Below are 60,948 nucleotides of genomic sequence, written 5' to 3'. Positions count from 1 at the left end.
TCGTATCAGTATTACTACACTACTGGAGACCTAGCAAAAATAATACCTGCACCTCAGATGCATACTGTATATTGTTTGTTGGTGATGAAGTGTATGCATGAAACTTTAAAAATATAAAAAAATACCATAAATACTTGGTCACTACTTAGCGCATTTCGTCTATTGCTGGGGAGGTCTGGAAATTTAACCCCCGCGTTAAACAAGGAATTATTGTAACGTCTAACACTCAAAATGTTGACCTCCCAAGGCCTCCCATGTTTGCTAATTTTTCCTCTGTGCATTTTATGTGCTATAAACATTGTTAGATACACTCAAACATGCTGAAAACTGACTTTGACACTAATAATTGACGTAAATATTTCATCCGCCGCTGGCTGTTTTGAGTTCCACACACAGAGTCCTTCTTTTCAAGTTGACACTGCTGTAGTTGATCCATTCTGTCGTCGCAACGGCCGGCGGAAACATCAAAACTAAAACTTGCACCCTGTGTGTGTGCGTAGGTGAAATGCTTTCTTGGTGTCTTTCGGCTCTTGAGAAACATTCTGCCTCTCATAAAAACACAATTCTGTACAACAACAAAAAGCACACACGATGGGGGAGGCCAATGAGGAGGCCAGGTTTCAGTCTTGGGCCACCCTGTAGTTGCGTCCCTGTCTGCCGGCTATGGTGAACAACTAGAATTTGGGAAGGAAAAAGACAGATGAGACATTGACCAGACATACAGGTATGTACTCCCATGACATTCTAGAACAGGTGTTTAGAGCAGGAACTTTGTTTGTACAGTTGTTTGTTGTGTGACTTTTCGTTATGAATAGTTAAGAATAGTGTGTTTTATTACCAGTATTCATTTGTAAACTAAAGGCTGAAAGTCGGTCGGAAAGCTTCTGCAGAGATGAGAGCTGACGTCTTGCAGTGAGCATTGTCAATAAAATGCCAGCAGGTTGAACATTTCTTTATTTTTCTCAGACAGTGAGAATTTATGCGTATCCTTAAAAGGAGATTAAACCACAATGAGCAGACCACAAAGTAAAACACACTCGTTTTGACCAAAGCATAGTGTCCCACTCTCCTCAGACTGTTTTCACGTGTCCATACCAACAAAACCTGCTTGAGTCACTGTCTTTTCCACTTTGTCTGCTGAATTCCGAAATCATTTTTCACACCTCTTTTCAAAATTCTACATCTGCGTTTGTCACACACAGTGACATGGTAACTGAACACTGAAAGAAGAATACAGCAGCATTCTTTTCTCCCATTGTTCCATCACTAATTATGCAACTTATATGCAGCATCCTCACTATGATGTAATGTAGTTCGAGACCACCGCAGACACAATACAGTAATGAACATATTTTCAAATTATTACTTGTAAAAGCAGAATGTGTGATGCAGCTGTTTTACCAAATCACATTAAACTTTGCAGGTGAACCTATTTAATGTCTCTAGCAATTTATGCAATCTTTTTTTTTTTTTAACAAACCTAAGATACAGTGGGGGAAATAATGATTTGATCCCCTGCTGAATTGGTAACTTTGCTCACTTTATGTCAGAATAATGAGCTCTCAAAAGATATTAGGGACAACATTGTAGTCCTGCACAAGGCTGGAATGGGTTATAAAACCATTAGCAAAATATTGGCGCCATTTTTGGAAAGTAGAGGACATGAATTGCCTTCAGTCTAGAGCTCCCTGCAAGATCTGGCCTTGTGGAGTGAGGATGGGCATGAGAAAGGGAAGGAAGCAGCCTCAAAGTAGACTGCAGGAACTTCTTAATAATATCAAGACATTTGGCAGAGCACTGTGGTCAGATGAAACCAAAGTTGAGCTATTTTCCATCAACTCGACCTGCCGTGTTTGCAGGATGAAAGAAATATTTGTACGGCCCAAAGAACACAATACCAACAGTAAGCATAAAGTGGAGACATTATGTTTTGGGGCTGTTTTTCTGAATAGTGTACAAGATGCATTGAAGGGCCGACAAAACGGAGCAATGTAGTGTAAGATTTCCACCAAATATGAACTATAAAATGTTTTGCTTGCGGCTCAAATACTTACTTCACTCAATAAAATGGACAACATTGTATAACTTTTATATTGTGTTATGAATTGCTGACGAATTGTCTGTTGCCATAATCAATGAACAATCATAAAACTCCAAGACTATTTATTTGTACTTTTTTTAGCTGAGCAAACTTAGAAATTCAGCAGTGGATCAAATGATTATTCCCTCTTTGCCTGGTAGCGAAAACAGCAACCACCCGATTTGACTATTATTGTCTAGCATGGGAATTTTCTAAGCTTTTACAGATTTTGAGTCATAACAGCGACACAAAGTAATCACTGGTGGTGGTTCTTTTGACTGCGTTCTAGTGATTAACTGCAACAGCAGGAATTCAATTCAATTTTTCAATCAAGAAACACTTGTTGCGTTGCGTCTCTCCATGAAGTCAAAAGAGACCTATGAGATCATCAGGAAAGAAGTCAATATTTAAATGAAAGCCACAGCTGACATTCAGAAGTCGTGAGATGCTTGAACACCAATGTGTTACATAAGATCGCTAATCCTTCTTGCATGATGTGTATCAGAGGTTGGGAAGTGTTTGCCTTCCACTGGGTATTACAATGTGAAACGGGCGATTCTAGGAACAGAGGTTTAGGGGGTGCTGACCTTCCAAGCCAGGCAAGATAAATTTCACTGTTTGGTACATTTTTATGCAATTTCATTCCCACATTTATGAAAGTGAAGCAGTGGTGGCTGGTCAATAAAGGGTGCGAGGGCATCGCCCTACCATGCATGGTTGTCACCATATTATTTCCCTGAAGACAAAAGAATTAATGAAAACAATAAGTAAATTTAACATATTTTTAAATATATGTACAGTATATCTATTTTTAGATGAGAAGAATTAATAGTCTCTTGGTAATGATGACTAAAGTTGTTTCATTCATTTCTGTTGTCTGTTTTAGTGACATAACATCCACTCTGGAGTGCAAATATATTTACCCATTGACTCTTGTTAAAAGTTCGACATGGGCAGTAGCTCCTCTTGAGTACAACAGATAGGGCCACGGTGGAACAAAAAAATTCCAGCGCCCAAACCCCTTGACGGCACTTCTGACTTCTCAACTCAGTCTCTATAGATGGCAAAGCATAGACCTGAACTTGGATGTCCAGATATGCCTATGCTGTTGCTATGCACACGGCACTTGCCAGTTCTGTGTCAGGATAACATCATCAGGATAAAGCACGGCAAGGTTCATTCGCTGTCTGCCTGAATTGCTGTCCACAGCATTTATTATTATTTCCATCCATCCATTTTCTGAGCCGCTTATCCTCACTAGGGTCGCGGGCGTGCTGGAGCCTATCCCAGCTGTCATCGGGCAGGAGGCGGGGTACACCCTGAACTGGTTGCCAGCCAATCGCAGAGCACATACAAACAGACAACCATTCGCACTCACATGCACACCTACGGGCAATTTAGAGTCTCCAATTTATGCATGTTTTTTGGGATGTGGGAGGAAACCGGAGTGCCCGGAGAAAACCCACGCAGGCACGGGGAGAACATGCAAACGCCACACAGTCGGGGCCGGGGATTGAACCCGGGTCCTCAGAACTGTGAGGCTGACGCTCTAACCAGTCGGCCACCGTGCCGCCTTATTATTATTTATTAATTATTATTAAGTTTTACTTCTGCAATATTGAATGCAAGTTCTGTAATTGACCATTTCAGGGTGTACCATGCCTCTCGCCCAGAGTCAGCCGGGATAGGCTCCAGCACGCGGTACGGTGAGGATAAGCGGTATGGAAAATGAATTAATGAATGCAAGTTTGGTAACATTGGCTGCTTGCTTACTCTCGTTACTTGGTGTGTTCAATAATAGGCTACGGAAAGAGTGAAGACTCAGTCGTCGACCGTAGTTGGTTTGCTTATTTGAAACATTGAAATAGCCTCAGCATTTGTTGCTCCAATACTGATTTATAATATTGCAATATGTAATATATATTACATACCACCCCACACACACATTTGGTATCATGCTTTTTACTCTCAATTGCCTGTTATTATTATTTTATTATAATAATCATAATAATTTCATTACCTCTGAGAAATTTTCACAAAATGTATTCTACACAACAACAAAAAGATAATATCAATCTAAACCATTAAATGTTTACATGTAGAAAAAGTTAAGATCTGGATTTCTTCAGGATATATGATACAATAAAACAAAACATGACCAGAGCATCCAATGCTTCACAGCAAAGAGGTGTAGTGTGCATGGCGGCAGTAAAAATATGTATTAGTGGAGTTAAATAAATTGAGAAAAAGCAAGATTCTGCTATTTTAAATTTTCACATTACAGCAAGTAAACAAATGGAACTGGAGGAAGTGTCTGAATTGAAGTGTATGTGTGCTACAAGATCTTGTTGGTCATCAGCAGTTAGAAGCATGGAGGCGAGCAGTTTCTGAATGTTTAACATGAACTTTTCCACTGTTTGCTCTTATCGCGTAAAGATCCACTTCATGTGAAGTCCTTGGACACCGCCTCAATGAAATTGGGAGCTGACATTAGGATGGTGAAGGTGCAGATGATGGAGAACAGCGAGAAGGCCACCAGGCATAAGCGATCCACCACCGCCGCTGCAAACTTCCACTCGCTACAGATGGCCTCATCCTCATCCTGCTCTCGGAAGCGCCTGGCGATGTATTGGACTTCCTCCAGGATTCGAGACATTTCTGGGAGCTGCTCCAGCAGGAAAGTCTGTGTTTGCTCTGAGTGGATGTCACCCGGGCATGAACCAGTGGGGTTTCTGTCGCTGTCTCCACTGCCGCTACCGCACATCAGCGCACTCGGATCAGTGCTGATTGGGAAAGAAGGGTTGTCTGTTCCCATGGAATGATATCCCAGGTACAGGTTACTGTTTCCATTAGTGTTAGTTGACTGGGTGGAGGCCTGGCCTGGTATGGTGCTCATCTGAATGCTGTTGGTGCTGGTGTGGTGGGGAGGGGCATGGCGATACTTGTAGGATACGCAAACGCCAGACTGACTGCTTGGTTTTCTTTCCTCTCCAGGCTTCTTCATGCGCAGGAACCAAGCGCACCAGTTGAGAAGGATCACTCGAACCTGGATGTGGAGACAAGGAAAGACGTGGATCATAGTCAGTAAAAGTCCGATTATAAGACGTCTCTAAATATCTATTTTGATTATCCTGTGGTGTTGGGTGTGGTAAGAGCGATTCTTTTTTCCCCCCCTTCCTGATCTGTTCGGAAATCCATCAGGGCCAACAATCCTTAATGTTAAACCTGTTCAATGTTTTCCGATCGCAAATTCTTCCATGTGTGGTCACCCCAAAGTTTAGCCCGGTCATGGACGATAGCCAATTAGGAACCGATCTGAAGCTCGCACTGCTGCCGGACACAATAGAGGAGAAACTAGTTATGTTGAGTGTTTGTGTAACATTTCTCCCAAGTTATTTACCACAGAAAATTGACAAGAGAACGAGTCCAACCCCAATGTAGGTACCAGATAGAGTGGGCTAAAACAGTTGGCCTAACTTCTTCCATTTCATCTTTTACTTCTTCTCTTTCTTCGCCTTTGTATTTTCTGTCAGATTGGATGCCCTGTCAGTCTTCTGACTATTGTCAGCGTCACAATCGGCATTGCCTATATCTTTCCATGCGGGTTGATCACACAATTTATGAGCCAACACACAATCTTCACCTACCCATTTGGGCATCTTCCCTCCTTGGGGGTCGTGGTGGTGGAACTGGAGAACCAGAACTGTCACCACGACAGATAAGCCCACTATCATCATTGTGCTGGCAAAGTACTGAGCTGAAAAAGATAAAACAGAACAAAAACATAACTGCAAATATAAAGATGATATTAAAAGCCTCTAGATCTACATCTTACTAACATGCAGAAAGGCAGTCGATCAGAAATATGAAACGACTTGAAATGGACTACACCATTCACACACTAAGTTAAACAAATTAAATTTACCTGTATACATTTTCCATTGTCATCAGGTCACTTAGTGTCATTTTCATGTCAAAATAAAATTGCAGTTTTCTAAAAGTTCGTCAGAGTGAAGGTTGTGGTGCATTTTTTTTGTTTCAAAACTATTGATTCAGGTGTACGTGCAATGGGAAAACAAATGATCGTCTGTACACATACATTTACAGACTAGACATTATCAAAAGCCAAAACATTTCTAAGTACGAGCCAAAGAACATCCTCTCCACAGTCAAGCATGGATGTGGTTTTGCGCACAGGGTCACTTCACTGCATTAAGGGGCCAATGAACGGAACCATGTGCTGTAAAACCACCTTTCTTTAGCAAAGACACTGGAGAGAGGTCGTGGGTGGTTCTTCCAGCATGCCACTGACTCAAAATATATTGCCTCTGCAACAAACGATTGGCTCAAGAAGAGCGCAAACTTATGACCAGCAAATCTGATGACCAACTACAGTAAACTTCTAATTGTTGTGTTTGTAACAAGGGTTTCTCCAAGTACAAATCTATGTTTTGCCTGGGGATCAAATACTTACTTCATTCAATAAAATTCACATTTTCATCTTCTTTTTTTTTTTAAACATATTTTTATTGATATTATGTCTACTACCATGATAATTGGACAACCATCAAAATGATGGTTGTCCAATTTTTCTTTTTCTTTTTCTTTTCTTTTGCAAAGTTGTAAATAAGAATAAGTGAGCAAACTTAAAATATCAGCAGGGCATCGAATAATGCTTTCCTCCAGTATAGATTGTAATGTAAATGTGATTTAGGCCTTTTGCTTACATTGGCACAAATGTCATTACTAGTTTGCCATTGGGATGGTTGCATTTGCAAAAACATTGTCGTAATAGCTAATTTGCTTGACATCTTTCCTCTTGTGGATTTGTTGTGGCTTCATAAACAATTGATATCACCACAGATGTTAGTTTCAGTTGTCATAAATGATTCCACAGTAACGTCCCTACAGCAAATGTTCTAGGAACATTTTAGCAGCAACGAGGAACCGTCGTTGTTAGTATGACAGGACACACACTCTCTCGAGGGGAAATTAAACTTGTAGCTTCTATTTCATATTGTTGAAACAGATACAAAAGAAACAAGTGTTTCCTAGACAGAAAATCTCATTTTATAATATTGTGGACATTGGAAATTGGAGAGGATACATTTGGTTAAAATGATTTGACGTACACTGCTGAAAGATGTTGTATGCATGACTGTTCAACAAAGTAAAATGAAATGGGAACACCCGCTGTGCGTATGGAGTGGGTTCTTCAAATCTTTTAACTACACCCTGAATAAGTTCTGAATGTTTTTTTAGTACAGCATATTGTCTGGATAAAGAGAATAACGCAGGAAGTCCTCAAATTACGACGCACTCGACCTACGACGCCCGTGCCTCGTCCGCCATTTTGTCCCAGCAGCATAGTGTTTCTGCTTAGCTAGTGCATTGTGCTTGTCTGTGTTTGTGCGGCGGGAGTATCTTTGCCTTTTTCGGCCCTCCTTTTTTTACACTCTCAGCAGTAATGGTAAGTACAGCATCTTATTGTTTTTTTTATTTTAATGTATTTTAGTCTCTTTATACGAAGTGTCAACCCGTCGACGGGTCCTCCGCTAATCGCTCCTCTTCCCCGGTCGCCGTCACTACACTTGCTACTGTACACACACGCGCCAGCACGCACTCCTTCCTCCTTCACAGTCCCGCCGGACGACGCCTGCGCAATCCCGTCTCACTCACACATCGACGCACACGCTCACACACACTGAGCTTGCTGTCACAATCACGTGGGACAATGCCCGTAACAGAAGTATTTCGCCGTAAATTTCGACTTTAACGGTGAAATCCGACTTACGCGGAAATTCGTGTTACGTCGCCAGCGTAGGAACGGAACTCGTTCGTAAATCGAGGACTTCCTGTAGTCTTGCAGAAATCCGTCTTACCAATCAGAGGAACAGAGTCTGATGTAGCAGGCATTATCTCTGCCACCAGCAACATGAACACAGTTAGAGACAGCAGCACAGTGATGCCTGGAAAAGAGGAGATGATCTATATCTGTCATTGTGATCCTAAAGGTTGAGAGTTTTCAAAATGAGTGACCAAAATTGCAGATTTATTTTGGAATAGTTACTCACAAGGGAATTCTCCCTGAGACCATTATGTGTTTCACATAGAGTGATGACATTTGTTTAAAAAAAAAAAATCTGTATTTTCATGTGTTTTTTTCTTCTTGAGCTTTGATTAAATTGTTGATTAATATAATTAAGCAGAAATGCAAATACATTGCCATGCTGTCACTGTCAAAAAACACCAGTAGTGAGAAATCAGGGCCAGCAAGACCTTCTCTGCTGGCCTACACACTCAACATTAATCGGGAGCACTGACCTACATTTACAACCCAGATTCTAATATTTGTTCCATGAAATGTGATTAATTTATTTCCCAATCATCTATTTTCTTCATTTTATTGCGTTTCTCTTGGCTACACTGTTTCCAGTATTGTACTTGTTTTTGTCCAATCAGATTTCAGCGTCAATGCGCTCAGCCCACGTTGTGCTCCCGTGTCTGACACTGGCCCCCATTGACGTTGCCATTTTACTGTCCTTCATTGATTGGTTACAGCAAAATTAGTTACAGCCAATTTTTAATTGCAATAAACGGCTGTAGTTGCCTGCACATATTAAGTGCAATACATACACTAATTAGCATCTCTGATGAGTATGATGTATTCTATTGAAATGTTTTGTCATGTTATTAGATGAGTATTGATTCTGAATTGCTCCAGATGTACATTGCAACGTGAAAGTGTTGGTATTAAGAGGTGGATTAAGGCCCAGGTACCAAAAGTTAGCAACAGGACCATGACATGATGGGCTAAGAGTACAATGAAGCGCGGTGTTCTACTGTATACTTCAGTCAGGTCTTGTGTTTCCTGCTGGATTTAAGCATTATCGCTCTTTGTGAGTGAATGTGGTCGTGTGTGTATTTTGGGTCGCACCCAGTGAGATCTTCTCCCCGGAGTCTGCAGGGAGCAGGAAGACCAGCAGGGCCAAACCAGAGATGAGCACACAGGGGATAAGCAGGTTGAGGCCGTAGTAAAGTGTCCTACGGCGCATGGTGACAGTGAATGTCACATCAGGATATGGCTCTTTGCAACAGTCGTAGTAGAGCTCATTCCGCTTAGCTGGCACACCTGCAAGTTAATGACAAGCAAAGAGGTACACAGGGTCTGGGTCACTTACAGGTTTTTAGAACTTTCCGTGATTCCATGATGATGATTTGTTCGTTGTACGAGACATCGTTCTTGCTATGATTGATTTAAATAATAATGCCTTTTTATGTCGCCAAGTGCATGCATGCATTTTGTCAATCATCAATAACCAACCAGCCTTAAAATGATTTCGATGGTACACTGGATCATTCATTTAGTCATCTATGATAAAAGGACCAGTCTTGATCTCTTCTAGCACCCACATTCATTAACTTGGACACTTTAAGTCACAAAGCACGTCGTTGTACAGCCAGTGCAGGTCAAATATACATTGTCGAACCTCACCTTGGTCAGTGTGTCACAAAATGCACATACAGTATTCAGACGCTAGCCTAATTATAAACATTTGGACATACGTGCAGACTCCAGTCTTAGCTACATATTCTATAAGTCCTACTCTGCCAAATCTATGCGACGACCAGACGTCTGGAATGTAACTTGTTCATAGGTAGTGTAGCTTCTCTACTGCAGATTTGTATTTATTACATTGACTTTAAAGTAGTGCCCTGCGATTAGCTGGCAACCAGTTCAGGGTGTAACCTGCCTCCTGCCCGAAGATAGCTGGGATAGGCTCCAGCACGCCCGTGACCCTAGTGACGAGAAGCGGCTCAAAAAATGGATGGATGGTAAACATTCAGTAAGCAGGTTATTGTTGAAAGCACAATGCACTCTCTTACCTAAACTGGGCCAGAATACGATGATACTGTATAAGAAGTACGTAATATCTGAAATTTTCAGTATAACACTTATCTACTTGACCCATTTCACTTTGTAAATATGTAAACATTTTGCACTAATCAAAAAAACATTTATTTATTGGTCACATTAGAGAACAATGGACCACAGCTGATGTATTTGTAGCTCACTACACAGCCATACTACATATGTCACTGTAACAAAGAATGCAACAGTCCTCAAGATTGGGAAGCGGGTTCATGAATATTTATTCTGTAGTCTGAAATCTGGTACAACTGCCTGAACAGCTCCTGTGGCAGGCTGTGCTTTCTTTGCACCTGAACTTCACCACCTTCACATTATACAGTATGCCTTCTGCAATCTATTCTTCTTCTATTCCTTTGGGCTTGTCCCGTTAGGGGTCACCACAGCGTGTCATCCTTTTCCAGGTCTTTCTCTTGCTCTCTTGCCTGGCAGCTCATCCAATATACTCACTATTTCTCCTCTGGATGTGTCCAAACCATCAAAGTCTGCTCACTCTAACTTTGTCTCCAAAACATCTAACCTTGGCTGTCCCTCTGATGAGCTCATTTCTAATTTTATCCAACATGCTCACTCCTGGCGGCACGGTGGACGACTGGTTAGAGCGTCAGCCTCACAGTTCTGAGGACCCGGGTTCAATCCCCGGCCCCGCCTGTGTGGAGTTTGCATGTTCTCCCCGTGCCTGCGTGGGTTTTCTCCGGGCACTCCGGTTTCCTCCCACATCCCAAAAACATGCATTAATTGGAGACTCTAAATTGCCTGTAGGCATGACTGTGAGTGCGAATGGTTGTTTGTTTGTATGTGCCCAGCGATTGGCTGGCAACCAGTTCAGGGTGTACCCCGCCTCCTGCCCGATGACAGCTGGGATAGGCTCCAGCACGCCCGCGACCCTAGTGAGGAGAAGCGGCTCATAAAATGGATGGATGGATGGATGCTCACTCCTAGAGTGAATCTCAACGTCTTCATTTCCACCACCTCCAGCTCTGCTTAATAATAGTAGCCTTGTTCTCAGCATAATCATTTTTGCCCCACTAATTTGCTCCAAAACAGAAATCAATATCACCTTCATGTGGTGAAAGGCGTGTGTGTGTGTGTGCATGCTCAACCTCTAATCTCAGAAATGCATTGTGTAACAGTGATTGCAATGTCTGATATATTTCCCATGCAAAATAATGTGAGTATCTATGTATGTGTAAAATTCTTGTTATTATTTAGATCGGCATCATGGGGAACTTAATACATGATTTTATTAAAATTGCACGTTTAAAAAAATATCAAATCATCCGTACACCATGTACTGTTCAATTCAGTATGCTTTGAATCTGAGCTCAACATTGCGCTTTACTGGCAAAAAAGAAAAGAAAAATATGTACAGAACAGGATCATTACAGCCATTAATATAGTAATAGGTAATGTTTACATCTTCTTTTTTGTTAAATGCATTTTTTTTAAATTATTATTTTGGGCAGCCAATGTGAACTACAATTTTGTCTTTTCTTTATTTTCACATCTTGATTATTTGATGCAAAAAGTACAAGCAAATATTTTTTGTTACCAAACCCTTTTAAAATGAGATTTTACAATACAGTACTATAAAAACAGATTTAAAAAATGTTTCATAGTGGGGAAGCACTGTAATTGTCTACTTAAATATCTGCTTGCAACTTTGCATTGACTTCATTTCAAAAGCTAGATCACCAGTTTTATTTAAATATATATATATATGTGTGTGTGTGTGTGTGTGTGTGTGTGTGTAGAGAGAGAGAGAGAGAGAGAGAGAGAGAGAGAGAGAGAGAGAGTGTAATCAAATGCAGCAAAAATTGTGTCATAATATGATGCGGATATTATACAGTACTTATTCATATGGTGTGTGTGTGTGTGTGTGTGTGTGTGTGTGTGTGTGTGTGCACGTGTCTGTGTGCTGTGATGGCATTGCTGTGTTCAGCGGGACCAAGGCAGTGTGTGCGGTTGGCAAGCTTGATGCCTGACTATGCCTGAATTAATTGTAGCTTTTGTGTACCAGCTGTCACCACACACATCCATGGCCGCCCATTCATTTCTAGTTGCACAACCAGCTGGGTACACTTGATGTGTATACAACGAGTAGAAGAAATGTTGCTTTGTTTATAATTAATATTATACTCAGTATAATCCCAATTGCCAATTGAGGCATGGTGTTGCCATGACAACATTAAAAAATAAATGAATGGAGGACTATACTGGTTAAACTGGTTAAATACATCATGCCTAGAACATACGGAATGATTATTTTACTAACTACAAATGCTTGGTATAGCCTACTCTTGGCCAGTGTTTTGCAACCTTTGTTGAGCCTAGGCACATATTTTACATTAGATAAATGTGGCACACCACAAAAGAAAAATATCACAAAAAATATCTCGAGCATAGGGGAATAATCATGGTTTCTTCTCAATTTACTCCCAAATTTACTTTCAAATCTGGGCCTCTAGTAGTTCAACACAAAGCTATGGTTCTGCGTTATGAATGGCAACCGGTTCATTGTACATTCCGCCATCTAGTGGAAGAGCATTTCATTGTTCTGCCTGTCACTTTACATTGCTCGCATTGATAGAACAACACAGCTATTTTATTGGAGTAAATATATATATATACAATTTTGCGACCAATTTTGAGAAATTGAATAGTTCCCCATGGTACACAATTGTCTGTGATACTGCATGTACAATATACTATATGTACTGTACCATGAGATTCTTCAATAAACTAATTTAAATGGATCAGTGGTGCTTATTGATGTGACTGCTAAATCTCAAGTAACAAGATTAATTGTAAGGTGTATAGGAATATAGTCACTGATCACCGTAGTAGGTGAGAAGGAGCAACTGAAGTTGGCTGCGGTGAAGGCCCAAAATGTTTTGGGCTCCATATTTGTCTTTGTTTGTTCGTCTGTTTGCAGGCCTTAGCAGGCTACATTAGAATGTAATGGCTCATTTAAGAACCGCAAAGGAGTCTGTTCTTACCGACGAGATCCCACTCGCCATTAGGTATGTAGCTGGAGATGTCCACGTCCATCATCTGGAGGTCCAGCAGCCAGCCGTTGTGCGTCCAGGAGCCAAATTTTAGGTCACACTTCTGGACGTCAAATGGGAACCAGCGCACATCGATGTAGCAGGTACTCTTTAAGATGCCTGGATAGACGTTTGTTTTTTCATTATCTTAACCATAAAATGTCTTTGATTATCAGTCAGAGCAGAAAAACTGAGGTGATTAAATTCTTTAAAGTGTGTGTATGTTCCTATATAACAAGAACAAGAAAACATGATCTCATGCAAGTTTTCACACAAGTTGTGTACTGTATAAAACTATACTGATGCATTTGCATGATTAGGTCATCAATTGAGTGAGTGTCACTTCAGTGTGTCACCTGGTGGGATATACTGGCAGGAACCTGTAGCATTGACCAGTACATTTGTATGGAAAGTTGCATCAAACCTCTCATCAGCACTGCAAAGGAGTTAGATGGAATATAAAACCAGCAAGTGAACAATTAACATTTATGCACAGATAATCAGGTTAGAAAGAAACTGAAAGTGAGATCGCAATTGAAGGGATTTGTGTAGTTCTACACAGACATACAGTATAATATAGTGTGTGGGTTTAATTTTATAGGTGAACCCAAGTAATCATTGACATTGTTGGTTGTTTGCCATCGAGCTGTCCTTCACTTTGGCTGAGATTGCATTCAGAGATCAAAGTGTATCGTTTGGGGGGAAAAATGTTACTCCTAGGCACTGGCATTTATACGTAATTTTTAATTATCCACCTCAGAAATTTCATAATTATGGTCGAAACATTTAGAAATGTGGAATATTTGGGCCACATTATTATAAACATACAACACTGATGTGAGACTACTACTGTTTCAAATGTACTATCACTTAACACAAATGCACAGGGACATTGCTGAAGGTCACACTGATTTTTAATCAACTTCTCAAATTCTTTTTAACAAGTTACCTTTTTTTATCAACATATCTATTAACAAAACTATTACTTCTGTAGTTAAGTTGGAGCAACCTATCTTGAAAATAAACCTTCTTGTTTGCTCTCTTGAATGCAACTATAGCTTGTTTAATGATCAGAATCAGAATCAGAATCATCATTATTTGCCAAGTATGTCCAAAAAAAATAGACAAGGAATTTGTCTCCGGTAGTTGGAGCTGCTCTAGTATGACAACAGACAGTCAATTGACAGAGCACGCTTTTGAGACATAAAGACATTGAGAAAAACAGTCACTGAGCAACAAAGGGTTGTTTGTTATCTGGTAATGCCGGTACAATTGTTTAATTTTTTTATTTAATTAAAAATTTTTTGACGACTGTGCAAAAAGATGATTGTTATCACCCCTTTTAGAAAGCTAAATGATGTACTTTATCTTTGTATCACACATAGACACATCAAGGGGATTGTGTAAAAGTTAAGATTCTCATCAATCTGCATCCTTCTTTCCATCTACCATGTTGTCCACATTATCTTTTACTTATCATAAAGTCATACAGTTGAGCAGTAGAGATGAAACAGCATGACAATTTCGTGATCGAAATTATTATGGTCATCAGTATGATCACGCTATCAGCAACAGATATTTACACAAAAGGTGTGTCGTGTCTTGAGTGTAGCTGTTTAAAATTCCAACCTGTTGTAGAGGAGAATATCTGGCACCCATATCAAATTGGAAGGGAATCGCAGGTTTTGAACACCAGGGTAACTCTCTGCATTCCATGTAAGGTACACATCTGTCCACTGCTGGAAGAAACACACAAACAGAATGGTAAGATTAGTGAATTTCCAAGTAAGAGGTGTGTAATCAGGAAGAGATGAGGATTTATTAGAGACTATGTCATGGCAATACTACAATATTTTGTATCCTTTGTGGAATATGTCTCTTCAAATGCCAGATTAGAACAATTAGGTCACAAAGCATCTTTTTCATTGCCAAAGCATGTCCAATATTATACTAAATATCAGTCAGCGTGTCAACAAATGCATGTTTGTCTCATCAGTTTTGTTAGTCCAATTTAAAGTCATGCCACTGGGATGTGGGTTTTTCATTTTTTTATTATTATTTTTATTTTTTTGCACAGGTTGTAAAACACCATTTATTGCTTCCACCTAAAAAAGAATGAATAGTTTCAAATAGCTCCTATTCGGAGCTATTTGAAACCATAGATACAGTATACACATTCATGAAAAAATATCAAACTAATACATCTTACAAACTGTCATGTTCTAAAATATACACTTATTATTTAGTGTCTTCAACCAAAAACCAGATGATGATCTGATGTGATCTGCTTACAAGTGTAAGCTTGGTTTACAAATTTAGTCCGTTTTGTGACTCCGTACGTGAACCAAAACGATCCCACACCGTGGTGATGTTTTCCATTGGAATGAATGGAAATACAATTAATCTGTTCGGTCACAAATTTCCAAATGATTTACAGGACATTGATTTCTGGGCAAGAAAATTTGGGCCAATTTGCGACAAAAAGAGTGGCATAAAATCTTTCATCCTTATCCATTACTACCATGACCCATTACTACTATGCTACAAACTATGCCCAGAATTTAAAAAAAAAACAAAAAAAACACATCTTTCCTGAAGTGTAATTTTTTATGATGCAGCAGTGATGATCATAATGGTGGCTTGCTTTCTACATGACATGTGCTTCGGTGCTTCAGAGATCTGTCAGGAAGACACAAATTGATGCCCAAGACAGGCAAATGAAAATCAGCAGAGGACACACTGCAAATGTCATGAGGCCATATTATGAAATGATCCTGCTCTTTCTGAAAATGTCCATACTGTAAATCGGTAGCAATAATGCACTTTTGTCATTACGTTTTTCCTGCCGATAAAAAAGTGTTTTACTCAGTTGTTTATTTTTTTATGATTATTTACCGCAACGACCCCAAGTAGAAATATTATAGTTTAATAAAATATTTGTAAAACACAACAAAGATGCAAATTGGGCACACATAAAAATAAAAGTTGCTCCCGGTAGTAAGGTAGTGAATATTGTACAAAAGTGTAAACATAAAATGTAAACTCGAAGAAAGGTGTCATTTAGAGTTGATCTATCAGTTGACCGACCCATCACGGCCTCAAACCCTTTCAGTTGAGCCAGCAACGCCTCAGACTGGCCTCCTCGGACTCAGGGAAGAATTGGAGGGCGTCATCTTGTTCCTGCTGACGCTTTTGAGGCCGCGTTTGTGCTGCTGCTGTGTGGGTGCTGGAATTCAGGCGACACCTGAAGGAGCAAACTTCTCTGGTCTGGTCTCTGCTCTTACTTCCACCCTCGCTGACGTGCCAACCACGGGAAAGACAACATCATGATGCCCTCAAGTCAATAAGGAACAGCGTCTAGTTCCGATTAACGCCTTCATTTGCAGCCATGGCAGGAGATGGTGAAGGGCTGAAGGTGCAGGCAGCATTCTCCTCCAAGCTCTCGACAAAATAATTGGCTGTCAAACATTTTATTATAGACATGACTTTTGTTGCTTTTGTTTTTCTCTAACCTCTTGTGATGTGACTGTCCTCAGCCATAACCAGTCAATTGCACTGATGTGGTTCGCCGCTGCATCGTGTGCTCTCTGGAACAGCGGAGGCAGGAAAAGGTGTCCACCTGTGTGGATCCAAATACAGGCCAGCGCTGTTGTCCAGATAAACTGGAGGGGGAAAACATTTCCATGACAGCTATTTCCCTCAGTAATTTCTTTGCATCACAAATATTTGGGAATAAAAAAAAATCTCTTATTTCCAGATTACTAGATTACTTTGCACTCCAGGAATAATACCATATTATTACCATAATACGTTGAACAATACTATGCCGATTTAGTGTGACAAAAACTATTCAGAAGTGATAACTTACTTTTTACACTTGGGGCAGTCATCTTTGAAAGGCAACTCGAGGGTAGTGAGAAAGCTCTGACTTTCCGAGTGGGAAATCCAACTTCAGAGGGCCTTCCAAGCGAAACTTCCGACTAGGAACTCGGAAGTTCCAACTTCCGAGTTCAAATGGAACGCACTTTGCGCTCAGAGCCCAGTTGGGGAAAGGTGGCAGGTATTGGGTGGAACAAACCATTTCTGAGGCAAATGGGGGGGGGGGGCTGTATTTTTGTTGTTTAAATATTACATTACAACCAAGTACTGTATGGTTTTACACTTTTTTAGGTTGTTTAAAAAGGATGTACCATGAAAGGAACATTTGTTTTGATCCCTCAAATTATAGGGGTGGTGGGTTTAATTTTAGGGGTGCTTCAGCATCCTCTCAATGGAGCTAGAAATGCCCATGCTTCCCAATAGAGGTTATTCTCATGTTCAGCAACAGTATTATTTCTTTCTTTTTTGCAACAGTAATACGTTTAGGCGTCTTAATAACACAGCTAGCTGTTTTCACTTTTTGCAGCCATACTGAGAGGTAATTCAGATTCAAAAGAAAAACCTGCAATGTGTGACGCACAGAGCCAATGAAATTATGTTCATCAGACAAATTGTTGATGAAGCTGGTTGTTCATAAACCAAGGTTTCACTGTCTGGGTTTGGGGCACAGCAAAATCTTTTCCATTCTCCTTTCTGGACATATGGGAGATTATTGGAGGACCTTAAACAGGACAGTTGAAAGATAATAACACTTCTTCTGTTACAATCCATGTTAAATCCCATTCACATGTGGGATATTCATTGCCTGACGAACGCTGTAATCCTAAAATCCTCTATGGTGCAGATGACGTGTGTCTGCCATAGTGCTCAGGTCTCCTGGAGATCTGCTGCATATGCAAAGCCCCTTCTTAGCATTCCTGCTTTGTGGATTCCATGTTAGGGAGGTGGCTTCCTAAATAACTGAATCATTCATAACGTGCGAGCTGGTCAGCAGCTGACTCATACAAACTGGATGTAGACTGTGACATCCTTAATGTGCTAGTCTAACGGAGGGGGGATAATAAGCATGTTGTTCCTACCTGAATAGACTGATGTCACAGTTAACACGCTACTAAGACAAAATAGGCTTTTATTGAATATGTGCATCTAATGAAATTAGAAAGTGCAGCACATTTTAACACTCGCTATATATAGTATGTATAATATAATAGGACAAATAAATGTTACTTTCAGAAATGACAATCATTTGAACTTAATTTACCATGTGAAAATACAGGAGTAGGAAAATGGCGCTGACCCGTCCCTCTCAAGCTGAAAAAGTGCAGGTGCAAAGGTGGAGTTTAATTCATTACATCTCTGAAGAGTTAATCTAACACCATGTGATCAACTCTGTGAAATAACCCCTACTCTGGACACCAGTTAAATCTGAAAAATTGTTAAATGTTAAAATGACACTTTGGGGGTTGAAATCATCTCCCAAAAATGTAACCCTGAAATTTAAACACTCCAAGTTTTGCTATGCACTGTGAATGCTATAATAAAACATATATATTTCCAAACAGGGATATATATTATAATGCTTAACATGTGCAATTTTGAATTTACATAACCTCCATTATATATATTCTTCTGCTTGTGTGCCTACATTCTTCTTCTCTTAAGGCTGTTTTTGATGCTGGTGCTTCTTCACAAATAGGTGCCACAAAAAGCACAAGAAAGAAAAAACACACTAGAGTTAATCCTTTGCTGCTTATTGAATGCTGGTCCATCATGACTCTCATAGTAAAATGAGAGAAAAAACTTCCCTCACAAAAATGTAAAACAAAATCTTCAATAACCGCATTTGTTTCACAATTCCAATCCTACAATTTAATGGGTTCTGCCTTGGCACATGTGTTCAACATAAATTAGGCAATACGTATTTGAAAACAGGGTTTGGAATTCAACTACATCCTCTTCCAATCAAATGCTGGCAATATATTGTTCCCTCGTCAAATATTCTAGGAGACATTAGACTAGACCAGAGAACTTATTTGTAACACATCCATGGGTGCAAACGTGGTTTGAATTTGTCACTTTGTCACATGAGACCCTTATGAGTGATTGAAATCTGTTTATATTATATTATATATGGCTGACAGGCACTGCTTTAAATCAGATCTGGGTCTTTATCTTGTCTGACATGAATGGCTTAACCCGCACCTTCCCAAAATATAATGAATGACAGTTAATGTGCAGTGATAGCACAAAAGTACTCAAAGAAGAGACATACCAGCTGCAGCCAAGCATTAGTGATCAGAACTTGGTTCTTCTCATCCTGGGAGAGAGAGAAAGAGAGTTGTGTCAACTTTAGGTAGATGTTTGACACAGATAAAGAAAAAATGCTCTGCCCAGTAAAAGAATTAAAAGAAACATTGTTTCATATCTGACGAGGAGGAGGTGAGATTAAGCCAGGCAACCTGCAGGTCTGCTGTGCTCACTTAATGACATTAATGGCTTTTTTTGGGGGGCTTCATGATTTAAATACAACCTGTTTTGAATAGTTTTTAAAAAATAATATGATTCTCCCATCATTCAATTTGAAATTAGGCACTAATTGAAAAGGAGTGAGTTTTACAAATTAGCATACAGGCTATGGGAAACTGAGATTAGCACAACATTATATTTGCATTACTTCAATTGTGCTTACATTTGCACTGTAAAAGACAATCCTGAGTGTTAATTTTCACATTCCCTCCAGAATATTGTATTATCCATTACTCTAAGAACACTGAACAAAATTAATATCTCACATTCACTCAAAAAGTCTGTCCAAACTCCCTTTTATAAATTTGCAATCAAAAAAGAGGACCAATGATAAAAAGAAAATAAATAACAAGAATAAATGAATCAACCTCAAGAAAAATGTGCAGTGTTCAATGTAATTTTCTTTGACAAAATTATGGCATTTCTCATTAAACAATATTTTTGCAAATTAATGATAACACTTGGTTTTAAAAAAATGGGGGGGTGGGGGGGGTAGGTTGTCAGTGGGTGGCACGGTAGTTGACTGGTTAGCACATCTGCCTCACAGTTCTGGGGTCAGGGGTTCAATTCCTGGCCCCGCCTGTGTGGTGATTGCATGTTCTCCCCGTGCCTGGGTGGGTTTTCTCCGGGCACTCCGGTTTCCTCCCACATCCCAAAAACATGCAGGGTAGGTTGATTGAAGACTCTAAATTGCCCGTAGGTGTGAATGTGAGTGCGAATGGTTGTTTGTTTCTATGTGCCCTGCGGTTGGCTGGCGACCGGTTCAGGGTGTGCCCCGCCTCCCGCCCGAGGATAGCGACGATAGGCTTCAGCGGCCCGCAACCCTAGTGAAGATAAGCGGTGAAGAAAATGGATGGATGGATGGAAGTTGCCTGTGTTTTTTCAACTGATTTAAGACAATTTTGCATCGCTGAATCCAAAATGACATCCGTTTCCAGGGATCTCGTTTGATGTGCACTAAGATGCGTGTCTTGATGTGTCTAAGATGCACAAAAATGAGCAGGGACACATAAAGCAAGATCAATCTGCGTCTGAGGGCGCACTATTATGAATTAGTAGTCCGACGTGGTGCTGGAAATCCGGCGTATTAATTCAAGAGCGCGGACTCGAGAGCGCGGCTAAAAACAAAGAGAGAGTGTGTCCACCTGCAAGGCCAGCCATTTCAGGAAGGAAAAAAAATATTTTGCGACGTGAAAGGAGACACATGAAACCATCGTGGTCTCTAAACCAATCAGAACCCTCCCGTTCCCACCCTCCCTCTGATTGGTCGTGTGCGTGCCTGTGTGTGCACGCGTGCATGCTCTTCAATGCGGGCACTAGCGTACTCAAAGCTAAGTTTTCTGACGGCGAGTTGATACTTGTACAATTACAGAAAATTGAGCTGCATAAATGGAATTAGTTCCCAAGCCTAACGCCACCGCGACAATGTGGGAACATTTTGGATTCAAGCCAGATGAACACGGCCCTCCCACTAACACAAAGGAGCTGGTATGTCGAATTTGTATGAAGTCGCAACAAAGACAACACAAAAAACAACATTTTAAACACAACCATCCCACCCAATTCCTTCAGCTGGGAACAAAAAACACGGTGGGACATTTCCCAGCAGCTTGCAATTATGGAACTCTTTGTCCAATAATGCCAACAAAAACATGACAGCGTACATCGTGCACGTATGCACAAACACTGTGTATTTTAAGAGATGTAGCCATTGAACATGCTGCTGACTTTTGAATAGTAGTACAAATCTTGAATCAAAAAAAGGTTGCTTTGATCTACATGTTGTGCTGTTATTAATGTTGCTATATTTTGTATTTTTTCTTAACCAGCTGGAAACTTGATTGACAATAAATTGCCTGCTAAGGCATTAATGTGTGTAATCTGTTAATCTGTGCCAAATGTTTGTTTGTTCAAGTGCAATTTTTGTGACGAGAGCCTGAGTGTTTAAATGTATCTAAGATAAATTGTAATAAATAATTGGTCACTACTTCACAGGTTTCATTTACTGCAGGGGTTTTCTGGAACGTAACCCCCGTGATAAACGAGGGTTTACGTGTCGTCAAAATTGTCCTCCGTAGAATTCAAGGACCATACTCGATCAAACTTTATTAATACTGCATTACAGAACCCAGATTTCATTGTGAGCTCCGTGAGGCACACGGTGACCGCTTATGATCATCCTGCCAAGTAACTGGTGATGAAATCAGTGGCTGGCATCAAGCCACCCCGTTCCCTTGATAGAGTTACCCAGAACCAGATGGAAGAATCAGAGGCCATGTTGAACACACGCATGCATGCACGCACATAAATGGACCAAAGGCACACACGCACATGCACACATAATTTATTATTTACAACATTCCAGAAAGCATTAACATATACTGAAAAAGTCAATTATCACGTTGACTCTCTCTTGCTCAGTAATGCAAAACAGGCAAAAACTTGTTTGCTTACGCAAACAGATGTGGAAGCTGCTCTATTCACACCCGGGATTTGTCTGCCAAACCGGCAAAAGTGCTGCACAGTTCGTTCTGTGCATTCTGGGTGGAGCATATGCAAATACACCAATTTAGCACACGCAATGTGATTCATCAAATGTGAGACAAATTAACACTTTGAGTTCCATCACTTCAAATTTGAGTTTGCACTTGCGGTACTCTCACAAATGTTCCTTGGTGGAAACCATCAGAGGTACCAAGAGCGCAAAACCCTCTTTTGAATATGTCAATCTGTCGGGCCCTATATCTATCCGTCTGTTAAAACTATTGTTGTTGAAAATATACGTTTCGTACCTTGCATCCATCCATCCATTTTCTGGGCCGCTTCTCCTCACTAGGGTCGCGGGCCTGCTGGAGCCTATCCCAGCTATCATCGGGCAGGAGTCGTCAATTACTCCCTTAGCGTCCATATGAATAATGGACTAGGAATCATGTATTACACCCTATAGCACTTTTCTTAACAACATAAAGTTACCAGAGAGAGACATACACATGTAGTGACAGGACTGGCTTACAGATTTGGCTGTCACCCTGGACTGTTTTAGATGAGTCGTTCATCTAGATCAGTGATTCTGAAAGTGTGATATGAGTACCACTAGTTGTACACGAGCTCTCTCTAGTGGTAAGTAAAAGAATCACTGCCTCGGTACAGTACAGTTGTATTTAATTTTAAGTTCAACACATTTTCATTTCATCTTTAAGAACTGTTTGTTTTTAAACATTTATTTAGGTACAAATTTTATTTAACTTTTATGTGCAATACATTTTACTTGTATCATTATTCAAGTACAGTTTTTCACTTTTCTATATTTAAGCGTATTGTTAATGTTCAAACTGAATCATATACAATGGCTTCTTAGAATACTTTTTAGGAATAAACCCTCTGTCTTGTTTTGATGAACACTTAGGCCTACTACGCTACTCTATTTTAATGTCAATCATTATGGTGGTGCTTGGAGTTTTTTCGGTGGAACTTAAAAACTAAAACTTTGAAAACCACTGATCAAAAGTACCGGTAAGTAATCACTCGTACTCGCATAACAATATGATGGTCTAGGTTTCCCCTTCAAGTAAGCAATGTAGCAAGAACGTCCATATAAAGGAGGGAATTGGGTCACACAAAGAATGCTCCAACAAGGCACCCACTTTTAACAGTAAGTCAAAATGTTTTTGTTTTTTTTGAATAACAAAACATTGCAACTGAGGCTTGAGGGGAACCATAAGCCAGGCATTCATATTTGACAAGTTTAGAACGATATCAGGTATGGAGAGTGTAAGGGACAAGAAGAGCCATAACACAAAATGATATGTGACAGAAAAGCTTCCTAAAGTGCATACATGTCAAAAGCAGAACACAGCTTTGATGTGAAGGTGTGAGCCCCGGATGGTCGTATTTGGTGATTCTGGGTGTTTGAATATGTTTTTGTGGGAGAAAAAAATGAAGGAACAGGAAAAGTAGTGAATGAAGAAACATTTTATCGTGTTTGACTTTTTCTTAGGACCTGATTCTCACTCACCCCACCGTTCTCCTTCTGTGTCAGCCAATCAGTTTCATAGTGCACCATGGGGAAAACGGCCAAAATTCTAAGGCTCACTACGTTTCGTGTCAGACCGTAGTTGACTGCAATGCACTGTATCACGTCGGGCCCATTTATACCATCACCCACTGGGACATGCCATAATTGAATTTGACAAAATGGCTTGCATATTCCCTAGCTTGCCATGAGAACTGACAAAAACACCAAAAACACAAAACTTGAAAGGACTGTGCGACGCCGAGGAATACATTTGTTGCCCGTCCGCGGAGCGACTGCCTCCAGGTTTTGTTGCGGGCCATTATTTACTGTCGTGTTTTGTTGCATTCACCCCATTTTGCTACAGCTGACAAGGTTTCCTCATTCGCACCGTGACTGCCGTGACAAATGTTTTGACTGTTTAAAAATCTGACAACACGACAGGCCAACGACAATCACGGCCTGTCTGTCACATTTGCCCATCCTGTCCGTCTTCAGGTGTTGTCTCACATTTTGTCCACAGTGTCCTGTAACGTGATTGCTGTGGCTGCTTGTAACATAATGTAAATACAGTTTTTAAGCATTCTTGTCAGTGTTCTGTGTGGCGAGTTCAATTTCAAGTAAAATACAGTATTGATTAATTAAAGGTTGTTCACCAAACATGACACAGTGGAACCAGTGGAAGTGGAATACTCATCAAGCTGTACAGTATGAGCTTCAACTAAGATTTTCCAGGAAAATACACTTAAAGACGCTCAAAGAATTAACGTTTGAACCATGATGATGTCATTCTTGACCTTTGCTTGACCTCTGCTTGTGACCATTTTCGTCATGCATCATCAAATATAAAATTTAGTCAATCATAAATGTGACAGTTTGACCATAGAAAAGATGTTTTTTCATCTCCATTCATACCATGGGATTGTTTGTCCTCAAAATCCATAATATATACATAAATAGGTTGACTTCAGAGGTTCAACTGTACATCTTTTAAGTGTTTAAAACAAACAAAACCTATTTTCCCCTCCTGCTATCGCTCAGCACAGTTAAAAACACACTCACCACATCGATGATCTGCAGCAAAGTGAGACCCAGTTCCACCAGGATGGGTGCAGAGTCGTTTTGGACAGGTCGTTCCAGCCGATTATAATTTACCATCAAGTCCCGGTACAACTTCCTCTGATACACTCCACCATGGCAGCCTACAACAGCAGAGGGCATGAATAATATAATGGTATTTGAAACATTACTGATGGGAAGTTAACAATTCCCCAAAATTTTGTTTCATCCATCCATTTTCTATGCTATATCTTGTTCAGGGTTACGGGGAGCTGGAGACTATCCCAAATGACCAAAACCAAAAACCAGACTACATTCTGGAGTAGTTGCCAGTGAATCACAGGGTTGAAATGTCCTGGGACTAAGATTACATTCAATAATTTTTTTTATTACTTCTCAAATCAGACTTATTCAGGTTATGGAAATTACAAAACACTGTTTACATGACATTATTATTCCTGATAGTGCCATAATCATGATAATAATAGATAAATCCATTTCCATGTAAATGTGTGCTGGATGGTCAACAGCAAAGAAGAATTCACATCTCTTTTCTTTTTACCCGAGGAACACGGGAACAGTAAAAAATGTCCTTGGGTACCCTCAACCACAAACAGATGGCCTGCAGGTGATTCATAAATACTTTTGTTGGTGAGTTGGGATGTGTGCTGCATCCCCAGGCAGCATGTCTCAGTTATTAAAGGGGACTTTAATTACATAAAAGTAACTCCTGCAAGCTACTTTGGGCATTAAAGTAGAATATATTACACTGTGTATGTGGTTGTGATCATCTTCCTTAGTCTGATAACTACCACTTCTATTTAGTTTGGTTTTAAACATTTCATTTTTATGTTAATTCCAAACCCACCCCAGAAGGGGCATGCACCAGGTCTCATAAAATGTTCATTGGAACTAAAAATTCCTTCTGCGGCTTTATAGATATGTGAAGCACAAGACGAGGAAAAAATTATGAATATGAATATAAATAACATCACATCAGAAAACAAAAAATACAGCTTGAACCCAAAGCCATGTCCCCTCTGTTATTGATCATTTAAAGGAAACAAATTATGTTCGTTTTTTTTCTTTCAAAATTTAAAATCATTCCCAGGTGTCTAAGTAACATATCAGTGACATTATTTTGTCAAAATACTCCAAGCATCAATAATTACATTATACTATACACTGCCAAAACTTACTATTTTGAGGGAGGGGTGCTGTCTCATAATAATGAGCGTCTGCTCAAGCCACCCGCTCTACTGTGGAACCAATAGAGTACAGCTTTCGTTTCCATGACAACCAGGGTTGACGAAAAAAAATTCCACTTATCAGAACCAGTCCCCAAAGTCGTAATGGGCAGCTTTACATTGTAAATCGATTTGTCTCGGGGGGTGGAGGGTGCAGCCTGCACGTGTCGCCCATATAAAAAAAAAAAACACCCCTGCTAACAGACTGCACCAGGTAGCACTAATGGGTTTCACATTGGAACATTTGGGAGCGCACCGAAAGCGCAAAATGAAGTTTGATGTGTTGGAATTGGAAGTAGTGTTGAAGTGGAGGAGGTAAACAAACATGTTTCTGAGTGACAGAAAATAAATCTATGGCATTGATCATTTTGTTCATTCATCAGTTGATCTTTCAGCTAGCAATTGCATAAAAGCCATGTTTTATTTGATTTAACTCCTTTCGAGTGTGGCAACTGAATCCTGAAAAACATTGCATTTAAAACGTGAGACAGCACACCCTAAAAAACCGCTCTGGGAGAGACTAGCACCAATTGCCACGGTGAGCTGCAACGAACCATGCAGACGCAAGAAAATGTAGAGTTGAAAGCAGTTTTTGTTTTGTTTTGTTTGGTAATTCACATTGCCCATGCTAAATTAAGAACGCACAAAATGTTTTGCCAGTTGGGCAGACACAATCTTGGGTGTGCCCGGTCAGTAAATGAGTTTCCGCATCTGTTGGCAAGAACAATCAAGTCTGCGCAGGATTTTGCACGCACAAACCTTTAGTAAGTCATCCCAATGTTTCAGACTGTAGTCCCACTGTTGATGGAAACGCCCCTCCTAGTTGCTGAGTCATGGCTGGAGAAATTTGGTGCGGGTGGTTATAGTGTAGATTAACCCCACTGTGATCTCACAGTGGGGCAAAATTCAGAACGGCTGGCTCACAGACACATTTTCAGAAATGATGGGTGGCAGGTACTCCAGAGACCCAACTACAGGTATATGTAGCAATTAAAAAGTCAATTTTGCTAGGTATTTCCCCTTATGTCTCACAAGTATAACAGAAATCGTACTACAGCGCCGTTTGGTGGAGACAGTGTCAAATGTAGAGGCAGAGGAGGGTAGGAACATGCTACATTTTTTTCCATTACATTTATTCAAGTTGCATTCTGGATAAATTGTACTTGTCGGAGTAGTTTTTCTGCAGCATACTTTTTATTTTTACTAGAAGACATGGTACTTTTGCTCCGTTACAATGATCTAGATGCCGCTTAATACTTTTATCAATTATTGCTTATTTATCACTTCCGCATTGAGCGCTGTTTGCGCTGTTCTGCTAACGCAGGGTTGTCAAGCTCATTTTTGTCATGGGCCACATCGCAGTTATGGTTCCACTCGGAGTCCCGTTATGGCTGAAAACCCATATGAATGTATGATTGCCTCATATTATTACTCATACACAAATTAATGGATAATTACTTTTGAAATCAAAAGCCAGTAAAACTGTTCAAAGACAGTATGAATCAATTTTATTTTAAAAGTGGGGTTGATAACAAAAAATGCTTGCAACATCTCTATATTGTTAAAAGTGGAGACAATTTGGAATTTGGTATTTTAGCAAGAAACACAAAGTTGATGCACACTCTCGCGGGCCACATAAAATGACGTGGTGGGCCGGATCTGGCCCCCGGGCCACCAGGTTGACACCTGTGTGCTAACATAACCGCTAGTGATGTTTAACTCTAGTACACCAATCAAAGGACACAATTCAGTCACAGGACCACACACAACAGCTTCTATTGGGCTTCCCGGGCATAGGTATAAAGACTTGATAAGCCAGCCCGGCTCATCGACGTGCTTACGTGGCGGCCATGTTGGGAAGGTTGTCGTTCCCATAGAAGGCAATGGCGCGCAACTGTCTTTGCATTTCAGACACACACAAAACAACAGCTTCCATGCATTGTATTATTTGGATGGCACTTTCTGCCCACAAGTGGATATTCCAGCCCACTTTTAAATTGAGAAAACAACTTGCGGTAAGTTTGTTGTTGTTTTGGCTGTGCATATTAGGCCACATTAGCCCTATTTTATGGTCATAAGCAATGTTTTACTTATTAATAAGTAAGTCTTTGAGTCACTGATGGTGTAGTGGTACACTCGCCTGACTTTGGTGCGGGCAGCGTGGGTTCAGTTCCCATTCAGTGACGGTGCGAATGGTTGTTCATGTCTATATGTGCCCTGCGACTGACTGGCAACCAGTTCAGGGTGTAGTCCACCTTTCGCCCGAAGTCAGCTGAGATAGGCTCCAGCGCCCCGTGACCCTAACCAGGATAAGCGGTGTTGAGAACGGATGGATGGATGGGTAACTAAGTCTTTACTTAGTAATAAGTAAAACATGCATCTTTTGGGGTATGTGCTAATCTCGCTCACATACACACACACGCACACAAACACACACAGTGCACATTCACATTTTATTTAGTTATTGTTTAGTTTTACTTGAGTAGTTTTTTCACTGAGTACTTTCTTACTCTTAAGTAATTTTTTTGGAGGCCTACTTTTGAATTTTACTTGTGTCGTATTCCTTTCAAGTAACAGTACTCTTACTTGGGTACAATATTTGACTACTCTGACCCACCTCTGTGTAAAGGAAACATTTTGTTGCATCTGAGCCAAAGGATAAATTATGATAAATGATTGAATAAAATGGTAGGTGAATTGACAACTCTAAATTGCCCGTAGGTGTGAATGTGAGTGCGAATGGTTGTTTGTTTGTATGTGCCCTGCGATTGACTGGCAACCAGTTCAGGGTGTACCCCGCCTCCTGCCCGATGATAGCTGGGATAGGCTCCAGCACGCCCGCGACCCTACTGAGGAGAAGCGGCTCAGAAATTGGATGGATGGATGGATGGCTTGAATAAAAGCAAAAAAAAGATAAGAAAAATAAAAAATAATAATAAGAACAGGTTCTCACACAGCAGCTAATTTCTTGTTCACGTACTGTATAACGTACATTCTCCCATCTTTCAAGATTTCAGGATGTCTTGTGAGACTTCAACTCTATGAGCCTTTAGCAGATTTTTCTTTCCGTGGGCTTTTTTCTAATAAACTCAAGGGCACCCGTTCTGGTAAAGAAGAAAAGGGCGATGATGACCAAAGAACCAAAACAGAATCTGTTTTGACTTGAGAAAAAAAGATGTGTGTGCATGTCACAATGGGGTCATATGTCAGTAGTTGAACCATAGAACCAGTAAATGTTGAAAAAACTGACATCCAAAATTGAAATAGACTACATATAGATTTGCTTCGCAGAACATTTGATGCAATGACAAAGACCTAAATTGGGTTTCCTCTGTCTACACCATATTGTGGCTTTATAGTGCCAGACTAAGGCAGACCCCTGACAGCTTGTTCCTTGCAGCAACACTGACATCCCACTAAGAGGGACCTCCAAGGAAAAAACCCGTAAGAAGCAGTTTAAGTTACTGAAAAATGAAAAACTGAAAAAAAAATCGAGGACAATAAAAGCAAAATATATTACTAACCTTGGCAAACACAAAGCACCAATTGCATTGCAACATATATATATATATATATATATATATATATAGGTGTGAATGTGAGTGTGAATGTATTTTTCACAGTGCAAAGGTGGCCCAGCAAGTCGGCATACTTTCTTCCTGAAACAACATCTTTTAACCTTCCCAAGTGCATCAATATCAGGCGTCAAATCCTGAGTAGATGCCAATTTCAGAATGTCATTTAAGTGGTACGTGATCATTTACAGTAAGTGGTCATCAGTGCGACCGCCGTTGGACAAAATTAGCAACAACAGTTACTTGTATTGAAAAATTGCAATGAATATGTTCTCTATGTTTAACACTTTTCCATAATCTTCCACCTGGGCCCGTACGTTTGACACCCCTGATCTGAACAATTGTCACAATGCATACACAATTGTGTTTGAGAATTATTTTCACGACAATTTTTCCTCACAAATCGTACATCCGGGTGACAACTCAGACATTTTTTCTTTGATGGATGATCCTTTCATTTCCCCCCATCAATGTTACATCTGCAAATAGTATATCTTTTATCACATTAAATGAGTCACTCCACATGATCATAAATATTCATTTATGTACATATTTTTCTTCCCTCAGTCGCACATGAAAAAGTGACAGAACTCATTAGTCTCATATGATGAAGAAAAACATCGACAGGAATTTGCATACCATGGAATTTAAGAACAAAGAATGACAAGTGTGTCAACAAGCGACAGGTTAAATTTTGATAATTTTGTTTCAATGGTTGCAAGAAAATCACATTAATGCCTCGATCAGACTACTAGACAAATGTTGTCCTTTACAATGGCACTCCATAAAATCTTTCCGTATCTTGGTCAGCCACTGGCAACATGACCCGAGATTTGTTACGATACCATTGTATCCCATCTTTTACGATTACTGGGCTTTATCTTGTCAAATCAAACACTGTCAGGGAGGTGGGACCTGAAAACGTGTCACTGATCAGTGCAACCGGATACAGCCATTGCCATGTTGACGATAACAACAATGGCTCGCGGCAATGTACTGTGTTGGGGGGGGGGGGGAATGTGACGTCGTCACCGGTGCTCGGGAATCGGCTGTCCATTCAAGAAGAGCTTGAGGTATGTTCACATACTTTTAATACGGCTTGCGAGCAGTCAACATAATGTTTTGCAACCTAGCATGGCAGTGCTAGCGCTTACGTTTGTACGTAAACATGCCGGGGTTCTGTCCAATCATGCGCTAAAGCTTTAGTAAACATTGGTTCGTGCGCGTGAATAAACGTTGACAACAGCCCCCAAGTATGTTGACAACAGCGAGCACGGGAGGTGAAGCGCCGGTCGTAATTACACAATCCTATTGGTCGACGTCAAGGTGCGCTGCCTGAGAGTTGTTGTTGATAAGTCACACTACACTGAAGATAGCCCAAAAATCAAACATGGTAGACTTTTCATTTTGGCACCATAGCACTAGAGTCAGGCCAAATTGTTGGTCTGGGATTATGTCACACTACAACAAGTTTTTTCGTTCCCAACAAAATATGTCGGGATGGATCTGGGAAATCACTCGCGATACAAATCGGGCCAATATCGGTGCTAAAATCCTGTAGTCTGATCTAGGCATAAGGTAGCTATTTCACACATTTCTGAATAAAAACTAGAAAATCATAATCTGACCGAACCAATGTTTTCTAAAAATGGTACATCCCCAATGCTAATCAAAAAACTTGAATTCATACATTACACGGTATTGTCTAGTTTTGACAAGCACATGATTAGTTGCATATTTTTAGGGTACATGTCTTTTCTTACAATGCATATAACTGTAAGAACAGTAACACTAAAACCAAATGCAGTCCGTTAGATTTATCCATCAGTTTACTTTACGCTTGTCCTCATTTCGGTCACAGGCGAGCTGGAGCCTATTGCAGCGACTTTGGGCGAGAGGCGGGGTACACCCTGGACTGGTCGCCAGTCAATCGCCGGCCACACATAATGTATGCAGCAACAATCACACTCATTTTCACACCTGTGGGCAATTTAAGTCTTCAATTAACCCAAGATGCATGAGAGACGAAATGGTAAATTTAAACCCGGAACTTCTCCACTGTTAGCAGACGTGGTAACCACTATTTCCACATGCTGATCCCGAAGATAGATTGGTGGAAACATTTTATGTCAGACACGACATCTGAAGAGAAAAGGGATGACTTTCATTAAGAATGATCTGTTATGTTTTGAACCAGCTACAATTACCAGACTTGTTCAACACACATTGGTTGTCATTATTTTTTTTATTTTTTTTACAATTTTAGATTACAACTTCAGAGTGACAAGCTGTATTTTTATGCATCTCTTATATTGAAGTTCATACGATTGTGCAGGATTACCTATTACAGTTTCCTGTGAGTCTATATTCCAACAGCAAAAAAACATTTTGGGTAGTGTATTGTGGCTGCCACACATCAAGGAATAAGAGACCAAAGAATCATTTTGATTTGTTCTTAATGTGTGAAAACTAGTCCTGGACTGTACCTCAACTCTCCCCAAAAGTAAGATGGGATTCCTGTCCACTCTCGACCCAAGTGAGGACAAGGGGTATAGAAAATGGATGGATGGATGATGGATGTCTAAAAACTACATATGGTAATTAACTAATGGACATCCTTTCAAAAGACATACAATTTGCTACAACCTACTGTTATGAAACACTTTTATCTTCACACATATGATAAGTAAGAAAGTAAAAAGGGGAGTGTTACTTCATAGTACAACGGTGTCCAGATATCACAAGTAAACCATGGAACTTCATCTGATGGTCTTTCTGGTCCACTAATCATGCATTTAATTTTGACTGCAGATTACTCTGAGGGGATGAACAGTCCCAATGGGCTTCGTGCATCATTGGTGGTATGCCCTCCTTTTTTTCTGAGCCAGATGTTGTTGGTCTAAAGAGCGAGACTCACACAAACACACTGACCCACACTTGCACTCCAAGCACACTGCAATATGTTCAGCGGTAGTGATGTGATGGAATTCTTAAACACTAGAATATTACACATGCTCACAGTCACATGTCAGGGAATATGTCTGTGTCTGCGTCACTGATGTTTAGATACAAAAATAATAAAATAAAAAGGGCGAAGATGAGTCTTTGGATAAATTGGCATATGTAAGATTCATTCAATGACTTACCTTGAAAGCTCAAAGTCGCCCAAAGGTAAAATGCTACCAGTATTGATTCACGAGTCCTCCGTGACTCCATCACAGCAGTGTTGTAGGTCTCCTATTTAGCCCACACAAGGTGTCAAACTTGGAGAGCTTTATCAGACCGCTCACACACACACAGAGAGAGACTCTCTCTCTCTCTCTCTCTCTCTTTCTTTCTCTCTCTCTGTCTCTCTCTCTCGCTCATTCTCTCACTGGAAAACAAACATCACCGGCATCCACGCGCCACCAATTTGCTTTCACCTTGCATGCAGATTTTGACACCCACCTGATTAGTTCAGTCAACTTCTCCAAACTTGGTCGAAGATAACAAGTGCTCTTCTTTGAAAGCATTGTTTCACAACCTTTATTGAGCCAAGGCACCCATTTTAATGGCACACCACCAAAAATGTAACAAAAGTATCAACACTAAAATAATGATGATCTCATCTCAATTTACTCACAAATTTATTTTAGGTGAAATCTAGGCTTGCTTACAATTTTTCTCAGTTGCTAAAACACGTTTATTGAATTCTCCACCCATTTTCTCAGCACCTTAAACACAAATCCAAAAATCCAAGCTACATTCACAAAACCCCTTACTCAAAACCAAACTATTGCATCAAAACAACAGATCCCGAGTCAATCAAAATGAAAAACCCCACTGAACAGTCCTTACACACAAGATGGGAAAAAAAGGAAAACACAATAATGAAATCAGAAAGCTGTAGTTTCACAATAGGAATGCATTTTGCAAAACGAAAATCCTGTTTCACACTTATACATACAGTATATACAGTACTGTGAAAATGTATTGGCCGCCTTCTTAAATTCTTATATTTCTGCATAATTTCCCCACTTCAATGTTTAAGATCATCAAACAAATGTAAATATCAGACAAATATAATCCAAGTGACTTCAAAATACTGTTTTTAAATCGTCATTTCATTTATTAAGGGGAGAAAAACTACCTGGCCCTGTGTGAAAAAGTAACGGCCACCTAAACCTAATACTGGTTGGGCAAACCTCTGCAGCAACAACTGAACTCAAAGCGTTTTGTATAACTGGCAATGAGGCTTTCGCATCTCTGTGGAGATATTTTGGCCCACTCTTCCTTGCAGAATTGTTAGAATTCTGCAAGAATGGAGGGATCAGTTTTGAGTTGCTTTGTTTATGTTGAGACACCTAGCTGTGCTTACTTACCATTATGCAACACAAGTACATTTAGAGTGCAAAATGTGTTTTAGTGGGTGAAAATATGTTTGCAAGTTGTGACAAACTCGGTGAAAAGTGCTTGAGTTTCTAACAAAACGGTGACTAATTCAATAAGTGGGTTCAGGACGTTGAGCATTACATTCAGACACATTCAGTTTTGTCTTTTAGTCATTTAGAAAGACTGTAATAAAACACAGAACTGATATACTCGCCATGACTTACTGTATGTACTACCCTTGTACGGTTGTGGGGGTGCTGAACCTATCCCAGTTTGACTGGGTGAGGACCAACTACGTGAAAATGGTTATTTATCGCAGCACCCCTGATGATCTTTCGCAACACACTTATGGGTTGCGGCACAGTGGTTAGGAATCTTTGTGGGGTTATGTTATTATGGCGTCTGATGTGTACGGTTCTCATTTCATTGTTTTATATTTATGGCCTAGAACCATTTTTCATGCAAATATTTACTTTAATTATGACTTTAATCTTGCTTTAGCATGGGTTAGTGATGAAGACACTTCACGTTGTTACTTACCTACAGATTCAGTACCCCCTTAAGCCTTTTTGAACTTTTTGGGCCACCATACTAACAGCTTATTTTGTACCAATACAGTAAAAAACAAAAACGCATTGCACTCTGTCCTTTTGCATACATATAAACGATGTATGTATCGTGGAAATTTTAGAGAGAATGAGAATGAAAAAACTACAACCATTCCTATCTCAGAGACCTCTTAGATGGCTACAAGCGTGGCGGGACGCAGACGTCACTTTCAAGACCCCCAAAATCATTGAATTGATAGAGAGAAACGCAAGACTGGAATCATTGCAAATGTACTTATTATGTTTCTGATCAGGTTACTCTGATGTCATCACTATATGGAGCAGCAAACGGGTTATGATGTGTTGGGATTTTTTTTTTTTTTTCGTTTTCCTTAGAGCATTGTTTCATTTTGAGTAGAATAACCAAATGGCACATGTAGATTACAGCCTGAGTCATTTTCCTTATCCCTCCTCCTAATAATTATATACCTGTCTCATCTTCACTAAAATAATTGTAGCGCTCTCTTTCAAGAGAAAATCATTTGGTGCATATAAGGTATACTCATAAGTCAAGAGGAAGAGAACTAGAACGAGAAGTTATGTAATCACGCCCGGAAATTAAATTTGAAATATTATATGATATGAGGAATGGCACCTAACAAGGGTTACAAAGATACAGCCATGGTGAGGATGGAGAAAGAACCAGAATGCGGCAGATCTCCTTCTACCTGGAGTCCTGGAGTAAGCAGATAACCCAAGTAGGAGATATAAATGAGCTGTTTGAACACATTTGCTCTCATAATGAGAGAGTATCACCTAGCATGCATAAAAGGTCCACAAATGTTTAATTAAGTACCACACCTTAGGCGTTGACACCTGCAACAAAGTAAAAGGCACTCAGTGGAATGCAGACCTCAATCACAATCTTAATTTGGATCATAACCAAATGATAAACATTCATTGTTCCCAACAGCCCACATCCCAGAAATACCCCTGCATTATTCCCTGAGAAATTGGGCATTTTTAACAACCAAACAAACACACACGGAAAATAATAACAACTTAAAACATTCTCTTCACATCATTGACTTACCTGTTAATCACATTGATCTGTTGCTATTTTTACAGCAAGTTTTATGAAATGATATTGCATATTCATTCAAACTTGAACTACCCTGTGAGATTTTTATAAATTCATTACTTTTAACATTTAAAATCATGGTGACATTGCAGTTAACATGCAGTGACTTCATCGGCAATATGTTTCTATTTGGAGTGAAGAACATTTCTTTCAATTTCAATGTTCGACCAATCATCCTGCCACTAAATTCTACTTTGATCATGTCCTTCTGTCCGGTCTTCGCAAATCTGGTGACTTGTTGAAACACATCGTCGCTGCCGTGCATAATCTTCGCCTCTCCAAATTCACTCCTTTTCAGGAAATAAATGCCATCGTGTTTGAGTTACCAAACAGCGCATTTTTAAAGTTGATATTATGCTCACGGTTGTGCGCTAACATCCGAAGTCTCAATCTTGAGGCAACATAATGCCGCACGGCTCCCCCAGCATGAGGAAGAGGCGTCGTTTTACAATACTTGCAAGCCTCAAACGTACTTCAAGTGCCCAAGAGCGTTAACAGAGTTGTTATCCATCTATTTTCAACACTTTAAATTGGTTAATAATGGGTAAAAAAATAACAGACGACATGGGGACAGACTAATAGTATTGATGTGTGAAGAAAATATGGAATTGTGCATATTTTGGACAGTGACTGAGATCTGATAGTTACTTCAATGAGACAGCCTAACCTCAAATGTTGCCCTGTGAGCGTAAGGACAAAATAACTTAAGGGCACACCCTCCACCACCACGACCGCCACTGCAGTGTGGGTGACCATGCATGTGTGCTACCTCATTAGCCTGAATGGACAAATAGTCTGTGTGGGGCAATGATTATAGCTTCCCTCATCTGCCTGTTCACTCACTGCATAAGTCATCCATGTTGTCATCACATCAACTAAATGTTTTCCTCTGTCTGTCTCCATGCTGAATGTTTATTTTCTCCCACCTTTCCATTCTGTTCTTGTGCTGGACTGCCAGTGCGCTGCAGATGCAGCAGTGTCCTAAGACCATTAGAAGAGCGCCTGCAGCGCTTCTTTAGTTCTCGAAATTAATCACTCCTCCTTTCAATTGCTTAGAGCATACAGCCCCCACCATCCTCTCCACATCTCCCTTTTTTCACGTCTACGTCCGACTTGGGTCTGAGCACAGTGTCGTATATGTATGCTGACTGCCATCAGCTTCCATTAAGAAATGGCTTTCCGGCTCAGCCTGCAGGGGTGGGAATCTTGCTTGAATGTGTAAGCTTGTTTGTCTTGCTGTGTACTGTATTTATTTCCAAGCATACGTGTTTTTAAGTTCCCTTTAGAGTCTTTTCTCACCTTAACACAATTAACATTAAAAATCTACTATAGCCAGGGATGCACATACCTGTAAGTGATGAGCAGGTGCGCATGCACACTGAAAATGATAAAGGCGCATCTTGGTATTAAGAGACTACAATCCTAAAGGTGTCAGATGACACAGAACATTTATTTTTCTTCATTCAAAGCAATGTGTCCTATGAGTAATATCAATATGGCAGTCTTCTACAATAAGTTTGATATTGTTTGTTCAAAAGTCCATCTACAGCATTTTGTTGTTTCGAAGGAGATGGGGTATGCTCTGTATTATTGTAGTCCTTACAAACATTGTCCGTGGCACTCTTGCACATGCATACACACAAAAACCTGTCTCTCCGAGTCACGTCTGTAGCTGTGAATAATAGAGGTTTGCTGAGGTCAGACTGTTCAAGTAGACAGAGCCGCTGCAACAAGCCAAGCAAGCCAATAGAGATGGCAAAGCACTGCTTAACACTGCAACTACAATGTGCCGTTGTCGAGAACTCCCTGATAGGGCCCCTTACTAGTTATTGCTGGCTGGTGGGCTCCTCCTAGAGATGACTGAGATCGGTCCATATAAACGACACACACTGTCACCAAACTTTACAATGACACTTTGGGAATCGGAGACCTCTCTAATGGGGGCCCCCTGTTAGCAGGCTTGTTGGAAACAACAAAATGAAGCAAATTTATCAATCAGAGCACAAAAAGAAAACAAAACAATAGGATGACGAGGACAAAACAATATAGTGGTAAGTGTGAATGTTTACCTGTTGCATGAAAAAAGTAGAGATGCCAGTTTGTCCCACCACCAAGCGTCAGAAATGTTTACTGTACATTATTTGTTAACATTAGTTAAACAGTAGACCCCGCTAATAAATGATGAGACAAAACAATAGAGTGTGAATTTGTTATCACAGAACAGGTATATGCCATTACATAAGCCATTGTGCACGCAGTTAGTCCTGTGCTCCCAAAGATCAGTTCTCCTATACAGTATATACAGTAGCTTTCGATCACATGATCGATATTTGTTTGTCTGTCATGTTGGAGGTGTAGCTCGGGAGACGAAGCTTGGCTTGAAACAGGAAGACCAGTAGACTGAATTTTGTTTGTTTTTCTGCATAACCCTAATCAGTTAATATGCTACTTTGATATTAATTTTCCAATCTCCTTAGATGTGCTCAAATTAATCCTAAAAAGCAGACAGAGACACTTTGGATGCAGTGGCAAAGATATGAAACACTGACAAAGTGGCTGCCATAAACAACTACAATCACTACACAATTCAAACATCTCTAGCTGTCTAACTGTGTGCAAAGACAAGCGTTTCACTTAATGACCAGGAATAGCTGACAGCTTGGCTTACTTTAGCTTCAGCACTGACTTTGTCTAACGTTAACCTCAAGGCAAGAAAATGGTTAGCAAGGTCAGAGTCAGCCGCCATTGCATTAATGAAATAATCCTACATTTCTGACGTTAATGTACGTTTAATATAACACCTTGCCAACAATCGACCAATATCCAACATAAAATATATAATACACATATATTAATATATAATAATATATAATAAGATTTTGTAAATTAGTGTATATGAAGAGTACTGAACTAAAATGCAAACATTACAAATGGAGCTATGCCTGTACCGAATGTAAAGTGCTTTTTCTAATGTTGCTGAGCATTAAATCTTACCTTCAGCAAAGAGTTCAGAGCAAACACAAATGCATGGAATGGTAATCTGGCTGTTTGGTGAAAGTCATCTCCATTTCCTTGACAAATGTTCAGTCTTCTTCCCTTGATTCAAAACTGGTGCCGGTAAATGGTAAAATGCAACTTTGTCACTCCCACCTGTATTGTTGCGGCCGAGCACCGCATAGTAATTCACTATTTTTGGACAGTGACAAGCAAGCATAGCAATTAAAACACTCAATAAGCACCGGAACTGAACAATGTGTCTACCCCCAATATGGAGGCCATGGGTGTTTCCAGAGGTGCGTGACATCATGGAAAAACTATCTACAGTATTAGCAGAATAATGCATTTCTTATTAAATACTAAAATTCTTAATAACTTCAATTCTGGTGTCAGCTTGGTTCGTCCAAACGGATACGTACTAATTTGTCTTTAGTATAGACAGATACTACACCGACATATGTCCTTGAATTTGCTGCTATGGCTAAATGTCATACTTGATCAAACAAAATGTTAACACGAAGCATTGAAGTTGCTACTGCAAATGGCTGCTCATTAATTATTCCGTACACACCTCTGTTGAGTGTTTGTTTCGTTACTTGGCCCGAGAGAAGTAGCCCGGGCTATTAGCCAAGCTTGTCGAGGCAGGGCTAACCAAACCCAGGGTTGGCTGGCGGGGTCATGTGACCACCGACGCACATCGAGATATACCACATATGTGTTTGCTATTGTGCGCTTTTGTTTGTCACATGGTCTTTCTTGCCTGGGAAAATGGCCCTGCCTTCACCAGGACTAATTAGCACTGCACACATAGACCCCCCCCCCGCCCCCCCCCCCAAAAAACCCGCTATGACGTCATCATAATATCCTTTGAATTGTACAGCTGACGTAAAAAGGCTTGGCAGTTTGACAGGAGTTCGACAACCTAAAAGTGTGGTTATATCACCACACAATAGATTATGTGCCCTTTGACAAGGAATGTAATTTAGACATCCCTGTGTAGATCTTATCAGACAGAAACTGTCATATAAACTCTTATAAAATCTGTAGTCCATTTTTTTTAATTATTATTGGTAATAGATGTTAACGTGCCCATTAATGCAATTGAATGTATATGCTGCCGTTTAGTGGTCATTCAATGCCATTACATTGATTAAATACACACATTGAGTGAACATTGTTTTATTGTAATGACACAGTATCGAGTACAATCACCTTGTCAAGCATGCTGTATTGACACAAAACAACCTACTGCTGAATTATATTGGTTGTGTGGTTTTAAAGTACATTGACACACTGTATATAAATGATTGTTTAAAACATACATGCAACTATTATCTTCTTATTGCTATTTGCCCTCACACTTTTGTGCATGCACTTAACACTGAATACATCAATGGAGTTACAAGTTCGTGGTTTGAACTTACTTCTAAATTGTGTATTTTATATATATATATATATATATATATATATATATATATATATATATATATATATGAATGCTTTATTCAACTTTGCACCCAGAAAAACAGGAATTCTAGAAAATTAGCTGGTGGTATATGTTCATTAAAGGTCCCATATTTTACCAAACCAACTTTTTCTAGTATTTGGGAATGTTATATTGGCTCTATGGTGCCTCAGTAAACATAGAAAATATTAATTAAATTCATCCACGCATTTGTGAGTTACAGACGCTTTTCTCCTGAGAGGCCTGAAATCAGGTCATTCGAATTTCTCGAGCTTATCTACGTCACTCACGAAGCTCTCCAACTACCTCTCCGCCCTCAAGCCAGCGCTGTCAACATAACAAACAAGTGTTCTCGCAAAAATAGTGAGGGTTGGGTCTTCTACACAGAGGCAAGCAATCAGAGGAAAGGGGCCATATATGGACAAAGCGGATACAAAACTTTGTTAAACAAAAGTAGCTGTCAGAGGGGCTTTTTCTGGACACTCATATGACAAAACCAAGGTGGTTGTTTTTAAATGAAATTGACACTTTTAAGTGTCCAAAGTCCATGTTGGAGAGTCACTCTATGGACGTCGAAAGAGCGCCAAAATTTGGGACCTTTAAGGTGAGCTGAGGTACATATGCAAAGCTGGTGTGAAGATGAGCACTGTTCCTAATATTGCCACAGTGAGGAAGGCCCACAGGAAAATCCTGTCCAGCACCTGAGCCACAAACTTCCAGTCTTGTACAACCTGCATGAATAGGAAGACACAATTACAGCCATAATGTTAAACATTTCTGTGGATATTGCTATGTATTATTCGAGAGGATGTTGTGCCACAATTATTTTAAAAGCGCTGGTCACGTAGGTTAGGAGATGATATAACAATATGTAATGTGAATACTGAAATCAGACTCAACATGCCACATTTGATCCCAAATTAGCCACACACCTCACGGATGAAGTGCTCCTTTCTGATGTGACGACTGATGTAGCGAACAGAATGCGTGGCCTTCTCCAGCATTGCAAGCCAGGCTTGATTCTCCTCTTCCTTCCCTCCAGCGTGCCCTCTCTGCTGTCCCGGAGCCCCCTTTCTTCCTATACCTCTACGAGGCTTCAGCTCAGGGCTACATATCTCAGTATGCGAGTAGTGGTATCTATAAGTAAGGAAGACAATGTAAACACATCCGATTTTATGCATGTCAACATAACCCTAAGTGGATTGTCCTTGTTTGTTGTTGCTGTTTTTTTTTTTTTTTTGCTGCTTTCATTTCATTTAACCTGTCGGTGTGCCCCCGCATACATAGCAGCCTGGGCAGTCGCTGAAGGAAGAGGGTCTTCACCCAGGGGGCCATGGGGTGGTAGGTTGCAGAGGAGCGGTGATGGACATTAATAACGAAGACGGTTACAATAATGGAGAAGGTGACAAAGATCATAATGAATAGCAAGTATTCTCCAATTAATGGGATCACCTAGGATAAGGAAAGAGAAAGAAAAATATATGAGGGAATATCCTGTACATGACATCATCTGCAGTCAGGATTTAATTATATGTAGGAACGGGAAGTGGAAAATATTATGTTACGTAACATAATCGGTAGAGTACTGTGCAAAAGTCTCAATTAGATTTGTTGTTGCAACAATGCTGTGATGATCAGATATAGAGAGATTGCCATCAGTAGAGGACAGACCTTCACAGGGCTAAAAACGATGGAAAAGAAAACGTGCATTTTTATGTTGGATTTGAGAAAAATAACCTATTTTTAACAGAAAGCTAATAAAAACTAGGGACTACAAAGTCAAGGGTGAACGCTCTAAAATATTTGTTTTTTTTTATACTCAGGTCTACAGGTGATGAAGGCTTTAAATCGTTTCTTTTTGGTTACAATGAGTGAAAAATGAATATGAAATTCACAGTTCTGTATTTGTATCAGTCTTAAGTCCTTAAGCCAGTCTACCTTTGAGGATGAGGGGATGATTTCCTCTATAACCAGGAGGAAGACAGTAAGTGACACCAACACAGATGTGGAAAGTGACAGTTTCTCTCCTTCATCTGATGGTAAATAGAAGACCAGCACAGTAAGAAAGGACAGACCAAGGCACGGGATGATGAGGAAGAGGGTGTAGAACAAGGGCAACCTCTTGAGGATGAAGGAGTAAGTTACAAAGGGGTACCAGTACACCCCATCCCTCCTGCTTCCCTTCATTCCTGTTGCATTGAGGATTTCCCACTCGCCATTGTCAAAAAAGTCTTTGCGGTCAACATAGTGATCCACCAGAGCCAGATCAACCATGTTACCATCGTAAGTCCAGGAGCCAAACTTCATGGAGCAGTTTTGACGGTCAAACGGAAAGAAGGTGACATCCATGGTGCAAGAGGACTTGTAGCTGGCAGGCGGGGTCCATGTTATGGTCCCATCCCACCGAACAATGGCTTTAGTCATCAGGGAACCCTCAAAACGACCATCCGCGCTAGTCATTGATGGGAAAGGGATGATTCAGAAAGAAATATATCATTAAGACAGGATGAAGGCATGAAAGATATATGGTGTCACTCACTTTTCATACAGAACAATGTCTGGCAGCCATATAGTCTCTGAAGGTACTCGGATCGATGTAATACCGCCATATTCATCTGGATTCCATTTTAGCTTGACATCGACCCATTCCTTAGCGAAAAAAAAATCATGAATACAGGCAATGCTTGATTAGTTGATATTGCCACGTAATTGCCATGTAACGCGATGGAATCTGAATCGTGTGTCAGTACCTCAAAAATGGTTGTAAATTCATCAGGTCATAGTGCCTTTACTGATGAACAGTGGTGTTGGTTGAGTTATTTGTATTTACATTATTTCTTACTAGAAAATATTTCTAAATCCAAACAAGTCAGAGGCAGACCTGCATCTGGAAAACGTGATAACTGAGGCTGCACAATTAATCGAATTTTAATCGTGATTGCGATTTTGGCTGCCAGGATGAAATGAGCCTGATCGTCTGCGATTTTTTACATTTAAAATCTGGGCACTGCTGCGTATGAAAAGTGCTTCATTTCCAGCAGTGCCGGTAACCTCGTCCGCCAGCCACCAGGGGGGCGAAAGTATGGCTTAGGCGTAATTAAGGTCCAGCACCGCACTACAAGCGTTAATAGTGTCTTACCGTGACACGCCGCCTCTCCGCCAACATGCTGAAGCTTAAAATGGCATTGATGTCCAATGTAGTCATATATAAAGCTTTTATTTTGAAGTTGGCCCTCTCAGCATCTCGGCGTAGAGGCGGCGTGTCACGGTATGACACTGTTAACACTCGTTGTAGCGGCTGCCTTGACTTCAACTTTTAGGCTTCAGTAAAAAAAAAAAAACAAAACTCTAGAAGTAAATAGAGAAGGAAATCACAACTGCTGAGTTCTTTGCAGTTTGTGACCGTGTACGACTGACCAATGGTCAGAACAACGGAGACGTACATATGCTACGCTACGAGCATGACTGGTTTGATGTCATGACTGTTTTGAAGCCCAACTTGCTAGAATTTGGTTTTCTTTGGACAAAAGTTAAACATGTATATTATTTATTTATACAAATATGATATGATATATGTAAGCATGAACGAAACCTAAACATCAGCTACCGTCATCTTTGGTCTCACATCTTGTGTTAAAAAAAAAAAAAAAGACATTGTAGTCATTTAAAGTTCCCACGGGTGATATATCGCGTTCTCCTTCGCAATTCAATCAGCGAAGAGGAAATGAATTTACCCATTTTGCTTGCGCATATATCGGATTAAACAATGTAACGTCGTGTTTTAAATGACAATCTGTCGAGTTTATTATGGTCTGAGCCATATTGTGTTTTTTACACAAGAAACTGGTCAGCCTGATTGGTTGCTTTGTACATTCTTGCCCCCCTTGATCCTCATTTCTTCCTAAACATTGAGTATCATTTCATTAACAATTATGCTTTGAAAACACACAAAATCAGAAGAGATATAATGTTTCAGCACAAACAACACATGGCGCTTAGTTGGGCTGTTGCGTACCTGCCAAAGCCAGACATTTGTAGTCATCAGTTGGTTCTTCTCATCCTGTTGGACCAAAGGGAAGAACATTTTTTTCTCAACATACAGTAGATTTGCTTCTCTTGTATGCGTGCATGTATGCATCACTACACCTTGCTTGAGGCGATACAATTGCTTGAGAATTCAAGGACAAATTGTGACAATGTAGATATTCAAGTACACAACATGTTGTTGAGTTCATTAATCGGTTTTATAGGATGGATGGTATAGTAGATAGTAGTTATTTATGTTTTTGGGTGGTTTTAGGCGGATGATTCTGACTCATTTTATTGTGAGCTTACTATTTTGTGAGTTTATTGTTAATTGTTTAATATTCTTATGAGTTTATTATTCTTGTTTCCTCCCACATCCCAAAGACATGCATGGTAGGTTAATTGACAACTCTAAATTTGGCCGTAGGTGTGAATGTGAGTGAGAATGGTTGTTTGTTTGTATGTGCCCTGCGATTGACTGGCAACCAGTTCAGGGTGTACCCCGCCTCCTGCCCGATAATAGCTGGGATAGGCCCCAGCACTCTCGCGACCCTAGTGAGGAGAAGCGGCTCAGAAAATGGATGATGGATATTATTATTATTATTATTATTTAACTACTGTTAAATTATACAAGAGAGTTTAGTAACTAAAACATCTTAATTAAGTAATATTGAGTTAAATGTGATTTCAGTATAAATTTGTTGTCAAACTTAAAATAATGAATCATAATGTAATTTGCTAGAAAAAAAATTAAGTACGGCACGGTGGCCGACTGGTTAGAGCGTCAGCCTCACAGTTCTGAGGACCCGGGTTCAATCCCCGGCCCCGCCTGTGTGGAGTTTGCATGTTCTCCCCGTGCCTGCGTGGGTTTTCTCCGGGCACTCCGGTTTCCTCGCACATCCCAAAAACATGCATTAATTGAAGACTCTAAATTACCCGTAGGTGTGAATGTGAGTGTGTATGGTTGTTTGTTTGTTTGTATGTGCCCTGCGATTGGCTGGCAACCAGTTCAGGGTGTACCCCGCCTCCTGCCCGATGACAGCTGGGATAGGCTCCAGCACGCCCGCGACCCTCGTGAGGAGAAGCGGCTCAGAAAATGGATGGATGAACAAATGAAGTAAATATTTTGAATTCCAATAAACCCCAAGAAATAATGGATGTTTATGATGATGGTGATGATTACCATTGCCTATATGAGTAGTTCAAACCATGAATAAATTATTAACTTAAAACACCTAGATATAATTTCAAAGTCATCTTTTATGTAGCATTACTCTTTAAAAATAAATCTCTTAAAGATGATTTGATTTTGAAAAAAATGCACCAGAAGTAAGAGGAAGCTGGCCTGTGTTGTTGCGTTGCAGCCGAAAATATACCAAATTGTCAAGCAATAACAACCCTGCTCCGCTCAAAGTGCGCACATGAAGGAGATATATTTTATCATATTATAGATATTATTATTATATTATAATAAATAATAATTAAGTGGCCGGCGGAATGTGGGCAGTCAGAAAAAGTGCGGAGCCGCACGCCTTTTCTGACTTAAGCATACGCGGGAGAATGTAGCCCAATGTGATTACGCTCTGTGGACTTACCGGGGGCAGTTTTGCATGCGTGTGGTTTTTGGGTAAATAAATGGGGCCGACTTCCTCTCGGGCTAATGGCCTCATTATTTCTTCTCTCCTTTTGAAGATCTCTCTGTTAACCCCTTCCCCTGTCTTTGACTTGACTCTCTCCAGAGGTCTTGTGTATTTGTATTCTGTCACCTCTTTACCCCACTTCTCTTTCCTCACATTTCTGTCCTCTCTGTAGCCCCATTCCTCTGAACCCGTTAAATAATGTAAAAGAGGCGCTCTATCTCCCCTCTTGAGTACCATTCCGAGGTTAGATGGATCCTCTCTGTCTCTGTCCTTACCACATCCACCAGTTGTGAGATCTTTAGTCCAAAGCGCACGGTGATGGTGTCATTGGCATGCTGCACAGGTCGAACCCACTTCTGGTAACCTCGGAACAGGTTCCTCAATAAGGAATCCTCCAACTCGGCCAGTGACACGAAGTCATCCTGAGCTGCAATGAGAGAAAGAAAACCAAAATTAAAGCAAAATAACTCATCCTGTTCTATCCTGAGCCATCGCAGTCATCTTGCATCAATTCTCTCTGTACATGTACATAACAATATATCTTCCTCAAGAAGAAAAATTATTTAAAAAAAAATAATCTAAGACGTGTGTATCCTCTATAGCAGAGGTTGTCAAACGTTTTGAAACTGAGAACTACTTCACGGGTACTGATTAATGCAGATTGCCGCCAATTTCATTGACCGTTCTGGAATAACAAATTTGCTCACATTATATGCGAAGAAAAAATCTCTCTCATCGACATTACGCTCGCCAGGAACGTTATGGTTTGCTCATCCGCTACAATATTGACCTTCAGACTATACAGGTTTTGTGTGTTAATATATTGTCATTTCCAAATTTACACCAATACAAGTGTGCTTTAAAAAGAATACCAACATACACAAAAATAGACACATCTCACTGGTGAGCTATTTTTGTCTGGTGCTCGCAGACGCCCATGCTCCACGGCAACTACAGTCCTGAGTAAAATCCCGCGAGGTACCGCAGCGTTGAAGGGACTACAGGTCATTTACTTGAAGCACTGGATTAGGAGATATCGATGACCTCACTTTCTTCCTCTTGTGCCATTTTACACATTCAAAACACAAAACAATCAACTTGCACACAACGAACATGAAGTTGGCAAATGGAGCTAAACTGACAGCTGGTCATGGCTGAGTGGGTGCTTCCCAGCTCCCAAGGCTGACAAAATGATCATGCTGACATGATCACCTCAGACAGAAGCATTGCCGGGAGAGAAGAGCTGAGCACCGTGCTGCTCAGTTAAGTCAGGCACGAGATATAACAGTCACTTAACGAGTGACGCTCCAGCTGAGCAAGAGACAACCAGTCAAGGAAGACTGCTTCCTCTTAAGAAACTTTAAAAGAGCAGACATCAGATGTCTCAGGTCAACCATACCAGCAAAAACACGTGGAGTAAGTGGTGTCATCTTTTTAATACGGAGAAACTGGTCCTGAGCTTCCCACTCACATAATTTGTTGGCACAATTTTCGTTGTATCCTTCAGACACCTTCCATCCAATCATTTTCTTGAGCACTTGTTGCGGACAAGGGTCGTGGGTGAGCTGGCGCTTATCCCAGCTGACTTTGGCAGGAGGCAGGGTAGGTGGGCTCGTCACCAGCAGAGCACATATACGGACAACCATTCGTGCTCACATTCACAACCGTGGACAATGTTGACTAGTCAGTAATTTACCTACCAAGTATGTTTTGTAAACTGTGGGAGAAAGGCACAGAGTCCTCTCTAAAAGTCCACGCAGGCACAGGGTGAACATACAAAAATAGGAGAGCCTGAGGCGAGATTTGAACCCAGGACCTCTCGACTGTGAGAGAGACGTGCTAATCACTACATCAGCGTGCTGCCGCTTGCTGACTACACTACCGGTACCATGGCAGGTTAGTACGAGATGTTATTAAATATAAGTATTTTACCCTTTGAATATAACATACAAATACATTTACATATTGTTAAATTATGACAAAGGGCGTTTCAAAAATGATAGGGTCAGTTTTGAAACGCGCCTTTTCTTTTTTTTTTTTAAACAGCTCTTGTATGGATGTAATTACCGTATATTGTCTATATGTTCGGCTGTGATTTGTTAGTGTAGCTTCTCTTGTTGTTTTGTTGGTCAGATCATTGTGTCTCTTGTAGCGAACAACATCTCCACAGTTGCACTCAAGCAGATGACAGAGAGATTTACTGGACACTAGCAGCACTGCACAGTAATTGACCCGAAGTTGCACGGCGCAGGACGCCACAGTAAATCAGCAGTAAAGCCAAGAGCTCTGAAAATTCAGGCATAAGACATCAGTGCTTCATATTGCAGTGCAGCGACAAAGACGCATCAACAGATGCGTAGTGGAGAGAGCGGATAAGCGGAGTGAGACAGTTTGACCCACAGCAAACTCCCAGTGGCGTCTGAGAGTGACAATGAGAAGAGATTGCTTTTGAAGGAGGGAGGTTAACTGTGATTCGGGACGTCAGAATACAAAAAAACCTATTGTAGTTTTGCATCATGAGAAACATGCAGTCAATGGACAAAAGTCATGGGACACATGGCCATAACAACTTCCATCCATTTTCCCCCCCTCATTAGGGTCACGGGTATGCTGGAGCCTGTAGAATATTGCATATTGTGCAGTATTCTATGTATGTATAATACATACAATATGCAGTATACATACATAGAATAGAATACTGCATATTGTATGTATTTTACTTCCTGTTAGCAGCTAGAACAGCCTCCACTCTTCTGGGATGACTTTCTGCGAGGTTTTCGAGTGTTTCTGTGAGCATTTTGTAAACAATGATTTTAGAGCTGATGCTGTTCTGCTGATGATGTTGTTCTGGTCCACTCTAAAGCTGTTTGATCCGGTTAAAGGCCGGGCTCTCAAGTTGTTCTGCACCAAACTCAGGCAGCCACACCTCTATTGATCTTGCTTCATGCACTGGGCCACAGTCATGCTCGAACCAGAAAGGGCCTTGCTCAGACTGTTTCCGCAAAATTGGAAATATTGAACTGTCCAAAATGTCTTGATATTTTGAGGAATTACATTTCACTCAAGACTAAGGGTCCAGTTCAACGTGCGTGAGGTGGCTCAGCAGGCTTGTGCCCAAATGGTCAATTATCTCATCCCATAATTTTGCAAAACATACAGGGAGCAGACACTGTAAAGACATTTAGAGTGTATTCAAAGCCGCGTCCCAGTCTCCCTATATGATTGTGTGTCTGATCATGATTAAATACTGATTTCATTCTCAAATGGATGTCACCCCATTGCATCAGATCTCGAATCACGCACATCATTAGAGAATGTGCCTGGACTACTTTCAGTCTTCTGAATAGCATCTACCTCTGGATGCAGTTATATCTCAAAAACCTCCGTTCACAAGAGAAAAAAAAACATCTTTGGATACGGTTGCCAAAGAGGCTGCTTCCTTTGGTTAATGTGTCCGTGATTGAGCACATATTGGTTGGACCGCAGCGGGTGTTAGCCGAGGTGGGATGTGGTGGATTCTCTGTGGATAGATCATGACACATTAGTGTTTGTCAGTAGGTGTTCACTACACCACACAATGAGACGAGATGGTACATATAGAGGGTGTGCAGTCATAACGTGTGTGTGTTTGTTTATACGTGTATATGAATGAAAACAACAACAAAACAAAACAAACCTCAGGCCCTCAATGTGAAACAGTGGTACAGTATCATCACCTTAGACACTGCCACCATCTGCTCTTTGTGGAGCCACAGCGGGATGTACCACTGAGAGGGGAATGGGACGTAAGGGAAAACAGAGGGGAGCCCTTCTTCCTTTCATTATTGACATTGATGTTATTACAAATACTGCTTCCTATTTTTGCTCTCCCTTTTCATCTTGTAAAGACTGTGTTTTTCAAAACATCACTCATCCGCAAATGACGGCATCAGAGCTTTTATTGATATTGTCCTCGAGAGAGAGAGAGAAAAGCCCCCTCAAAACACATACTGTAACTTGCTGACAGTGACCGTGTACTGGAAATATGAATGGAACCTTATTTCTGGAAAAAGACAACTAAAGTGTGCAACTTCTTGTATTACTTGTAGGCCTAATGTAAAGTGACTTCAAAGTCACACAAACTGGTTGACACACATTAACACACGCTCCTTTGGCTGGACTGTACTGTAGAAGTAATTTATTCACTATTTATCAACATACAGTATCGTTCTGTCATAAAAACAGTTATAGTTAGTCAGGAAACCCTTGTATATGGACAACATAGTGCTCAAAAGGTGTCATTAAAACATGCTTTCCATCTCAAGGTCAGAGATGAGGTGTAAATATTTGCAGGTCAAATGTAACGTGTTAGTTACTGATACAAAGTAATTCATATATTCAGGCTCGCAAAATAGTGTGTTGCTGTCACATTATGCAGTGTTACCTATTGTTGTTGACTTTACTGACAAAAAGAAGGATCCGTATTATTTCGCCCCCCACCACCGCAAAAAAAAAAAAAAAAAAAAAAAGAAAAGAAAAAAGTAGCATATATGAATGTGCAACGTGATGAGAGGTGCCTCGATAACGCGTGACATTGTCGAACCTTCTGCGTGCACATTCTTACCTTGCACAGCAACATTCTCGGCGGTCAGGAGCGACAACAACACGACCAGCACCAACTTCATCGTCCGCTCGACAATGTCAAAGCATATTTTTCGCAGCGAGCAACTGCCGCTCCCTTGACGTTGCGTTGAAATCCACGAGCGAGAACCGCGTCTCGGCTCCGATGTTGTGACGTCCTTGCCGGTTCTGCCTCTTAGCGAGTGAGTCCCGGTGAGGAGACGGCGGCTGTCGATGGAGGAGGAGGAGGAGGAGGAGGAGGACGGATGATGGGGGACAGGAAAAAGAGGGGCTCGCCTGTTAAAGAATGGAGAGAGGGCAGATTTGTACGATTTGCACCCCGTAAGGAAAAAAAAAACACTTTACCTGAATGTGTTTTGTCAGATGACACGGAGACATGGAGTTGTTGTTTTTGTTTGTTTGTTTTGTTTTGTTTTGTTTTGTTTTGTTTTTCCCTGGCGCGTACTAGCACAAGACAACGCATTCGCCATGAATTCTTCTGGGAGCAGACAACATCAAACAGTTCTCTTAAATGAGGCCATGGATACCAGCGGTTCCCCCATTGTTGTGTCCTCTTCACGTTCTGTTTCCCCCCATGAGACCCCAAAATTTCAATCAGTTTCCATCTTTTTGATGACATGTCCAGTGGCAGTCAGGGGTGTCGCTAGGCCTATTTTAGGGGGGCTCAAGCCCAAGTAAAGTACAGATACCTGAAAGTCTACTTAAGTACAGAAATGAAGTATTTGTACTTTTTTACTTCCCATCACCGCCAATCTCACGGTGCAACCCATTGACATCATTACAGTGCTTTTTAGCATGAAAATGTTCTTTACATACAGCATTAAAAAAAACTGAAATGTACATTCTAGTAGATTTTCTGCTGAACTAAATACAAATCTTTCAGTGTCTTTATTTCAGCAACAAAGATGTAAACACAGCAACTCCTCGAGACCCAGTTCTAGTTCACATGTAACGATTTATATCAATTTATTTTGTTTTACATCCCTGTTATCTATCTATGACAGAGTTTTTGAACCTTTATTGACCGAAGGCACCCATTTTACATTCGCAAAATCTCTCGTCACTAGCACCACCAAACAAAAATGTCGCAAAAAAATATGAATACTGAAATAAAGATGCTTTCGTTGAAATGTACTCACAAATTGACTTTGTGTCAAATTTAGACCTGTTTAAGTGAACACAAAGCTAAAATTAACAGGCTATGACCTATTCTACTGAATGAATGGCAACAAGTGGATACAGGTTTATTGTACTTTGTGCTGTGTAATGGAAGAGCATTTCATTGTTCTGCCTGTCACTATATATGTGTCACTGGCATAGATACATAATCCAAGATACATTTGTAATTAATAAATCATAACCTCCTGACATATTAAGTGAAATTGGTTCATTTCCCTCGGCACCCCTGATGATCTCTTACGGCACCCTGGTCGGGAATCACTGCTCAATGCTAGGTTAAAGCTACGTGTAATGTACTAAAGCTACATGTTCATGTCAAAGTTGTGTAAACTATAGTAAGAATCTGTGAAGCATATTCAAGTTAAGAGAGTCGTTCTAAAGCTGTGTATGTCCTAAGTCACACATTTATATAGTCGAAACAATCCCTTGATATGGGACCTTATGAATCTCACAATTGGAACAATACTAATATCATTAAACATGAAACATAATTAAAAGTAAATCAGTGTCCTCAATAAAATAATGAATATAGTAAGTAATACATTCCAATTGTATTTATAATGATTTGTTGATATGGATATTACATTTATAAATAAAAGTGTCTATCATCAACTTGTCTGAACAGAGGGTTCCCTGTAAGACTTTCTTTGTTTGCTGGTGATCTGCCCTTTAAACGTAAAATTCAATCTGGGAAACAGCGGTGGGAGTATGTTCACATGCCAGGGGCCGACAGTCTGAACGACACACAGCAGCAGGCCTGGTTGCCGTTTTGTTTAAGCAATCGAATAAGGAGTCGGTTGACTCATAAACAAGTCAGTTTGCGCTCTAGAGGGAAATGGACTCTTGCTTTCTCTTAATTAAGTTTGAGCTCATCGCAGCTGGAAGAGGAACTGTAAGGTGAATCATTCTACTCCCACTCACACACACACACACACAACAAGTGTTGCCAAGTTCCGAAAAGGATTTCAGATGCTTTCATACACACAGCTCCTGGTAGCCACAGCTGAAGTCACTTCTGAATGGCCTGACACACACCGAGCCCTTCAATATTTGGCTCATTCTGCTCACAATCCAATTTATTATGAATCAACATCATGTATGTCAATCCTGAGTTTGGCAAAGTTAGTCTGTTAATCCATCCATTCATTCTCTACACCGCTTATCCTATTCAGCGTCATGGGGTGCTGGAGCCTATCCCAGTTTACTTTGCGCGCAAAAGTCAGACTACACCCTTAAGTGGTTGCCAGCCAGCCACAGGGCACGTATTGAGACAGACAACCATCCAGACTCACATTCACACCATCACTGAGTGGGAATTGAACCCACACTGCCTGCACAAAAGTTAGACAAATGTACCACTACGCCATCAATGACCCAGTCTATTGATTTACAAAGAAAATAAATAATCACTTTTGATGACATTTCATGATGTATTTCTCACTTGGCGGCACGGTGGACGACTGGTTAGAGCATCTGCCTCACAGTTCTGAGGAGCGGGGTTCAATCCCCGGCCCCGACTGTGTAGAGTTTGCGTGTTCTCCCCGTGCCTGTGTGGGTTTTCTCCGGGTACTCCGGTTTCCTCCCATATCCCAAAAACATGCATGGTAGGTTAATTGAAAACTCTAAATTCCCCGTAGGTGTGAATGTGAGTGCCAATGGTTGTTTGTTTGTATGTGCCCTGCGATTGGCTGGCAACCAGTTCAGGGTGTACCCCGCCTCCTGCCCGATGATATTCTTTTCATGTAAGCCCGGATTCAAACACCCAGCCTTTAGAATTTTGAAGTGGATGTGTTAACCACTTGCACACCGTGTGGTCATGTATAAAGGAAATAAAACTGTAAAAGATTATTCATTGTCCAAATAATTTTGGACTTAACTGTATGTTGAGATGTTAATTCATATAGCCCTGTGTGGTTGGACAATGTTATTCATGAAATTCAAGTACTGTATTCATGAAAAGATTTAGGAAAAGTTGACAGTAATCGGATCAGAAATCCCTCCCGCAAGAGCTTAAACTTCAGATTGAAGTCTTGTGAGCAACTGTCAATTGTTACACCGATGTTGTGTCACATTTGTATGATTCTTCATCCTTATACCAGAGCCTCTTATGCTTAGCTTCTTATTTAGCTCAACTGACTAGCCATGGCTGTCTGGATCAAATTTAGAAAATCTTGTCTTTCTGACTGAACTCAATCATACAGGATTAAATGCTACTTTACAGCCTTTTGTGTTTGACCGAGGCACTTGCCAAATTGTAAACCCTTACATTCTTATTGGGACATGTCACTCTTTCTACCATTAAATTATGGAAATATTAAGAGAAAAGTGTAATTTTATAGTAGTGTGTTTAATGTTCTTCTACAAGATTGTCCTGAAGCAATTAGACAGAGATATGGATGTATTGCAGTTGATTTCCTTCCACTATACCCATTATCATATTATCGCTATATGGTGATATTATCGTTGGGAAAGAACGTTGGAATAATATCTTTCAGGTTAATCAGGTTAATCTACATTCCCACCCCTAGTCATTAGCAAGTAGTAGCTGCCAGGAGAATAAACTTTACCTTCTGGTCATCGTAGACACAAGACAAAGATTCAAATCTTTCAATACTGGGAAAGAAAAGCAAGCGTTTTTGGGGGTTGGGGGTTGGGAGCTGCAATTATATTTTGATTATGATAAAGAGACGGGTCTGATTTTCTGCTCCAGTTGTTCTGGTGGCCAAAAGCAGCTGCAGTGGAGAGGCCGTATTCACTCTACCACTCCACTCCTCACTTGCCCAAGCAATGAAGCCCAATTACCAATTACGTGGAAAAGCCACAAACATCCTGCAGGGCCCACCGTCCACAGACACAAGAGAGCATGTGTCGCAAATTGGGTTTTCGTGGTGTTGTGGCAAAAGCTGGACCCAAGCGTAGGGAAGCAGAGAGGCAGGCAGGAGTTCAGCATTTACTCAAAAATAATTATTTCCAAAAAGACAAAACAGCAAGCACTAAATTAATAAAGTCCAAATGTTTAAATTCAAAGAAACAGAAGGAAACTAAGCACTCAGCACTACAGTAAAACATGATGAGAGAAAGGAAACATGACATACAGTATGACAACAACGCACCAAGTATACAGGGAACTAAATACAAAGTGATGAGACAATGAGGCACACCTGGACAAGACAAGTGGCTGGGTTGAGCTGATTGGTAGACACAAGAAACAGCGCTTCAGGTGGAAATGAAAACCTAACAAGTCCTGTTGTTGATCATGAATCACGGATGCACGTAGCCGTCTGCACATAAATCCATGGAATGGCCGTGCCCGCAGAGCTGCATGGATGTTCATGGTGGTCTTGCATAACGTTATGCAACACATCACGGCAGATGATTGACAAGAGCCAGCGGCTAACCAGCAGCTAACTAGCTGCACTAGTGAAGAAGATGTTCCCAGCCAGTCAACGTGGATTTTTTTACAGCACCGAGACTGGCACAAAACACACCACGGTCACGATGCAGTGAGGGATCCTGGTTTAAGTTAGCTATATTAAACTAACTGGGCGACTGGTTAGAGCGTCTGCCTCTCAGTTCTGAGGACTGCGGTTCAATCCCCGGCCCCGCCTGTGTGGAGTTTGCATGTTCTCCCCGTGCCTGCGTGGGTGTTCTCCGAGCACTCCGGTTTCCTCCCACATCCCAAAAACATGCATGGTAGGTTAATTGACAGCTCTAAATTGCCCGTGGGTGTGAATGTTAGTGCGAGTGGTTGTTTGTTTGTATGTGCCCTGCAATTAGCTGGCAACCAGTTCAGGGCGTACCCTGCCTCCTGCCCGATGATAGCTGGAAGAGGCTTGAGCCTAAGGAAAAGCGGCATTCAAAAAAAATTGATGTATGGTTGAAAAATTTAGACCAAAAAAAAAAAAACGATGTTGCTATACTTTTGTTGAGTGTATAAAGTCCTGGCTTGACAATCAGACAGTGTCAAAAAACATTTCCTTCATCGAGTAAGGCGTGCAATTCTATCCATATTCAGAGTTGCTCCCTTCATACCTGTGATGTTTTCAGTGGCCACAATTGTACAATTTTGGGATTACTGGTTTAGGGGGAAAACAGTCCCCACAATGATAGAACGATACATATACCATCCCTGCCAATCTAGTGTATTGTATCATCCTGCACTGGATTAATGCATAGAGCCACTGGGTGTAAAAGCTCTGCAAACAATCTCGAGAGAGCAATGACTCAGCATGGCTTAATGCGGAAAATGTTGTCTAATACACACGCACGCACACACACACACCGGTTATGATAAATGCTTTGGGACATCAGACCTTATTTGGTTATATATGGAGATAAAGATAAGAGGATCAGAATATATGCATTGTAAATGTCAATCACTAGCTCCGCTTGGCCACTTTTAAACACAGAATGTAACATTGGGAATCAAATAACCAGTACACGATCCCCAAATATCAACCCCCTCATTAATAAATTTCATTTTTATTTGACTGTGATTTTGAAAATATCTCAATATTTTAATCTAATTTGTTTAACAGTGGCACAGTAGGGGTGGGTTGAAGTAAATTTACTTCAAAGGAAAGCAATTTATTAGACCATAGATCTTAATACAGTTTTGCCATCATTTTCATTCAGATATAATAAGTAGTTGAAATAGTGTCACAATAATTAACCTGAAGAAATGCAACACAAACACACACAGACACACACACGCGCACAATAATCAGAGAGTGGCGATTAATGGAAAAGTAATTCACACAAGAAACAAGAAAAACTCAAATATCAGATGACTGTACACTAACTACAAATTTACTACAGGTACATTAAAAAGGATAGGAAAAAATGATAGGAAGGAGCCTAAAACAATATTTACAAACAAACAACCAAGACAAGGTAGCTGCCAACTAGATATGCTGTGAGGTATTCGTATATGTAATATTGTGCTTTAAAAATACTGTTTATTTACTGTATATTCTCAGGGAAATTACTCTGCTCGACAGGTTAGCTTTAAATCGTTTTTAAAAGGTAATCAGACTTTAGCAGTCTTTTTCAGATGGAAAAAATTTCATATATGAGAAGTTTACGTAATAGAATTAACTTGAAGAATATACTTCTTCGTGTCACACATCAAATGCATGTTCATCCTTCTTAATCTGAATTAGACTTTCAAACTGTTCATGGTATCTTTAAAAAAGGCAAAATATCACAGAACACCGTAATCTGAACGTTGAGCAATTTCCTACATTAACAATTTTATCAGTGACTTTGGTCGCGGGTAACAATATTCATCAAGAAAATTACAAGACAGCATTCAGTAGGATAGATTTTGTTGTGAAGTTACAAACTGATGCCAGAGTGAAGTGTTCATTTTACATCCTCCTCCCACTGTTCCATTACAAGCAGGTTTGGGAGAAACAATGCATGTAAAATGTGATCATTCTCTACCTCCGCTAGCTATCAAAGAAAACACCTCCCTGCTGCTGTGGACTGCATCTCTGGCTTTCTTCTTTTCCTACCTCTTCCTCCCCCAGTATCCCTGAAACAATTTGATATCTCTGCAAGTGAAAGTCAGCACCGCCTCCGTATAAGCAAGAGAGTGAAGAGAATGTTAGGTAAATGTTTACACACACAACCTTTCCACATGATTTTCTACGATGATAAACATGTTCAATTATGTTGCTCTTCAACAACACTACATGGTGACTCGAAATTTTAAACTACTACTTATAATTTATTCATATGTTGTAATATTTTTCTCAATTTCTTTTGTGTGTATGTTCCATGATTAAAGGAGCAAGTCTATTCTACCAAACCAACGACTTTGGAAGAGCTTGAAGTGCGAAGTTATGTCTTCCATCCCACAAGAGTTCCTTGTTTAATCAGTTATGCGGTGCCCAAACGGCTTGAGAAACTGGTGGCTAATGCTGGCGCCCATATCGAATTTTAAATAAAACTCCATGCAATACACTTTCTTCTCATGTTCATTTCTTGTAAGAATTATAGTTCAAAAATAAATTACAAGAACTTAAAAATTGGGATTTACTTTTCAATCACCCGGTATATTTAATGGACTATGTTCTATAATGTTTTTTTAATAAAATAAGTTGTTTAGAGAACCATTGAAAGCTGTAATTTTCTTTACGGACTCATCATAATTCTTATTTTTTATTTATTCGGATTTATGACAGGCGGCATGGTGTTTGAGTGGTATACAGGTCTGTGTCATAATTCTGAGGTCCACCATTCGAAACTTGGGTCTGGGTTTCCTGAGTGGAGTTTATATATTCTCTTTTTGCTTACATGGGTTTTCTCTTGGTACTCATCCTCCCACATTCCAAAACCTTGCATTTTGGGTTGATTGAAAAATCAAAATTGCCTATCGCTGTGAATGTGAGGGTGAATGGTTACTTGTCTCTATTCGCCCTGCAATTGGTTGACAACCAGTCCAGGGTGTACCCTCCCCATCACGTAAAATCAGATGGAATAGGAACATTTAGAAAGGTGGAGGCAGGCTCTAGAAAGGAGAGGAATGAAGATTAGCCAAAGTAAGACAGAATAAACAGTGTATGCATGAATATGAGGGGTGGAAGGGAAAGATTGAGGCTGCAGGGAGTAGAGAACGCGAGGTTGGAGGACTTAAAATACTCAATCAACAGTCCAAAGCAATGGTGAGTGTGGTAAGGAAGTGAAGAAACGGTTCCAAGCAGGTTGGGATGGGTGGAGGAAGGTGTCAGGTGTGTTATGTGACAGAAGGGTCTCTGCTAGGATGAAGGGCAAAGTTTATAAGACAGTGGTGATGCCAGCCATGATGTACAGATTAGAGACAGTGGCACTGAAGAGACAACAGGAAGCAGAGCTGGAGGTGGCGGAAGGGAAGATGTTGAGGTTCTCTCTCGGAGTGACCAGGTTGGATAGGATTAGAAATGAGCTCATCAGAGGGACAACCCAGGTTTGATGTTTTGGAGACAAAGTGCACACTTCGATGTTTTGGACATGTCTAGAGGAGAGATAGTGAGTATGTTGGTAGAAGGATGCTGAGGATGAAGCTGCCAGGCAAGAGAGCTAGAGGAAGATCAAAGAGGAGTTTGATAGATGTAGTGAGGTAAGACACAAGGTCAGTTGGTATTAGAGAGTAGATTGAAGGAGATAAGCTTACATGGAAAAAGAATGACAAATTGTGACAACCCCTAACGGGACAAGCCAAAAGGAAAAGATGTATCATATCAGCCAAACTTGTCTGACAGTGAGGGATCCCTTTAATTTACTCAACTAATACTTTACTTCATCATAACCATCTGCTTTTATATTATGCACTTAAGAAGAGAGAATTCTCTCTACCGACAGCATGTTATATGTCATAATCAGGGGCAGTTTCTGGCATGGGCGATATGGGCAGATGCCCAGGGCAGCATTCTGTTGGGGGTTGGCACCCCTCTTGAAAATCATTTGTGAGCTATATTATTTCAGGATTTCATGAATCATTGAGATGTTAATGCTGCACACGGGGAACTAATTATTCCTACTAAGGCTTACTTACACACAAGATTAACACCATATGCTTTTTGTTGGATGTTTAGGTGAACAAGAAATAAATCACAATGACAAAATATTACATTTATTTTTATTTCAGAGTTAAATGATTAGAAAGGCAAATGCTATTTTATAAACCCTTTGCACAATATATAAAAAAATGCCCAATTAAATGTAATCCCTGCAGTCAGAACTACACATTTTATTACAACACACTGATGTCAATCCTGAATACTGCCGCTTACAGAACATCAAAAGTACATAATCAAAAGTGGCAAGTAAAAATAAGAATTAATAACCACTGGATTAGAAACAATTACTTGATGAACAAATGCAATACTATTTTGGGATCAACAAACCAAGAAGATGGGATGCAATATTTACTGTGGCGAACCAATTAACATGTAGAACATTAATCATAGGGAACATTTGGAAACACATGGATTTTAATTACAAAGGAGAAACCGCCTGCCTTTATTCAATAATTGCTGGTACATCACAAAACTGACCTCTACATGAAAATGACTCAAAAAGGAGACAAGTGTGTGAATGATTGTCTCTGACTGCATGCAGCTTAATGAATCAGACTCAGTATGATGTACGTATGACAATCAAAGTCACCATCTGCAGTGTTGGCAAAGTTTATTTTCTATGCAAACTAGTTCGAAGTTCATTTCACCGTTCCAAAAAAAAAAACTATTTCAGTTTTTAACTAATTCACCATTCCAAAAATACTGCTATTTCATTTCCCCATTGTTGCCACCCATTCAGTCCACACTAGAGGCCAGCTGCAGCTTTCACCCTACAAAACATGAGAAAAAAACTCTTTCTTGAATGTTGTTATTTTATTTTATTTTTTTTTAAATGGGAAATTAAAACGGCGGCACGCTGGACGACTGGTTAGAGCGTCAGCCTCACAGTTCTGAGGACCTGGGTTCAATCCCCGGCCCCGCCTGTGTGGAGTTTGCATGTTATACCCGTGCCTGCGTGGGTTTTCTCCGGGCACTCCGGTTTCCTCCCACATCCCAACAACATGCATTAATTGGAGACTCTAAATTGCCCGTAGTTGTGAATGTGAATTTGAGTGCGGATGGTTGTTTGTTTGTATGTGCCCTGCGATTGGCTGGCAACCAGTTCAGGGTGTACCCCGCCTCCTGCCCGATGACGGCTGGGATAGGCTCCAGCACGCCCGCGACCCTAGTGAGGAGAAGCGGCTCAGAAAATGGATGGATGGATGGATGGATGGGAAATTAAAACGAAAACAGGACTTTGTCCTCAATGTCGTTTGAACTGACAGCAGCCAAAAGGGACAGATCGACGAATACACCAATGAACTATTTGCTTTATACTCAAACGTGCACGCAAGCCGCTACCCACTGGCGTTTGAGAGTACTGCAACCCGTGAAGTTCCATTCAGTTGTTTGCTAACCAAAAATAAATGTCTGTTTTGATATTTCACGAATTCTGCAGAAATATTCCAAATGTATGCCTTGGTGTCTGTGTGCCAACTTTACCGGTGCAGCTGCAAGACTTTGAGAACTGTTTGCCCTGATTTGAAACCCTAAGCAGCATGAAATGTGATTGAACCATAAGCAGTTGATTTGCCAAGACTAAAGTTTTAAACAGTCATTCTATATGCTTGATCTATGAGTAAAGAGTACAAAGTTGGGAGTATTTTATATTAATGTATGATTTTAAACCCATTTCATGGGTCACAATTGTAGACTAGATTCAAGCTAATGGGTGCGGTCTTGTCTGGCCCTCGGTCCTCTTCGACACACCCCCCGGGTATTTAACCCCTGACTCCCGCCGCCTCACTCTCTTGGTTCTTAGCTCCTGTCTTGGTTTGTGGCTCTTGCTATCAGCTCCCCAGCTTCGGCCACCCCTCACACCTCCCCTTCCTTTTGTTGGGGCACGCAGCTCGGTAACCACGGGCCTTGGGGACGGAGAGCCGGCTCCCTAGCCTCCATGGCTCACCGCTGCTAAGCCTCCAGAACAGTTGCTGCTGTGCTACCAGATACACTCCCAACCAAACGTGAGTTCTCTGAACTTGCTAGTAGATCCCGGAAACAGGCG

General features: G+C 40.5%; 3 protein-coding genes across 4 annotated transcripts in view; all 3 read right to left on the bottom strand.

Moving 5' to 3' along the window:
- Positions 1–4,080: 4,080 nt before the first annotated feature.
- On the bottom strand, positions 4,081–32,595 carry LOC133403991 (neuronal acetylcholine receptor subunit alpha-7-like). 2 transcript variants are annotated; one of them, XM_061679516.1, is made up of 10 exons: positions 32,502–32,595; positions 24,537–24,676; positions 19,209–19,253; positions 14,687–14,796; positions 13,414–13,493; positions 13,010–13,177; positions 9,018–9,212; positions 7,963–8,049; positions 5,728–5,837; positions 4,081–5,126 (listed from the first exon to the last, which is right to left on the bottom strand). In XM_061679516.1, exons 1-10 carry the CDS (start codon positions 32,569–32,571, stop codon positions 4,524–4,526), a joined length of 1,608 nt encoding a protein of 535 aa, XP_061535500.1. In that variant the 5' UTR covers positions 32,572–32,595; the 3' UTR covers positions 4,081–4,523. The 2 variants fall into 2 exon arrangements, with proteins under 2 accessions (XP_061535500.1, XP_061535501.1); XM_061679517.1 differs by having other exon boundaries at positions 7,963–8,001.
- A 6,988-nt stretch (positions 32,596–39,583) lies between these two features.
- On the bottom strand, positions 39,584–50,364 carry chrnb3a (cholinergic receptor nicotinic beta 3 subunit a). The gene is made up of 8 exons (XM_061679518.1): positions 50,147–50,364; positions 45,819–45,970; positions 43,893–43,937; positions 42,417–42,526; positions 41,816–42,329; positions 41,139–41,329; positions 40,810–41,014; positions 39,584–40,608 (listed from the first exon to the last, which is right to left on the bottom strand). The coding sequence occupies exons 1-8, from the start codon at positions 50,205–50,207 to the stop codon at positions 40,477–40,479; spliced, it is 1,410 nt and encodes a 469-aa protein (XP_061535502.1). The 5' UTR covers positions 50,208–50,364; the 3' UTR covers positions 39,584–40,476.
- Positions 50,365–58,995: 8,631 nt separating this feature from the next.
- The window catches only part of chrna6 (cholinergic receptor, nicotinic, alpha 6), a 29,930-nt gene continuing 27,977 nt past the window's right edge, over positions 58,996–60,948 (bottom strand). Inside the window, exon 8 of the mRNA XM_061679968.1 lies at positions 58,996–60,948. This exon is cut by the window's right edge and continues 1,697 nt beyond it. The gene's annotated coding sequence lies outside the window, so the exon portion shown is untranslated.

The sequence above is a fragment of the Phycodurus eques genome, chromosome 6 (genome assembly GCF_024500275.1).
Source record: "Phycodurus eques isolate BA_2022a chromosome 6, UOR_Pequ_1.1, whole genome shotgun sequence".
Taxonomy (NCBI): domain Eukaryota; kingdom Metazoa; phylum Chordata; class Actinopteri; order Syngnathiformes; family Syngnathidae; genus Phycodurus; species Phycodurus eques.
The sequence above is the reverse complement of the archived record's forward strand: the minus strand, read 5'-3'. Positions and strand labels throughout refer to the sequence as shown.

Excerpts from the sequence above, each read along its gene's own strand:
- LOC133403991 (XM_061679516.1), bottom strand. The coding sequence starts at position 32,571 with ATGGAGTCACGGAGGACTCGTGAATCAATACTGGTAGCATTTTACCTT. Across the intron at positions 19,254-24,536 it reads TGCTGCAGATCATCGATGTG|GATGAGAAGAACCAAGTTCT; the intron begins GTGAGTGTGTTT and ends TCTCTCTCCCAG. Across the intron at positions 5,838-7,962 it reads AGACTCTGTTCCTCTGATTG|CTCAGTACTTTGCCAGCACA; the intron begins GTAAGACGGATT and ends TATCTTTTTCAG.
- chrnb3a (XM_061679518.1), bottom strand. The coding sequence starts at position 50,207 with ATGAAGTTGGTGCTGGTCGTGTTGTTGTCGCTCCTGACCGCCGAGAAT. Across the intron at positions 42,330-42,416 it reads GACATTGTTCTGTATGAAAA|CGCGGATGGTCGTTTTGAGG; the intron begins GTGAGTGACACC and ends ATCAATGACTAG. Across the intron at positions 41,330-41,815 it reads TCATCCCCTCATCCTCAAAG|GTGATCCCATTAATTGGAGA; the intron begins GTAGACTGGCTT and ends TCCTTATCCTAG.